The 63,116-nt window shown below is 43.6% G+C and overlaps 1 pseudogene; it reads right to left on the reverse strand.

Moving 5' to 3' along the window:
- Nucleotides 1-14,235: 14,235 nt before the first annotated feature.
- On the reverse strand, nucleotides 14,236-22,066 carry LOC120875341 (annotated as a pseudogene).
- Nucleotides 22,067-63,116: the final 41,050 nt, after the last annotated feature.

A 63,116-nucleotide genomic window follows, 5' to 3' on the forward strand; every position in this document is an offset into this window, starting at 1 on the left:
AACTGAGCTTTGGGAGCTGAATCACACTACAAAACAGTTCTGTGCAGCCAGGCTCAGTGAGATTGATCTCTTTAAGTCCTGCGTCTAGCTCTGATATTTCATCTCAGGAAGTCAATATTGTGGTGTGGCCATCTAAACAGTACCCTTGTCTGCCCATATATAAATTGTTGGATGGCAATCTGGAAAATTTCTCCCATGTAGTCATTTCCTTGTTAATCATAAGCCAGTTTCTTTGTTGTTTTCTTTCTTTCCTTTCCTATATTTTGGCTGTACCTCATGGAACGCGGGATCTTAGTTTCCTGACCTGCGATGGAAACCATGCCCTCTGCAGTGGAAGGGCAGTATCTTATCCACTGGACGGCCAGGGAAGGACCTCTGTTGCCTTAATGCAAGAAAGACTTGGGTTGTTGAGCCAGCCAGCCTGTCAACATGACATACGTAGATCTGAGCATGAGACCAAACTTAGGCCCCAAGAAATGGCTAGATGGGAGGGAAACTGAAATAAAGGAAAAGTCTAGTCTTAGTGCATTACTCGTCTCTTCTGGTGAAGATTGTTTGAGAGACAGAATTCAATAAAGACTTTAAAAAAATGATCCACATGAAAAAAATGTCTACACAAAATAAAAAACCAGGCAATACAGAATAAACGTGTTGATGATGGCTTCTTTGCCTTTAAAGCAGGTTAGCTCAGAGGACTATGGTGAGGATTCACTGAAATAATGCACCAGAGGAGTTACGAGCCCAGTGCATGACTCAGGAGCACCCAGTAAATGCTGAGTACTGTTACTTTTATCCCTTGTCTTCTTTTTGATGAAAAAAAAAAGAGCTATGAGCACATAGCTGAGGAGAGAGAGTGTTTTCCAAGAAGTCAGGGAAAGCTTAACCTCTGGGGGTAGGGGGATCAGAGCCAGTGTGGAATCTAGAAAAATGTTATAGATGATTTTATTCGCAAAGCAGAAATAGAGACACAGACATAGAAAACAAACCAAGACGGGAAGAGAGGATGGGATGGGTTGGGAGATTGGGATTGACACATTTACACTATTGATAAAAAAAAAAGATTACTAATAAGAACCTCCTGTATAGCACAGGGAACGCTACTGAATGCTCTGTGGTGACCTGAATGGGAAGGGTTTCCCAGGTAGTGCTAGTAGTAAAGAACATGCCTGCCAGTGCAGGAGATGTAAGAGATGTGGATTTGAGCTTTAGATCAGGAAGATCCCCTGGAGGAGGAAATGGCAGGCCACTCTAGTATTCTTGTCTGGAGAATCCCATGTACAGAGGAGACTGGCAGGCTACAGCTCATAAGGTCTCATGGAGTTGACATGACTGAAGTGACTGAGCATGCATGCACATAGCTGATTCACTTTGCTGTACAGCAGAAACTAACACAACATTGTAAAGCAACTAAACTCCAATAAAGTTTATTTTTTAAGTTCAAGATATGGGGACCCATATCAAGGAAGTATAAGAGGAGATAGAAAAGAGAGGCTAGATGTATGAGATATTGAGAAAGCAGATCAATTAAAAAATGATTACTGATTAAATCCTGGAGGTGAATGAAAGGAATGGTTGAGTCTGTTTCTTAAGGTACTTGGAGGGTTGGTGGTCTCTTGACCCAAGAAAGGCATTGAAGGAGGAGGTGGACATGGAGGAGGGGGAGGTGATTTGAGCTTGGATGGAGGGGGTTTATAGTTACTCAAAGTAGGGTGAGGATTGGACAGGCTGCTTGGTCACTAGAGAAAGTAGAAGACAGACAAACAATTGGGGTGTTCAGAGAAGATATCCCAGGTGAGGATACTGAGACAGTGATGCAGAGAGGCAAGAAAGGAAGACAGGAAGGCAGGTGTGATCAAGTACCACAAAAGGGCAGTGAGATAAGGACTGGCAGAAGAGAGATGCCATTAATTGTCTGGGGTGATGCTTTTCAGATAGGTCTCACTCCTGGATAGTTGTGGACAAGTACTAGTGACTCATCCAACTTCACTTTTTCGAAATTCCTTATTAATCAACACAAGTTTTTTGGCTGCAATAGAGTTTCTTGTCCACTCTGTTGCCTGGCCCAATGGTGTTTAAAAAAGGGTTGAACAAGGGGATTCTTCCACTTATAGCCTGAGAGCTTGCCTTCCTTCAAGCTGGTTATTAAGATTTCAGAAGGACCTTCATCCATCCAGGAACTCATTGGTATCACTTTAGGTGGATGGTTTCCATGGAAACTCATCTCATTGATTTGTTAATCATCTCTGTGCTCACGTCAGCAAGTGACCTTTACTGGCTCCTTCTCCTCACTGCATCCACGTGTCTGGGGGTCCAGAGGGTGACAGGTGGGGTGAGACCTACCCATTCCTGACTATAAAGTTGGCCATCTTGTCCACACTATTCTCGGCCTTGTGAGGACGAGAGAAAATGGTCTCCATCTGGACATCATGTAAGAGGACTGTGCAGCCTGGTTTTAAGTCCTGGCCACCCCACCTTTGGCATATGAGATGTTTAGAAAGTTATTTAAATGCTCTGAGCCTCCACGTCTTCACCTACTAAGTGGAAATAAACTCTAACTTATAGGGCTATTTGGGGGAATTCAATGAGGTGAGATATTAAAAGTCGAGGAGAGCAAACAACAGTTTGTAATTGTTGAACATTTGGGTGGTTTCTATTGCCATTACAACTGTTCTAGAAACAGTTAACTTTTGAATGAGGCAGTTAGCTCATTCAGAATCTCTTCCTCAGGCTCTGTACTTTGACTCATTAAGATCTTTACTTTAAAACAAGGAAGGGGAAGAAAATTCACAGAAATTTGCATGGGGCTGTGATGATAAATACTGTGAAGGATGATAAGCCTTAGATTGGGAAACTGAGATCCTGTTTCTTGCTCAAGGAAGAAAACCATCCCAGTCTCTGATGTAGTGCTCCCACCTAAGGGCCAGATCAGACATTCCCCTCCGTCCCTCCATCTCTCCTGACTGCCTCCCTTCCTCTTTACCTCCTCCCACTGGGGGTCCATGCTAGAAAATCTAAGCACATCACTGCCCAGCCTGCACTTTCAGTTGAAAAACTGGGTTTGGGAAGGGCTGTTTCTTTGTGAGACTGAACAATTAGTTGTCGACTGACCATTCTTCTCTTGTTAATTGTTCCATCTTGTCTTTTGCCCAATCAACTTCTTCATTAAAGTGTTTGCTTTTTGTTTATAATAGTTTTTTGTAGTTGTTTCAGAGGAAATAGCTTCTGACCTACTTTTTAGGAATTTTCCATTTGCATTTAAAAAAAAGTTCATTTCTTTTCTTTTTAAAAAATCTTCTGGCTGTGCAGCATGGCCTGTGGGATCTTAGCTCCCCACCCAAGGATGGAATCCGTGTCCCCTACATTGTCAGTATGGAATCCTAACCTGGACTGCCAGGGACATCTCTCCCTGTTTGCTTTTAAGTGGGCAGTATACAGTTATCTAAAAAATTAAAAACGTACCAAAGGGATCATAGTTAAAAGAAAGGATCCCTCCTCCCTCTGCCCCCGTCACTCACTGCCCCTCTCTAGAGGCAACTACCAACACTGACATCTTCTATATCTTTCCTGGGATATTGCATGAATATCCAGATTAGATGTACATATACAAATATGTATGTCTGCGCGCATATATGTTAATAGTATATATATTCATTGGAAAAATTGAATATTCATTGGAAGGACTGATGCTGAAGCTACAATACTTCAGCTACCTGATGCAAAGAGCTGACTCATTGGAAAAGACCCTGATGCTGGAAAAGATTGAGGGCAAAAGGAGAAGGGGGCAGCAGAGGATGAGATGGTTAGGTGGCATCACTGTCTTAATAGACTTGAGTTTGAGCAAACTCTATGAGATAGTGAAGGACAGAAAAGCCTGGCATGCTGCAGGGGGTTACAAAGAGTCAGACACAACTTAGGGACTGAACAACAGCAATATCTGTGTTCCAGATACCAAGCTGCTCAATAACTATTGCAGGAGATGGATATATCAATATAAGAATGATAAGGTAGTATGAATAGTAATTTACTGTCAATATAAAGTAATTTTTTAAAAATGCTATAAAGCAGTGTGACAACTAGAACCACATCAACATAAGTCAGGTGGGGAAGAGGGAGAAAGAAGAAGAGAAAAGGGAGAACCAAAAAGGACAGGCTCTGGAGGAAGAGCAGGGTTCCTGATGGATGCTGGACTCAGTATCTGAGCTAAATTTACAGACCAGGACACAGGACATGAAAAGGCATAGAGGCATTTCCAGGCCCATCATGCCTGTGTCTTGCCTTCCACTTCTGAGCATCTCCCCATGCTGTTTACCTCCCTGTAGAATGTCCCCTCATCTTCTTTTAAAGTCCAGCTCAAGGGACTTCCCTGGTGGTCCAGTGGTTAAGACATTGTGCTTCCAATGCAGGGGGCACAGTTTCAATTGCTGGTCAGGGAACTAAGATCCCACATACCTTGTGGCACAGCCAAGAAAATAAAATAAAGTCCAGCTCAAGCCCCTCTTTTCCCAAGAAACGTGTCTCAAATTCTCTAACTCATGTGCTCTTGTACTTTTTTTTATAATTAATTTTTATTGGAGATGCTTTACAGCATTTTGATAGTTTCTTCTGTATAACAAAATAAATCAGCCACACCTATAATACATCCCCTCCCTTTAGGACTTCCTTCCCATTTAGGTCACCAAGGAGCATTGAGTAGAGTTCCCTGTACTGTACTGTAAAGAAAGAAGAAAGTGAAATCTCTCAGTCGTGACTCTTTGTGACTCTGTGGGCTGTAGCCTACCAGGCTCCTCTGTCCATGAGATTTTCCAGACAAGAGTACGGAGTGGGTTGCCATTTCCTTCTCCAGGGGATTTTCCTGACCCAGGGATTGAACCCAGGTCTTCTTCATTGCAGGCAGACACTTTACCATCTGAGCCACCAGGGAGGCCCATACTGTACTGAAGGTTCTCATTAGTTATCTATTTTATACATAGTAGTATATACATATATGTCTATCCCAATCTCCCAATTCCTCCCCTACTTGCCCCTTGGTGTCCATACATTTGTCCTCTACGTCCTTGTACTTTTATTTAGAACCATGTCCCCGAGCTCTAACCACACCAGCAAACCTCAGACTCCTTGAGAGAAGACACCTTGGAATTCTTTGTATAACCCCTCCTGCCTCTCCCAGGGTCTGCGTGGTGCTGGATACACGGTAGGTGTATTTTGATAGATGAAATGATCACTCAACCAATGAAACAATTAATTCTTGGTCCCATAACCATGGCTCTGAGGGTCCATCTCCCACTGAAATCCCTGTTGGCCTTTGAAGATGAGCAAAAATGGGAGCTATTTGCCTCCTCCGAGCTCTCAATACATGCTCCTTTTCCACAATTCTCTTCAGGAATCCGAGGGAGTGGGAGAGACCCGGCTGGTGATGACAAAATGGCTCGGAGACAAGAAGGAACGTGGTGTAGAAACCTGGCAAACACAGCCCTCATTGCTGAAATGTCAGAGCAACTGAAGTCAAGCCCATTAATCTTGTTTTATTGCAAGATTCGAAATCGCCATGCTATGGCAGCCACAAAATTGATGGATGGGTTTTCCTGCGTTCCTCCAGCGCCTCGGCTGCCTGGGAAACCAGATCTCAGATGAACAGCGAGAGGAAATTAAAGCTGCCTTTTGAGGTTTTTGGGTAACTGCAGGAGAGAAAGATGGGGCATTCAGGGTCTCCGGCAGCCAAGGTGCTTACGTCTCGTTTCCACTGCACCTTTTTGTAAGCAAATCTAAGGAACAGCAGTGCTGAAACAATCACAGTAAATCTTCAGCAACTTCTGTTCCATTGAAGGGGTGAGACTGGTCACAACCTAGCTGCCCTGTTGCTTGAGGCCACCAGGCTGTGATCTTGTTTGACTTCTTGCTAATGAAGTAGGTGAAAGATGGCAATGCCTGGCTGTTTTAATTTGCAGTGTTTTTGATCGCTGGGGAGACCAGATCTTTTTCCATATGTCAGTTTTCTAGTTGGATTTCCTCTCTTGTAAATAACCACTTTTTCTCATGCCCCTAGTATAATTTATAATTCAGTTCAGCAGTTCCACATTTACTGTGGGCCTATGTGCTCAGCACATTTAGTGTTAAGATATACAGATATGGCTCAGCAGGTAAAGAATCTGCTTGCAATGCAGGAGACAAAGGAGACGAGGGTTCGATTTCTGGGTCGGGAAGATCCCCTGGAGAAGGAAATAGCAACCCATTCTAGTTTTCTTGCCTGGAGAATCCCATGGACAGAGAAGCCTGGTGGGCTGCAGTCCATGGGATCACAAAAGTCACACATGACTCAGCGCATACAGATATAGGTGTATTCCATCTCCTGATACAGTGCAGAGATGGGGTGGAGAGAGAGAGTCAAAACCAAAATATCACTTCATTGAGATATAACTGATATGGATACTTCTAGAATATTTCCCCTGGTTTTGCTGGGAAAAAAATTTCTCTGTTTTTAGACAGTATAGAGGTATTTCCACTTTTTATGTTGTACATTATATATTTCAGAATTGCCCGGGTGTTATCTTTGCTCATTCTCTTTTCTTTCCTTCTCTTTTTCTTTTCTTTACTAATTTGTAGAGGCTCTTTAGGTATTTTGGAAATTAATTCTTTGTCTTTAGAAGTGTCACAGATATATTTTCTAATCTTTTTATTTAACTTCATTGCATTTTTACCATACCAAAATGGTCATTTTCAGAACATTCTCTACTATCATATAAAATAAACTTTAAATGGATTAAAGACCTAAAGGTAAGACCAAAACCAAAACCTAAATGTAAGACTCCTAGAAGAAAACATAGGCAGAACATTCTTTGACATAAATCATAGGACTGTTTTTGTGGCTCTGTCTCCTAAAGCAAAGGAAATAAAAGCAAAAATAAACAAATGAAACCTAATCAAACTTATAAGCCTTTGCCTAGCAAAGGAAACCATCAGCAAAACAAAAATGCAACCTATGAAATGAGAGAAAATATTTGCAAGTGATGTGACAGATAAAGGGTTAATATTCAAAATATGTGAATAGTTCATAAAACTCAATAGCAAAAAAAACAAACAACTTGGTTAAAAATGGGCAGAAGACCTGCATAGAAAATTTTCCCAAAGAAGACATTAAGATGGCCAACAGGTGCATGAAAAGATGTCCAATATCACTATTAGGGAAATGCAAACCAAAACCACAATGAGCTATCACTCATATTTGTCAGAATAGTTATTATAAAAAAGACCAGAAATAACAAATGTTGGTGAGGATGTGGAGAAAAGGATGATAAATTTCTTATCTTACAACTACATGTAATAGTGTCATAACAAAAGTTTTCTTTTACTGTCAGTTACTAGATTCTCATTCTCATCTTTAATAATCTATTTTGTATTTCTTATATTGTTAAAAGGTTGACCAGGAACTTTGTTTGATTGTCCTGTTTGCCTTTCAAAGTCATAGATTTTAGTATCAATAACAGCTTTTAGTATCAATTACTACTACCATTCTTACATAAACGGTAACTACCACTTCAACCACTTAAGATTCATTCAGCCTATATCAGTATTTCACCAGACACTGTGCTTTAAGCTCTATCAGACATTATTGAAATTAATCTTTACAACAACCCTATAAAAATGGCACTGTTACCCATATTTTACAGATGAGAAACATGGGAAAATGGGTCACAGAGAAATTAACCAAATGTTCCAAGGTTACAGAGCTGTGTATGTTGGAGTGAAAATAAGTAAGCCAGGTTCACTTGACTTCAGCGTTGGAACTCTTTATACCCTACAGTTAACTGCTTTTCTTTCTTTTTTTTTTCTCATTCCATTTCTTCTTTCTTTCAAATTTTTCTGGTATTGTTTTATTTCTTTTATTTTTCCCTTGTTGTGATTTTCTGTTCCAAAAGTGTTAAGTTCATTCTCACTTTTCATTCTCCCATTTTTCACTATCTCTTTCTCTTTCCTGGTTTCAACTTTCTCTCCATCCAAGCAATGTGTAAATCATTTTTCTTAGTTTCTAGATATCTGAGTATTTTTTCTTTTTAATATCTATTTGAATTTTTTAACTTACTGCATTGTTACCTTAAAGTATTCTCTCTAAAACTTCTCTTGTGTTTATAGATATGATTTAGTATGTGATCTTTTTTTTGCTTATAGACCAGGTATATATACTTCAAAAGAAAAAGTAATCCATATTTGTGGATTATGAAATTTAGTTTAAGTCTGTTAGATGGACTGCATTTATTGTGTCTCATTTTTTTTCTACATCCTTATTTAATCTCTGTCTACTTGGATCTGTAATAGACTGATAATGCTAAATTACTTTCTTCCTCTCAACAGAAACAAAAAAGCTTGTCTTTGTTTCATTTCTTGTGTATTTTTATAGCTTTTTGCTTTGTGTGCTTGCAAGTCTTAGGTAAAACTTCTACTTAACACTGTGCTGTTCAGAATTAATATGGCTATTCCTTGGTTTGAATTTGACAGGTGTATTCTGGTCCATGAATCCTTTTTAACTTTTAGAATCTTTCTGCTGAAGAAACATATCTTATGGGCATAACAGAAACTTAAAAAAAAAATACAACCTTTAGAGAATTCCCTGGCAGTCCTGTGGTTAGGACCCTGCACTCTGCCATGGCCTGGGTTCAATTGCTAATCAGGGGACTAAGGTCCCACAAGCCATGTAGCAGGGCCAAGAAGCCAGAAGGGACACTTAAATAGCTTGATAGGCACTTACTTTTTTTTTTTTTTTTTGTCATGTCAAAACACATGTAGAATCTTAGTTCCCCAACTAGGGATTGAACCCGTGCCCTCTACATTGGAAGCATGTCATCCTAATCACTGGACCACCAGGGAAGTCTCTACTTACATTCATTTTTATAAACGCCACACTGTGTTTACTATCTGACATCTCACTTTATGTCTACTTGTCCTCCTCTTGATTTTTGATATGTGTTTTGATAAATAATTGTTTTATACTTCATTTTCTGTCTTATAGAATTTTAAAAAGTAACTCTCTGATTCTTAAAAACTCATTTACAATCAATGAATGAGACATTTCATGAACTTTCTTAAAGCTACAATCATCTTTTTTAATCTTTCTAAACAAGCACAACTTTTAACTCCCCTTCAGAGCTGATGGAAGATTTTTACAGGTTTGGCTTCTTTCCCTTTGTCCTTCTTTCTCAGCCCTTTCTTCATTGGTAAAAATCTGGGTTTTGATGCTATTTTATTTTACTTCACCTTCCCTCCTGCTCCCCCAGTTATCTGTAGCTTATTTGTGGACTATAACTTTATTCAAGTTAGACAAATTAATTTTCAACAGTCAGTTCTATTTTCTCCAGTTCTGTTATTATTATATTGTAGACATCCTTACTGCTACTAATGATTTTTTTTTAAATGAACAGCCGGGCATATAGACTTTCCCAATTATTTTTCCATATCCAAACATCCCTTTTCCTCTCTGTTTTTTAGTGTGTTCATTGCACAGTGGGTCCCTGTGAAGGTCTACTCATAGGTCTTTACTTCTGATGTGAAGGTCCTCACAGCACACAGGACTGCTGAGGTGGTAGCCAGGCTTAAATGTATCAAGATTCCAGGGAAGAGGGAAGCTGGGCTTGATCTGAAGGCAATAGCGGAGATGGTACAGCCCCTCTGGTGTCTCTGGACCCCAGGCTGCCTTCCTTTAATTGTTTCTCCCCCGTTCAGGTTGAGTCAGTTCCTGAGCTTCCAAGGCCATTCTGCCATGACCCGGCATGCCTGCCACCTGGAAGCATTGACGAGGCATGGAGACAGATACATGGCCCGGGCAAAATGATTTTGCTTAGGAAGGGAAAGACTGAATTTTCAAACCTTCGCAAACACGGAATAATTAGGTGGTACAATAGTTAATGAATTTAATGCAGATAATTGCAACTTAATGCCTATAGGCAAAACCGTTTAAATTACTGATACACATCAGTAGCTTCTGATTCCTTGGGAATGCTTGTGACATGAAGAGGTCTGCCTTCGGCTTTAATAACAGAGAGATTTTGTGTCTCAGAGCACAAGGGGGTCTTTGAGGCATCAACTTGCCAATAGTGAACAGACAGATTCATCTTACAACTGGGCCCACCTAACACACAGATCAACCCTCAATATTCATTAAAAGGAGTGGTGCTGAACCAGAAGCCTCAATACTTCGGCCACCTGATGCAAACAGCCATCTCATTGAAAAAGACCCTGATGCTGGGGAAGACTGAGGGCAGGAGGAGACAAGGGTGGCAAAGGATGAGATGGTAGGATGGCATCGCCAACTCAATGGACATGAACTTGGGCAAACTCCTGGAGACAGTGAGGAATAGGAAGGCCTGGCATGTGTGCTGCAGTCCATGTGGTACAAAAAGTCAGACACGACTTAGCAACTGACCAACAACAACAACCACAAACAAGGCTGTTGGTGGATAGAGAGTAAGGGCCCATCCACTGGAATGAGGGCTTCACAAATGGATACAGTAGACATATGTCCTGATGCAAAAGATACACTTTAACTTCAGGAACCAGCTTTGAAATATAGCCTGCTAACTTATAAGGCTGCAGCTGGTCTTATGGGACTAGAAGCCCGGGTGTTAGACCCTGGATTAGAGCAATGATGTGAAACTATTCATAGACTCTGAGAGAGGGGAAGAGAGATGGGAATCCCTTGGAGTCCACGCTTCTGAAGCCAGGGCAAACTCTGTGGAAATGCAGGCAGCTCAGGGCGGGGGTTGGGGGTGGTGGTCCCAGGACCAAGTCACCATTTAAGCTGGGATGATGTAGCACCTGGGATCCTTGCCTCTTAGTCATTGGCCAATCATGGATGGAGAGATAAGAAAGCCTTCCTCAGTGATCAGTGCAGAGAAATGGAGGAAAACAACAGAATGGGAAGACCAGAGATACTAAGGGAACGTTTCATGCAAAGTTGGGCTCAATAAAGGACAGAAATGGTATGGACCTAACAGAAGCAGAAGATATTAAAAAGACGTGGCAGGAATACACAGAAAATTGGTACAAAAAAGATCTTCACGACCAAGATAATCACAATGGTGTGATCACTCACCTAGAGCCAGATATCCTGGAATGTGAAGTCAAGTGGGCCTTAGGAAGCATCACTATGAACAAAGCTAGTGGAGGTGATGGAATTCCAGTTGAGCTATTTCAAATCCTAAAAGATGATGCTGTGAAAGTGCTGCACTCAATATGCCAGCAAATTTGGAAAACTCAGCAGTGGGTACAGACTGGAAAAGGTCAGTTTTCATTCCACTTCCAAAGAAAGGCAATGCCAAAGAATGCTCAAACTACCGCACAATTGCACTCATCTCACATGCTAGTAAAGTAATGCTCAAAATTCTCCAAGCCAGGCTTCAGCAATATGTGATCCGTGAACTTCCAGATGGTCAAGCTGGTTTTAGGAAAGGCAGAGGAACCAGAGATCAAATTGCCAACATCTGCTAGATCATCAAAAAAGCAAGAGAGTTCCAGAAAAACATCTATTTCTGCTTTGTTGACTATGCCAAAGCCTTTGACTGTGTGGATTACCACAAACTGTAGAAAATTATTCAGGAGATGGGAATACCAGACCATCTGACCTGCCTCTTGAGATATCTGTATGCAGGTCAAGAAGCAACAGTTAGAACTGGACATGGAACAACTGACTGGTTCCAAATCGGGAAGGAGTACGTCAAGGCTGTATATTGTCACCCTCCTTATTTAACTTGTATGCAGAGTACATCGTGAGAAATGCTGGGCTGGATGAAGCACAAGCTGGAATCAAGATTGCTGGGAGAAATATCAATAACCTCAGATATGCAGATGACATCACCCTTATGGCAGAAAGTGAGGAAGAACTAAAGAGCCTCTTGATGAAAGTGAAAGAGGAGAGTGAGGAAGTTGGCTTAAAAGTCAACATTCAGAAAACTAAGATCATGGCATCTGGTCCCATCACTTCATGGCAAATAGATGGGCAACAGTGGAAACAGTGGCTGACTATTTTTGGGGGGATCCAAAATCACTGTAGATGGTGACTGCAGCCATGAAATTAAAAGACAGTTACTCCTTGGAAGGAAAGTTGTGACCAACCTGGATAGCATATTAAAAAGCAGAGACATTACTTTGCCAACAAAGGTCTGTCTAGTCAAAGCCATGGTTTTTCCAGTGGTCATGTATGGATGTGAGAGTTGGACTATAAAGAAAGCTGAGTGCTGAAGAATTGATGCTTTTGAACTGTGGTGTGGGAGAAGACTCTTGAGAGTCCCTTGGACTGCAAGGAGATCAAACCAGTCCATCCTAAAGGAGATCAGTCCTGAGTATCCATTGGAAGGACTGATGCTGAAGCTGAAATTCCAATACTTTGGCCACCTGCTGTGCAGAACTGACTCATTTGAAAAGACCCTGGGAAAGATTGAAGGGAGGAGAAGAACGGAATGGCAGAGGTTAAGATGGTTGGATGGCATCACCAACTCTTGGGTAAACTTTGGGAGTTGGTGATGGACAGGGAGGCCTGGCGTGCTGTGGTCCATGGGGTCATGAAGAGTTGGACACGACTGAGCAACTGAACTGACCTGAATTGTGGATCATCTGCTGGAGGCACAGAGCAGACCAGTGGATAGGATGTGTACAGGGAAATTTCTCTATTTTCTTGAAAAAGAAAAAGATGATTTGGCCACAGTGGGCCTGTGTTTTTAGGGGCCAACAATCAGCAGGAGTTGAGGGCCATTTTCCTATTTATTTTTTTAAAAAGTATTTATTTATTTGACTGTGCAGAGTCCTAGATGCAGCTTGCAGGATCTTTTAGTTGTGGCTTTCGAACTCTTAGTTGAGTCATGCAGGATCAAGTTCTCTGACCAAGCATCAAACCTGGGCCTCCTGGAGCAAGGAGTCTGAGCCAGTAGACCACCAGAGAAGGCCTCCTTTCTCTTTTCTAGAAGGGCAGGTGGCCTCCTGAACATCCCACTACTCTCAGTGGTCTTCATTCATTTTGACCATCTTCCTGGGCAAGAAGGCATTCACGTTTGTATCCCAGCCAGGTGCTATGCTAGTCAGTAAGATGCAGAGATGGATAACATGGTACATCTTCATGGGACAGCCTCTTGAACACAAATGCCTTTCCTCATTCACTCAACAAACTCCAAGTGTCTATTCTGTGTTGGTCTCTGTGTTGGTGCTAGGAATGAAAAAATGGAACACCTCACTGGTGTTCTTAAGAGTATACAACCTCTAGGGGAGAGAGATATTGACAGATGACTGACATACAAAATGGTTGCTATGGTAACACAAAAGCCACAGGCATGAATGATTAAACCTTCCTGTTCTGACCATACTGGCCAAAAGACTGGTTAACAGTGTTCCCAGGCAGGCCTGGGATTGAGCAACTAGGGGATCAAGTTTTTAGAAATGACCAGAAGTAAGAAGACATTTTTTTCCTTCCAATGGCTATAAATTCTCCCTCATGGGTCCAGATGGGTATTAATACAGAGGAAGTATTAGGTATTAGTTGCTCAGTAGTGTCTGACTTTTTGCAACCCCAGGGACTGTAGCCCTCCAGGCTCCTCTGTCCATGGGATTCTCTAGGCAAAAATACTGGAGTGGGTTGCCATTTCCTCCTTTAGGGGACCTTCCAAACTATACATAAAGGAGACTTCATTAATGTGCATTAGAGGATACCCCAGGTTAACTGTCATAGAAAACTCTCTCTTGAGCCTTTAAATTCTATACCAATTCTACACCTTTGGTTGGCCAATTGTTTGTTTCTTTATTTACGTTTTAAGGTAAATGACCTGGGGCTATTTGTTTCTATCAACCTGATTGCGAATCTAAAGGCACAGTTGAAATGTCTATTTTTCTTGCCATCCTCAGAAGAGATTGCTGCAGATCTACTCTATGATTCTCATTCTTTTCAGCTTACAATACAAATAGCTTATTATTTTTTGCAACCTATGTCTTATAATAAAGCAGTGCTGAAAAATTAAATAGAAGAATGTTCAGTTGCCATATAGGCTACAAAAATGATTTGCTGGTGGTGATTTTTAAGCTTGATTCTAAATAGATTATGAAGAATGGCACTTGGAAGACGTGGTTCAAATTTTGCTATTTAAGGTATCCCGAAATCATAGGCTCACTGTCCCTAAAATTTCAAAAAGTGTAGAGCTTAGGCTCTTAAGGGTATAGCAGTGATAAAAGCTTTCAGAGTCATTTCTAAAAAGCAACACTTCATAGTTTTCTGTCTCCAATAGTTCTCTAATATACTTGTAGAAGGAAGGCAACAGAAAACCAAGAATAAAAATAGCTGAGCTCTCCACAATTGGGCTTCCTGCTTACTTTCCCTGTTCAAAGAAAAGAGGAGATACCATCTTGCAATAGAGGCTTCATAGACTACTGGGTTTCTCCAGTGACAGTCGGCATTTGATGCCCCATATCTCTTGGTTCTTCTTGTTGCCAATGGTCGGCCTGGCGATGGTGGTGAAATGGGAGCAATTAATCTGTAGATGAGGGAGGGCTTCCTTTAACAGTTGAAGGGTACCGTCTGGCACGATTCCAAAGACTTGTAGTGTTTTTAATGTGGGAATTTCTCCAAGTTCAAGTAAAGTTTCAGGTATTATGTCATAGCACCGACTGAGTGATAGGTGTTGGAGGTAGTTGAGTTGGTAAAACTCTGGAAAGCAGTCGTTTTTCAGCATGACACGATCGCTTAAGTCTAGGTGGACAAGATTGAAATGTCTTCCAACTAAGGTAGAAACATCTGATCTCTGCAGATTCTTTCAGTACCCACTGAGATTCAGCTGGGTGATGGTCTCTGACACATGTGCAACAGCTACCTATAAATGCCTTTCAGTGAAATCATAGAGGTTCAGTTCATCCAATCTGGAACAGCTGCTCAGCAAAGTCTTCAGGGCAGATTCAGAGAATCCAGAACACCCAGAAAGGTTTAGTCAGAGTAAATTTGTGTTCTGAGCAAGATTATCAACAATGGGATCTGAAAGTCGGAGGCCTTCCAGGCTGAGATCCTGCAACTTGGAGCAGTGAGACAGAAGGCTGTGCAGGGTAGACACATCGATCACAGAGTTCGACAGGTCCAGGTGCTGTAGACGGAAAGGGCTGAAATGTTCAACTAATAGTTGGTCCATAAATGATCGTGGACAGTGGAAGGCAACCACCTCTCAGGACAAAATACAGAGGAACACAGCTGCAAAAAATTGTCCAGTTATAGAGAATACATACTACTCCAGGGATTTCAAGAGAAAGGCCTAGAATTCAGTTTGTATTCAGAGCAAAGCATGAATACAGATTGAGACTACAATGGAAAATTTTAGGGCAAGAATCTGGTGCAGATGAGATGGCATAGGAGTGGAACACTGCAGGGCACATAAGAAAACCCCAGCCCAACATACCTGTAGAAAAACATGATCTGAAAGGATACATGTACCCCAATATTCACCGAAGCACTGTTTACAGTAGCTAAGACATGGAAGCACCCTAAGTGCCCATTGACAGAGGCTGCACGGCATCACCACTTGAAATGGCTCAACACTGATAACATCTTCTGCACCTTGGTTTCAACATATGTATATAAACACCCCACAAAGAGATGATCCAAGTAAACAAGTCTACAGATCCAGCCTAGATCAGTGTGTCATCGCCACAGTTGACTTGTGCACTTAAAAACCTGACTTTCAGTTCTTTTTCATCTCATATTATTAAAGGAGATATCAAGTGTAATTAGCATCCCCTCAAAAGCATGTCGGCTTTCTCATCCTTGAAGAAAGGTTGTTTAATTAGTTTGAGCACACTGAGAATCAAGTTGTAGAAACACAAGCAAGCAAAACCACAAAAAAAGATCTTAACCATGGAAAACTTCTTCAGTCTGACAACAAACTTATCCTTTGAAATTCATAATTAAGAAATCAAACTTGTAGAGATCATTTTGTTTTTTTTGGTTTCTCTCTCTCTCTTTTTATTGGAGTATAGTTGCTTTACAATGTTGTGTTAGTTTCTGCTGTGCAGCAAAGTGAATCAGCCATATGTATACATATGTCCCCTCTGTTTTCCTCCAAGAGAGAACTGTGACTCAGAATTTTGCTTTAGTTCATGGAGTTAATAAGTCAGAATCTCAAATCTTGCAAGGTCTTTCTAGTTCCAAAGTCCCAGGAGATCCACACTGCCCTCAGCAGCCTCCCTCAAGGTCAAAACTTGGAGACCTTCTGTGCAGCAAAGTGAAGCAGCTATATGTATACATCAGTTCAGTTCAGTTCAGTTCAGTCGCTCAGTCGTGTCCGACTCTTTGAGACCCCATGAATCGCAGCACGCCAGGCCTCCCTGTCCATCACCAGCTCCCGGAGTTCACTCAGACACACATCCATCGAGTCCGTGATGCCATCCAGCCATCTCATCCTCTGTCGTCCCCTTCTCCTCCTGCTCCCAATCCCTCCCAGCATCAGAGTCTTTTCCAATGAGTCAACTCTTCACATGAGGTGGCCAAAGTACATATATCCCCTCTATTTTGGATTTCCTTCCCATTCAGTTCACCACAGAGCATGGAGTAGAGTTCGCTGAGCTATACAGTAAGTTCTCATTAGTTATATATTTTTTACATAGTAGTGTACATGTCAATCCCAACCTCCTAATTCATCCCAGCCCTCTCTTCCCACTTACTGTCCATATGTTTGTTCTCTACATTTGAGTTTCTATTTCTGCTTTGCAGGAAAGATTGTCTATACCATTTTTTTTCTAGATTTCACATTGTAGTTTATTTGCCTTATTTGTTTTACAAAAGAAATGCATGCTTATGGTAAAATTAAAATCATTTATAAGATTATCAAATGAAAACTAAAAACAAACAAACAAACCCTGGAGACTTTAACTAGACATGTGAGCTGCTGCTGCTGCAAGCATTGCTTAAATCTGTGGGGCCAGCTCCCCCAAATGTGAACTGGAATAATAATCTCTGTTTCATTACCCTAAAGCAGAGGTTATGAAAAAGAAAAATGGGGCAGTAGCTGAAAATCCATCTAAAAAGCTTGTAAGCCCACATTCTAAATATACAGATGTACTTTCATTTCATGGTCAAAGAGAATCACACTTCTCTCCACTGTTTTAAGCATCGCCAAGGCTTCTCAATGTTTTTATCATCTTGTTTCGTCAGCAGGAAAATATTTCCTTAAACCTCCCTTTCTACCTAGCAAATTTCGCTGTCCAAGATTCTCAGGCACCAACTCGTTCAGGAAACCTTCCCTGACTGCCTCTTCCATCTCCTTCGCAGCCCAGGCCTCTGTCAAAACTCTTGCTGCATGGCACCATCTCTATTTTCACACATCACCAGACCCAGAGGTCCTCTGGTGAGGAGCTGTGGTCTAGTGTCTTCTGTACCCCTGGCCAGGAGTGGGATGTATGTTGCAATGCTCTGAGGAGGTCTGTTGAACCTAATAACGTGACATGAAACTATCAAGTTTGAGTTTCCTAGATGGACTTCTAGACCCAAACCCAAGAAGCAACTCTCCCTCTCATCAGGAAAAACAGGCTGTCCTGAGTGAACCCGAGTGAAGAGCAGAGACAGCAACTCTGCTCTGCCCTCCTCTCTCCAGCTGCTTCCACCTCGCTCACCCAGGTAGGTGGGACACCCTCCTGGGGGTGTTCCTAGGGTGCAGGACTTTCATCTTTAAAACTAGGACAACCTACAGAGGTGGGGTGGGGCTGGGAGGGAGGCTCGAGAGGGAGGGGATCTAAGTATACATGTAGCTGATTGTCAGGTGGCACTAGTGGTAAAGAACCTGTCTGCCAAAGCAAGAGATGAAAGAGATGCAATTTCAATCCCTGGGTCAGGAAGATCCCTTGGAGAAGGAAATGGCAACCCACTTCTGTATTCTTGCCTGAAAAATTCCATGGACAGAGAAGCCTGATGGGCTACAGTCCATGGTGCTGCAAAGAGCTGGACGTGACTGAGTGACTGAGCACACGCACACACACTCACACATACGCACAACTGATTTACACATTGCTATACAGAAGAAACCAGCACAACGTTGTAAAGCAATTATCCTCCAAAAAAAAAAAAAAGATAAGAAAACCAGGACAGTCCTAAGTCAACCACCCCCAGATTTCAGTGCCCAAACTTTCAGATTGTTCATTCTAACCCCAAGCATGGAGATGACCCTGCTGTGGGGAAGCGGTACTCTGACATGGAACTGGTCTGCCATGTCAGCCAGCAAACAGAGAGGCCTCCATCTCACCATCGCCAGGTGGCTGGGACACCAGCAATGGGGCTCCAGCTGTCAGTGTCAGGGAACAGAGAACCCAAGTCCCAGAATCTTCTTAGCCAGACCCTCAGATGTCTGCTGTGTGGGGAGAAGGTCTTTGGGGAATACTCAGCAGCTTTCATGGCTTCTGCCTGCTAGATGCCTCTGTCATCTCTTTCTCCAGACATCTCCTGCAACACCCTGGACTGTAGCCCGCCAGGCTCCTCTGTCCATGGGATTCCCAGGCAAGAATACTGGAGTGCATTGCCATTTCCTCCTCCAGGGGATCTTCCTGACCCACTGAACGCAAATCTCCTGCATTGGCAGGTGGATTCTTTACCACTGTGACACCTGGGAAGCCCCAGGGAGGAGCAAAAACACCCCTGGTTGAGAATCACTGTCTTAGATGGATCGTGGCCACCTTCCACTTTTCAAACCCTTTGCAAGTTCTGGGTGCATCACTTGCCATCTCTGAAGAGTGAGGTAGGGCATAGTCAGCTGCTTGGAAAACATCCACCATAAAAGTTCATGACTGGGGCTTTCTGGCTTCTGTGCTGCCCTGAGATAACTAAGGGCTGGTGTGGTGGGCACTGTAGCAGCAGTTTACTTGCTGAGAAGACAGAGCCACATAGATCTGCTTCTTCGATACTTGCTATTCTGAGTGGGGCTTGCTGCAGCCAAGGCTTTATTTACGTCTGAAGGTCTCTGATGAGGCTTTTCTAGAGAGCAGATGGGGCTCTTCTCCTGCAGGGAGTGAGCATCTCAGAGTAAGGGTGGAGACGACGTTGGCAGAATGAGGCAGCTGGCTGGCTGACAGTTGTTCCACCGTGGGGCTAATTACAGCGGCATCTTCCTCCTCACGGATCAGGAGGGAAAACACTGATCACTTACAGCTTCTGTCTTGGTTTTCCTGTGGCACCTGCTTCAGATCCTATTGGTTGGTAGGCACCTGATGTCAGTTCTTGAAACAAGACAGTGCAGAGCAGAGGACGAAAGACATAAGCTGGGGGAACAAGACTCCACCACTGTGGTTTCCTAGCCCTTGTCAAAATCTGCATAAAAGTCAGCAAGACATACTAGAACATAAAGGACCAGACAAACAGACTGTTTGGAAGACAAGAGATGCAGTGGAAGCAGAGGTGGTTGTCAGCACCCCAACTGTGTCTCTTTGGTTCAGGACATTATGGTCCACCATGGCTGATTTATGCCAGTCTCTGCCTGAGGGCTTTGGAGGTGGCAGAGCCTGTGGCAAGCAGGAAGTACTGGAAAATTAGTCCTCTGCCTCCAGGAGCATGCAATGAATGGTTGAAGGCAGTTGGGGTAGCAATACCCCAGCTCCCTTGTCCCTTCTGCTTATACTCTTGACACAAGTATTCTATATCGGCTCTGTGTTTCTGGGTTAGGCTTATGCTCCAACTATCTCCTTATCTCAGTAGAGTTTTTTGTTTGCTAACACACTGCATATTGGCTACTTTTTCTCTCCCATCTAACTTCCTCCATCATATGAATGCATATTGGAATCACCTCCTAAGTAAACCATCTATTCTCAAATCCTCAATGTGTCAATAAAGTTTATCTTTGAGTAAACCCAAACCATGGTATGCAGATCAGGAAGCAACAGTTAGAACTGGCCATGGAACAACAGACTGGTTCCAAATAGGAAAAGGAGTACGTCAAGGCTGTATATCGTCACCCTCCTTATTTAACTTGTATGCAGAGTACATCGTGAGAAACGCTGGGCTGGAAGAAGCACAAGCTGGAATCAAGATTGCTGGGAGAAATATCAATAACCTCAGATATGCAGATGACACCACTCTTATGGCAGAAAGTGAAGAAGAACTAAAGAGCCTCTTGATGAAAGTGAAAGAGGAGAGTGAAAAAGTTGGCTTAAAACTCAACATTCAGAAAACTAAGATCATGGCATCTGGTCCCATCACTTCATGGCAAATAGATGGACAAACAGTGGAAACAGTGGCTGACTTTATTTTTTGGGGCTCCAAAATCACTGCAGATGGTGACTGCAGCCATGAAATTAAAAGACGCTTACTCCTTGGAAGGAAAGTTATGACCAACCTAGACAGCATATTAAAAAGTAGAGACATTACTTTGTCAACAAAGGTCCATCTAGTCAAGGCTATGGTTTTTCCAGTAGTCATGTATGGATGTGAGAGTTGAACTATAAAGAAAGCTGAGCGCTGAAGAATTGATGCTTTTGAACTGTGGTGTTGGAGAAGACTCTTGAGAGTCCCTTGGACTGCAAGGAGATCCAAGCAGTCCATCCTAAAGGAAATCAGTCCGGAGTGTTCATTGGAAGGACTGATGTTGAAGCTGAAACTCCAATATTTTGGCCACCTGATGCGAAGAGCTGACTCATTTGAAAAGACCCTGATGCTGGGAAAGATTGAAGGCAGGAGGAGAAGGGGATGACCAAGGATGAGATGGTTAGATGGCATCACCAAACTCAATGGACATGAGTTTGAGTAAACTCCGGGAGTTGGTGACGGACAGGGAGGCCTGGTGTGCTGCAGTTCATGGGGTCACAAAGAGTCGAACACATGTGAGAGACAGAACTGAACTGAAACCACTGACTGAATACTAACAGATGAGGACGTGGTATTTACGTGCTCTAAGGCTGTGTCTGTATGTTGACAGAAGGGTGCACTCAGATACGCAATGTCAAATACATCGTTGGCACATGGCACATGTTGAACTTCCAGATTCAGAGGAGGGCTCTCTTGGTGGCCCCATGCAAAATTTAATTTCTTCACATTTCATTTTGAGATTGTTTGGCTTGATTTCTCACTTACGGTCCAGTCACTAAGTCAGGTTTGACTCTTTGAGACCCCCATGTACTGCAGCACACCAGGCTTCCCTGTCCTCCACTACCTCCCTCATGTCCATTGAGTCGATGATGCCATCCAAGCACTTCATCCTCTGTCACCCCCTTCACCTCCTGCGTTCAGTCTTTCTCAGGATCAGGGGCTTTTCCAGTGAGTCAGTTCTTCCCATCAGGTGGCCAAAGTATTGGAGCTTCAGCATCAGTCTTTCCAATTAATGTTTTGGGTTGATTTCCTTTAGGATTGACTGGTTTGATCTCCTTGTGTCCAAGGGTCTCTTAAGAATTTCCCCCAGCACCACAATTCAAAAGCATCAATTCTGTGGCACTCAGCCTTCTTTGTGATCCAATTCTCACATCCATACACGACCACTGGGAAAACCATAGCTTTGACTATACAGACCTTTGTCAGCAAAATGATGTCTCTGGTTTTTACTACACTGTCTAGGTTTACCATAACTTTCTTTCCAAGGAGTGAACATCTTTTAATTTTGTGGCAGCAGTCACCATCCATATCAGCTCTAGATGGCAAAGACTTTGTGTAGACTTGTGCGTTCTCATTTGCATTGGTTTATGTGTCAACACATTTTAAACGCTCTCATTTCAGTGTATGCACTGGTATATAGTTCTTGCTGATGTCGTGGAAATGATTGAAGCCCCTGTGTGGGGGTGATACCCGACAGTGACGTTGACTCTGGGTTAAATCTTTATCTTGAGCATTTTTTTTCCCCCTTAGAGAATTGTTTAGATTTAACATCAAAAATTATGTCTCTGAGATTTGAAATAAAATTTTGGGTGATATTTATTAATTCCATTGCCTTTATTAGCTAAAAAGAAAACCCAGTTACACTCTTTGCAATACACAGGGGTTAAAAATATTTAATGATCTCCTGAGTAACTTTGTGGCAACACTAAGAACTCAGTAGAACACCATTCCTCCACTTACCTGCCCAGTTTTAGCTGTCTCACGGCTGATGGCCATACCTGGAGTTCTTAAAACAACCATAATATTTGCTAATTAGTTTACAGTTTAAGAAATGCACGCCTGTCATAGATGTAGCCTGGATCTTAGCCAAGAAGGCTGAGATGTAGAGAAATTAGTTCAAGCCTCTAATTCCATATCCCTGGGAATTCCAATGCCCCTCTCTAGATTTCTGAGAACTCCCAGGGGCATAAATTCGCAGTCATGTCCCTCTCTAGTTTTCTGCTTTTGCTCAGCTTGTGTTCTCATGGGTTTCTTCCTCCCATGGCTGGTCTCTTCCCTGCGTTGTGCACCCAAGTATGTAATTCATCTCCTTTCCCTGATTTCCTGCAAAAACACACAAAGCATTTAAGTATGTGTTGGACTTAGATGTTCCAGAATTAGGCATAGGTTATAGCAAAGCAAACAAGTACTATAAAGATGAAGATGAGACCTACCTGCTCTTTTGGGAACTCTGCACTGGAAGTTTTCACTTGCTTCTTTTCTTCTGCAGTCCTGGTTTCTTGTAACCTGTCACCACACCTGTACCTCTCCCAGCTTCTTTCTCTGTCCTCCACTCATTTGCCTTTCACTCTTAGGACAGGCAACATCATCATGTCTCCCTCCACTGTGCCCTTCCCTTCAGGAGGATGACATAGCCTATCCTGTTGAACCCAGGAGTGGCTGTGTCACAAGCTTTGTCCAAAGACATGTGACTGCAGGTGATGCAGGTTACATCATGCAAAAGATTTCCAAGTCACAGCATGGTTCATCACCTCTTTTTCCTCACTGTGACGGCATTCCAGAAAGCTACTGCAGAAGCCTCGGCCCAGGGGCCAGACAAGGGAGATTGGATGGGGCCAAGCGTACTTACCGATTCAAGGAAAAGAGCTGTTTTCTCTGGATTCGTCTTACATGATCAGGCCATCTATGACTAAGCATAAATTTTTTCTTTCCTTTCTAATTCCTTTATCTTCTTATTGAGAATCTCCTGTGAAGTGTTGAGTCAACAGAAGGTAGCAAGAAACTCTGATGCTATCAATATTAGGGGAGAGCTCTGTAATTGTAATGACTATGACAGACTTTCCATAGATAACTTTTATCAGATTAAGGAAGTCCTCTTTCATTCCTATCCTTATAAAGGTTTCTAACATAAACAGATATTGCATTTCATCAAATACTTTTCCTGCACATACTTGAAATAATCATATGACCTCTCTCCTATAACTTTTCATTTTTTATTTGAGATTTTTAATATTTTCCACATGTTCAGAATTAAATCACTGGTTTTGCAACTATATTCTGAATTAAAATTTTACATTCTTCTTTTTGAAAAATAATAATAATGACAATTGATTTTTGAGTGTTAAAGCAACCATGCATTACTAAAGTTAAAAAATTTTTTTTCACATGTCACTGGATTTGAACTACTTTATTTTATTTAGGAATTTTACATCTACATTCATAAAGAGTCTGGCTTATATTTGATTTTTCTTGTAACGTCGTTCTGTGATTTCTATCACAGGTTTATTGGCCTCGTAAACTGAGGTGGAATTCTTTGGAACTGGGTTTGGAATTTTCTTTATGTAGGTCTTCCATTTCTTTTGGTTCAATTTGGGTGAATTTTGTTCTTCTAAGAATTTTTCTTTGTTTAATTTTAAAATTATTACCAGCACCAGTTCAAACCCTGATTGGGGAATTAAGATAAAAAAAAATTTGTGGACACATATACAGAAACATGGATTTCCCTGGTGGCTCAGACAGTTAAGAATCTGCCTGCAATGAAGGAGACCCAGGGTACTCCAGTATTCTTGCCTGGAGAATCCCAAGGACAGAGGAGCCTGGCAGGCTACAGTCCGTGGGGTTGCAGAGTCGGACATGACTGAGTGACTAACATTTTCACTTTCATACAGAAAGATGGGGTTTCCCAGGTGGCACTAGTGGTACAGAACTCACTTGCCAACGCAGGAGACATAAAAGATGCAGGTCCCTGCATCAGGAAGATCCCCTGGAGAAGGAAATGACATTCTGGAGTGGACGGACAAAATCCCACAGACAGAGGAGCCTGGCAGGCTATACAATCCATGGGATCACAAAGAGCTGGACACGACTGAAGCAACTTAACATGCATGCATACAAGAGAGCAATTTCATTAGAGCTTGCGAAGGCCGCTATTTTGCTTTGTTGATTCTATTACAGATCTTGGCGTCTATTTCATTAATTCCTATTATTAGCTAATTCCTCCTGTTCATGTTCACTAGTGTCGCCATATTCCTACGCTAAGTTTATTCCATCATATGCTGATACAAGCCAAATATTTCTTTGAGTGTTTGGAAAACAAAACAAAAAACCAATGACATCCCTCCATCCCTCACTCTCTCTCTCACACACACACACATTTTGTTGATGTGTTGGCAGATTCAGGAGGTTTATGAACCATGGTTCTTACACTGGTAAAATGTGAGCTTTAAGATACATTTTTGTTTTTCCCAAAGAGATAAGTTGCAGTGCTGAGTCAGCCACACTCACTCATATTGTTTCCCGTTGACACCAAAAGCTCAGACTTCTGCTCCAACTCGATCACCCCTGGGAGCCAGGCTGTGGTCTTAGAACCAGATTGCTCTCATTCCTTATGGAAACCAGAGGCACGACCTTGGCAGATGAGCCTGCTGTGTCAAACACTTAGGCTAGACACCTCAGATATTGCCAGATATTGAGCATTTTGCCCCAAATACTGCCAGTGAAATGTTCCTGGAAAAGGAACATTTTTCAAGGTCAGTCCGTGTCTTTAAGGGCTCGAGGTTCAGATTTCAGCCACAAGGCTCCCTTGACCAAACTTGAAAGTTTGCTTTTTGCTCTGCATTGGAACAAATGTTCACTTTGCTATAAAACATCAATTCTCTTTCAGGTCTAAGAGATTTCCATTCCCTTCTGCTCACCTATCTCTGTGATGTTAAGAGCACCTGTGGCCGGAAGAGAGGTCTTCTGCCGGGTCTGGAAGCTTGGCCCAAGGAGCTGGTGTTCTTGTGCAGTGAGGTCATCTTCCAGAAGTACCAGACTGATGTGTTTTTCATCTCTCTCACCCAGACACCACGTGTACTGGCAGCCATTCCTCCATCAAAGCATACAGGAGAGTGGAGGGCAAGTGCCTCCTGTAGAAATACAGAATAAGGGGTGTCTCCATCAAAGGAGGAGGAAGGGAGAAGTCACCCCTTCTGGCCACAAAGAACCATGGGAGGAAGGAGGGAGTCGGAAGCAGGAAGTCACTAGAGAAAGAGGTGTGTTCTGACTTTCCCAGCTGAAGTGGGAACCCTCCCAGCTAAGACTCCAAAGGCTTCCTCAGCTGCTGGGGAGGGGGCAGGAACACTGTCCATTGTTTCCTGGTGCCCCTAAAAGATCAGAGATGGATGGAGTTGGCTGGGAGGTTTACCTGGGGAGAAAGATATTGCTGTGTTATGGTGAGGGAGTGCTAGAGCTGCGGGCTGGAGGGCAGGCCATCCTGACCAAGAGCTGGCTAGGCACAACTTCCTGGTGCTCCAGGGGTTAGGACTCATGCTCCCAATGCAGGGGGCCTAGGGTTTAATCCCTGGTCAGGGAATCAGATCCCGCGTGCTGCAATTAGGATCTGGCACAGCCAAATAAATAAAGCGCTCACTAGGCATCACAGCTAGACCTCCTGGACATGCAATCCTGGAGAGGGTTGAGATGGAACCAAGGCAGCAGGACTACTGAGCCCGGATGGAACCCAGGAGGACACAATTCAGCCTCAGGTGCCAGCTGGGCTCCTGACAATCCGGTGGACAGGGGCATCCTCATAGAGATCAGCAGAGCTGGAATGGACCGTGGCAGCATCACGGTCACATAAACGAGCTCTCTCATATAGCTAGATGCCATCCTGGAGATTAAGCAAGGTGAAGGAAGTGAAAGTCACTCAGTTGTGTCCGACTCTGTGATCCCATGGATTGTAGCCTGCCCAGCTCCTCTGTCCATGGGATTTTCCAGGCAAGAATACTGGAGTGGGTTGCCATTTCCTTCTCCAGGGGATCTTCCTGACCCAGGGATTGAGCCAGGGACTCTTACAATGGAGGCAGATTCTTTACCTTTGGAGCCACCCGAGAAGCCAAGCAAGGTGAAGAGGGATTAAAAAGAATTTCAAAATACAAAACATTTATGGGACTTTCCTGGCAGTCCAGTGGTTAAGACTCTGCACTGCCACTGCAGGGGAAATGGGTTTGATCCCTTCTCCGGGAACAAAGATCCCTCATGCCAAACAGCGCAGCCAAAAACTGAGGGAAAAAATACACAGCATTTATCCAAAAGAGACTGAATTCTCTAAAGAGGCTGTTCTACATTATTAGATCAGATTGAATTTCCTTACATCAATTGTGGAAAATAAATATGTTTTCTTTGCAATTCTGAGTGTCACTGCTAAATATTGCAACCCTGATACAAGCTGATGCACAAAGATGACACTTTCAGCTGCAGGAAGGCACGACACAGAGCGAGGATGGTCTGAGCCGAGTTGTTCGTGTCTCCTTCTGCTTGGGAATTGAGAGGGACGAGACTAGGGGGACGAGGCTGTATCTGTGGAGAGCTGTTTCTCTTCGGTCGGAAAAATAATTGACCTGGAGGTAGCTTCCATCTAGTTCTGCCCTAAGCTGATTTGTTATGATGACAGGCAGAAGGCATATCTTCAAGAACACCCCAGCTCCTTTCTTGGGACCTGCCCCCCTCCACAGGGTTTGGGATCCAGAAGGAGGTGGTCCAAGCTTCAGCTCTGATTCTGATTGGGTGCACAAGTCCACAGACTTCCCTGAGCTCCTGTCTAGTAAATTGCGTTTGAGACATGCGTGCCCCTGATTCTCTGGCGGCAGGAAGAGCTGGGGTGGGGGCAGAAAAGTACTGTTTATAAACTGAGAAGCCCCAGTCCTGTGCCCATTCCAACCTCCCAGATGCCTGCCTGCTCCTGCAGTTTCTTCTCTGCATCCTGAAGGTCCTGCAGCTGGAATTTTCCTCCAGGCCCTGTTCTGGCTTTTGGCTGAGCAGAGGTTTGTTCATTTGTATCAAGGCCTGTGGTGGTCCTGGAGCTCTTGAGGCCAATTAGATACAATGTCTCAGGACTTCCCTGGCTGTCCAGTGGTTAAGACCGCTTCCACTGCAGGGGGCATGAGTTAGATCCCTGGTTGGGGAAATAAGATCCCATTTGATGTGGGGGCACAGATAAAACAAAACAACAACAACAAAACAACACTAAATGCAACGTCGCCCCTCCAGGAACTTCCCAGAGACTCTCAGGCATGGTTCTGCCTTCTCCTGCCAGGCTGTTTTCCCTTAGTTTATTTATTTATTTAAGGCTGTGCTGGGTCTTTGTTGCTGCACTTGGGCTTTCTCTAGTTGCAGTGAGTGAGAGCTGCTCTTCTTTGCAGTGCTTGAGCTTCTCTTGTTGCAGAGCACGGGCTCTAGGGCGTGCAGGCTTCAGTACTTGCAGCACGTGGGCTCAGTAGTTGTGATACGAAGGCTTAGCTGCTCCATGGGATCTTCCTGACCCAGGGATAGAACCCATGTCCCCTACATTAGCAGGTGTATTCTTTACCTCTGACCCACCAGGGAAGGAGATGGAGTGCATGCTGATTTCCAAGAGTGCTGCTTCCTCAGTTGTGCCCAGTGTGACCTTCATCAGTGAACATGGTGGCCCTGGTTGGTACAGAGACAAGCCAATGGTGAAAGGACACCTAGATATGGTCTGGTCCACCCACTGCCATCTTGGAGAAGGGAGCACTGAGTCCCAGAGAGGGACGAGGGGGTGACTCTATTCATGCAATGTCTCTTCAGCAGAGCACACTACCCCTCCCAGAAGGAGAGCCCTCCCTCCCACCAGCCTGGCCCATCTATCTCAGGGCGAGAAGCCAGCTGGAAGGAGATCCCCTCAGGACTCCAGGCCTGAATTGAATCATGGCTGTTGACAAGACACAGGCTGGAATAGAGGATTTGGGGGAATGGAATCTTTGCAGATGGTTATTTTCCTTCCCATGTGTACATAGTAGTGGACACATCTCATCTGCCCATGGGAGCTCATTGACTTGTTCTACAAAACTTTTGATCACCTACTGTTTGCCTGGGACTCCAAAGTGAATAAGGCAGGGTCTCTGCCACCCGGGAGGTCCCCGGTCCGTGGAGGAGGCAGACACATGTAGAGACAGGAATGGCATGGACTTGCAAGGAGACATAGGGAGCGTCATGGAGGTGATGAGCCTTTAGCTGACCCATCTCAGGTGCCAGAGGGAATCAGAGTCACTCATGATCAATCTTGTTTTATTTGTTTGTTTCTGGAGTGCTTCCAGGAACCGAGTCTCTTACAGCCTTAAGGCTTCTCCTCCTGGTTTCCAAGGCCAGGGCCACTGACTCCAGGGCTCTCCAATACGGGTCACCATGTTGCTGCTGATGGCTGCCTGACCAGATGCAGGTGGGCTTAGGGGACCTCATGTTTCCTACAGGGGCTGATCCTTCCAGAACCAATCATAGGTGATAGGGAAATTTTCCAAGAATCATAGTTCCCCATCTCTAATGGCTTCTTTGCTTGAAGGCAACAGGCTTGTCCCCTGGAGAGTGGTGGCGAGAACTAACAAAGATGTCTACGGACCACTGGTGGGGAGTGTATAGAAAGGAATGAGCCCTCCCACCCAAACCCTTCATCTCCATAAGATATAGCAGGTAATTACCTTAATAGGACAACAATCAGCCTTTTGAGGTAGTTCATCAGACACAATGAATGTGTCTTCTGGGCAGAGAAGCATGGATTTTCCCATCTGCTCTTCTCCCCTTCTCTGTGCCTCTCCCTCCTCCTCCTTTCCCCTCTCCTCCCATCCACTTCCCCCATCTCTTCCTCTCTTCTTTCCCCCCCTTCCTCCCTCTTTCTCTCCTTTCTTCTCTAAGCCTCGGAGGAAAGCACACTTGCATCTCAGAATCAAGTTCACTAAAGTGGTAGTCTAATTGGGCCCCGGGAGATTGGTCAAAGGGTGCTTTGTGTTTCAGGTAGATCCTCACGAATGGAATTCTTTATTAGCCTTCCAATTTCCTTCGTTAATATGCATTTCCGTTCCCTCTCTGCACACCTGCTCCTGACTCCCAGGCTGCCAAGCCCTGCATTTGTCTCTGGAACTTAAATGCCAACAGGGATGTACAGTGAGGATCTTGGAGGGTGTGGAAAGCTAGGCAAGCATGTTAGTCAGAGGAAATGGTCAGCCTGGTAAAGCTCGTCCTCAGTCCTCAGAGTGGCGTCTGCTGGATGGCCTCTCAGAGGGTAAGAGCTGCTCTCCCCCAGGTCAGGCTCTGACTAAGCTCAGAGTTGGAAGCTAAGTTTATTTAATTTTTTAAATTTATGATCGGCTGTGCTGGGTTTTCGTTGCTGCACAGGCTTTCTCTAGTTGTGGCGAGCAGCGGCTACTCTCTAGCTGTGGTGCGCAGGCTTCTCATTGCAGCGGCTTCTCTTGTTGTGGAGCACAGGCTCTAGGACTTAAAGACATCAGTAGTTGTGGCTCCTGGGCTCTAGAGCACAGGCTCAGTAGTTGTGGCACACAGGCTTAGTTGCCCTGCAGCATGTGGGATTGAGCAGGATCAGGGATGAAACATGAGTCTCCTGCATTGGCAGGTGGATTCTTTACCACTGAGTCGCCAAGGAAGCTCCGAAGCTACTGTTTATTATCCACCAACTCTGCACCAGATTCTTGCTTCTTGCCTCACCAGAACCGCCTCCTCTACTCCCACCCCACAACAGGTGGAAGGAAGCGAGCATCCCGGTCCCCACTGACAGATGAGAAGGATAAGGCTGAATGAGGTCAAAGAACATGCCAAGGTCACTCGGCCAGTAAATGGCAGAGCATAGACCTGACTGTGGAGCCGGATGATGCCCTGACTGTTCCAGGCACAGGTAAGGAATAAGGCCAGAGACAGCATACACCCTGCCCCACCCACCCCACCCCTGGGTGCCCGAAGCAAGACAGAGTAAGACAGTCGTGGCTCTAGAACTTCTTCTCCCAAGGGCTCCAGGGGCTCAAGAGAGAGCAGGGTACGGTCTGCTCCCAGCACCCAAAGCGGGGGCCCCGGGAAGAACTGAATCTGTGACAAGGAATAGTCAGTGGAACTGGTGACTCTGCCCCCAGGCTGGACAGTTGTTTAGGGACAGACCTGTCCTTCTAGGGGACACCAGCTACTCTGGGTGCTCTGGACTGAACTATGTCTCCTCAAGAGATGCTGAAGTACTCACTGTTTACAATAGCCAGGACATGGAAGCAACTTAGATGTTCATCAGCAGAGGAATGGATAAGAAAGCTGTGGTACATATATACAATGGAATATTACTCAGCTATGAAAAAGAATGCATTTGAATCAGTTCTAATGAGATGGATGAAACTGGAGCCTATTATACAGAGTGAAGTAAGTGAGAAAGAAAAACACCAATACAGTATATTAATGCATATATATGGAATTTAGCAATGACCCTATATGTGAGAGAGCAAAAGAGACACAGATGTAAAGAACAGACTTTTGGTCTCTGTGGGAGATGAGGGTGGGATGATTTGAGAGAATAGCACTGAAACATGTATATTATCATATGTGAAACAGATCACCAGTCCAGTTTCAATGCATGAGACAGGGTGCTCAGGGCTGGTGCACTGGGATGACCCTGAGGGATGGGATGGGGAGGGAGGTGGGAGGGGGGTTCAGAATGGGGAACCCATGGCTGATTCATGTCAATGTATGGAAAAAAACACTACAATATTGTAAAGTAATTAGTCTCCAATTAAAATAAATAAATTAAGTTTTAAAAAATATTCTAAAAAAAAAAAGATGCTGAAGTATGAACCCCAGGACCGGTGAATGTGACTTTATTTGGAAATAAGGTCTTTGCAGACCTTCCAGTAAAGATGAGGTTGTCAGGGTCGACCCTGATCCAGTATGGCTGTATTCGTAAGAAAAGAAGAAATTTGGACACAGAGACCAGCTCTCACAAGAGGGTATACGTTGTGTGAACTTGAGAGCAGAGATGGGGTGATGCTTGTACAAGCCAAGGAGCCCCAACAATTGTCAACAAACCAGAAGAAGCTGGAAGAGAGGTGTGGGACAGATTCTCCATCACAGTCCTCAAAAGAAACCCATCCTGGACTTCCCTGGTGGGACAGTGGTTGAGAGTCTGACTGCCAATGCAGGGAACAGGGTTTTGATCCCTGGTCAAAGAAGATTCCACATGCCTCGGGGCAACTAAGCACGTGTGCCACAACCACTGAAGCCCATGCACCCAAGAGCCGCTGTTCTGCAACAAGTGAAGCTACCACAATGAGAAGCCCACGCACTGCAGCTAAAGAGTGGCTCCCACTCGATGAAACTGGAGAAAAGCCTGCGCAGAGACTAAGACCCAGCACAGTAAAAGTAAAATAAAATTTTTAAAAAGGTATCAATCCTGACAAGACCTTGATTTTGGATTTTTAAACTCCAGAACTATGACAACACAGTACATCTCTGTTGTTTAAGCCACACAGTCTGCGGTGCTTTGTTGTGACAGCCCTAAGACACGGATACACCAGAGCTCCTGGGGTGTGCATCCTGCTTTCATGCCTGGGCTGAGAAACTCCAGGGAGCCCTGGTGTCACTGCCTGACTCAAAGGAACCTGGCATTGCTGTCTGGTGCCAAGAGAGGCTAACGAGTGCATGGCCTCATCCAGGACTGGCCCCCTGCTGTGTTAAGTAAGGCTGGCAGCTCATCTTCCAAGGAATGGGATCCTTGGAAGACCCAGGTGGAAATCCAGTTGAGCTCTCAAGGCAGCTGCTGGGAAGGATGGTGTTTGTGTCCTGCGATGTTCCAGGGACAATTAGCATCAGAAGATTAAATTCATAATGGCCCATTCATTTTCTCCACTCGTCATTGGTGTCTGGTGGAGAATTGGAATTCTTAATCCCCCATGCTCTAAGTGAATGCATATTGAACTGTTTTGACAGCTTGGAAATTTCATTGCAGATTCTTGATGACTTCCCATGTCAAGATCAATTTGCAGCCTTGTCTTTTTCAGCTGATTAGGTCCCGTCCAATTTTCTTAAGCAAGGGTTGCAAAGCACTGGGCTTCTTCAAGCTCTATCTGAAAGGGTGTGGGGTGGGGATGGTCCTAGGGAGGCTGGGTTTTAGCTCTAATATCCAGAACCACTGAACTCACCAAGACTCCTTTTACGTTTGCTCAAGGAACACAGAGTGAACTCTATTATACTAAAAAAAAAAAAAAAATGACACAAGGCAGGTTTGGTCGAGAGATTCTGGGAGAAGTCAGTGAGAATGTACACAGAGCTTCTAGCTTGTGCTACCCAGTGGCTAGGGGATGGAGAATAAAGAATGAGAGGGTGGATGTGGCTTCTGTGCACACACCAGCGGAACCATTTAACTGTCTATAGGACCCTGGGCCACTTACTCACACTTTCCCAAGTTTCCTCATCACTAACATGAGAATCCTAGTCACAGAAACTTTATAGGATTGTTTTGAAGATTAAAATTAAAGATTAAAATTTTGAAATATTACATGTGAATTGTTACATATTACATGTCCAAAGAATGCTAATTCTGCAGCCAAATTCCTTAGGAAAAAGACAGTTTCTCTTCCTTCATCTGCCTCTTTCTCCATCTCCTTCTTCCCTGTTCTTCGTCCTCAGCCAGAGAGAGTCTGCAGCACTATCCAGGAGAAAGACAGGGAGAGACACATGCGTCATTTTGTTTTCTGGTAGCTATGTTTAAAAAGCACAAAAACAAATATATATTAATGCATATATGTGGGATCTAGGAAAATGGTACAGGTAAGACTACCTGCAGTGCAGAAATAGAGACGCAGATGTAGAGAATGGGCATGTGGACACGGAAGATAGTGGAGGGTGGGATGCACTGGGAGATTAGGACTGACATATACACACTACCACGTGTAAAATAGATGGCTAGTGAGAAGCTGCTGCGTAGCACAGGGAGCTCAGCTCGGTGCTCTGTGATGACCTAGATGGGTGGGATGGGGGTGGGAGGGAGGTTTAAGAGGGAGGGGATACATGTACTCATATGGCTGGTTCACTACATCAGCACAACATTGTAAAGCAACTATACTTGTTTTTTTTTTTAAAAAAGAAATGATGTGGTGATGATAGTTAATGATACTGTATTGCATATTTGAAAGTTGTTTCAGAGACTAGATGTCAACAATTCTTATCACAAGAAAAAGAATTATAACTATGTATGGCTATGGATGCTAACTTGACTTACTGTGGTGATCATTTTGTAATACTTGGAAATAGTGAATCATCAAGTAATATACCTAAAATGAACATAATGCCATATGTCTATTATGCCTTAATTAGGAAAAAGAATTTGGGAAAATATGGTATAAAGAAATAGGTCAAATTAATTTTAATAACATATTTTATATAAAGCAATATAGTGTAGATTATGTAATCAATGTCAACACTTTAAAATTATTTATTTATTTATTTTTAACTATGCTGAGTCTTCATTCCTTGTTTTAAATGTTTATTTTTATTTATTTGGTTGCAACACACTTCTAGTTGCAGCCTGTAGGATCTAGTTCCCTGACTAGGGATCGAACCTGGGTGCCCTGCTTTGGTACCGAAAACTCAGCCACTGGACCATCAGGGAAGTCCCCTGCATCTTCATTCCTGCTGGGGCTTTTCTCTAGTTGTGGTGAGCAGGGGCTACTCTCTAGTTTTCGATGCTCAGGTTTCTCCTTGTGGTGTCTCTCTTGTTGTGGAGCACAGGCTCTAGTATACTTGGGCTTCAGTAGTTGAGGCTCCTGGGCTCCAGAGCACAGACTCAATAGTTGCGGCACATGGGTTTAGTTGCTATGAGTAATGTGGGATATTCTCAGACCAGGGATAGAACCTGTGTCTCCTGCATTAGCAGGCAGATTCTTCATCACTGAGCCACCAGAAAAGCCCCCAAAGTAAATATTATTAACAAGACACTTTACATTGTATTTCTCCTTCTGTGTCTTCACAAGCCAGTGTGCATGTTACATCAACAGTGTATCTCACGTTGGAACTGGCCACATATCAAGTGTTCCATGAGCCACTTGAGGCTAGTGCTGGGATGCTGGATTGCACAGCCCTAGAAGTGCTGGAGCTTGTGATTCTCCTAGAGCCTGCCCACTTGTCAGCATTAACACAATCTTCTAGGCTTCTTGTGCTGGGATGACAAGGATGCATCGTGAGTCTCAGGTGTAAAGGCAGCTGATAAGTCAGGAGCTACTTTCTGAAACAGCAGCCAAGGCAGGAGGTACCATTTCCCACTGCAGACCCAGTGCCCATGGCTGCTATTACCTGACCAATGAGACAGCTTAGCCCTTGATTGATGGGTCTGGGGATCAAGAGATGAATAAGAAAGTCACCACCCTGACTCTTAATGAATTCATAGTGTAGTGGTGGCCTGTGTGCAAAATAATTACTGTTCACTGTCATAAGAGCTGTGATGAAAGTTTCTTAAAGTTGTTGATAATGCTCTATGGTGACCTAATGTGGTGGTTTAGCCGCTAAGTCATGTCCGACTCTCTGTGACCCCAAGGTCTGTAGCCTGCGGCTCCTCTGTCCATGGGATTTCCAGGCAAGAGTACTGGTGTGGGTTACCATTTCCTTCTCCAGAGGATCTTCCCAACCCAGGGATCAAACTCACATCTCCTGCATTGGAAGTGGATTCTTCACTGCTGAGCCACAAGGAAAGCCCTAAATGGGAAGGAAATCCAAAATAGAGGGGATATATGTGTATGCATGGCTGATTCATTCACTGTACAGAAGAAACTAACACAACATTATAAAACAACTATACTCCAATAAAAACTAATTTAAAAATTAAAAATTTTAAAAATTCAAAAAAAAGTTGATGAAACTTGAAAAAAGAGTGATATATGTAAGATAACGTTAAAAAATATAAATTCTATAGATAGTAATGGATATTAGGATTCTCTTGGTTGCTAGAAATAGAAACCTTAAGCCAGCTTAAGCCAAAGGGTGAGGACTAAGGGTGTTATACTAAGAATTTAGGGGAATCATGTAAATGGAGGAAGTCCTATATCCAGGTGAGGATGCAGACAGACTGGGGCGACATTAGAGACTCTGGCAGACCTGTCTTGTGCTTCTGCTTTGCACACGTTTTGATAGTGTTCCACCACTGCCATTCATCTTGCTTTTTCCAGTTCACAAGAAAGAATTCGGTCATTGGTGATGGCTCCAGAATGTGCCATCCAGACTCAGAGAGTGAACAGGCCAATGTTTCAATATCTTAATTCAATATTGTTAGAAAATTTGTTTTATTTTTGGCTGTGCTGGGTCTTCGTCGCTGCACAGGCTTTTTCTCCAGTTGCCGAGAGGGGGAGCTGCTCTCTAGCTGTCGTGTACAGGTTCGGAGCACGGGTTCTATGGCTCTTGGGCTGCAGTAGCCGCAGCACGTGGGCTCAGCAGTTGCTCGCAGGCTCTAGAGCATAGGCTCAGTAGCTGTGGCACATGGGCTTAGTTGTTCCCAGCATGTGGGATCTTCCTGGACCAGGGACTGAAGCTGTGTCTCCTGTACTGGCAGGCAGATTCTTCACCAATGAGCCATCAGAGAAGGCCTTAATCCAATATCTTAATTTTAAATTTGTGAGAAAGGACTTTAATTCAGCTTGAATGCGATAGAGTTAGAAAGCCAGGACAACATTATATAAACATGGCTTCTTCTTCTCCATATAACTGGAAAAGCACAAAATTCTTTTCCAGGAAAATAAGAGGTGAGTGAATCAAGCAATAGTGTTTACTACCTTCTTCCCCTTGACTGCCCAACATACACACATACATGCATGTTCACACATTCTTTTCCCCCCACACACCCAAAAAGGCCTCTGCCTCCTGTGGTCCTCCAAATTGTTTTTCCCCTATGGGAGATAAGAAAGTCTGTCTGGCAATGAGTTCTAACATGCTGTTGGACTTTTCTTCTCCAAGTTCAGTCTTTGGGTATTACCCCTTCATCCATACATTTTCTTTAGAAGGAATGAAGGGGGCAGTGGGAAATGCCAGGATACCTAGACTCCCCTGGCCTCTCCCAGATGCTACTTATTTTAAGGGTCACTCTGTGCTCAGTTGATAAGTCATGTTTGACTCTTTTTGACCCCATGGACTATAGCCTACCAGACTCCTCTGTCCATGGGATTCTCCAGGCAAGAATACTGGAGTGGGTTGCTATTTCCTTCTCCAAAATCAACTCAACTTCAATAAAAAATTTTTACAGAAAAAAAAGAGTGTGGAATTCTTTTTAAATTAATCTTTACAGGAGTGTTTTTGCTGTACATGCTGTTAATTTCCTCTGTATATTTAAAGTGAATCAGCTACATGTATACATATATCCCTTCTTGGTTTGGATTTCCTCCCCATTCAGATCACCACAGAGCACCGAGTAGAGTTCCCTGTGCTATACAGTAGGTTCTCATTAGTTATCTATTTTATATATAGTACTAAGAAGCTTGCTCCTTGGAAGAAAAGCTATGACCAACCTAGACAGCATATTAAAAAGCAGAGACATTACTTTGCTGACAAAGGTCCATCTAGTCAAAGCAATGGTTTTTCCAGTAGTCATGAATGGATGTGCAAGTTGGACTATAAAGAAAGCTGAACGCTGAAGAATTGATGCTTTTGAACTGTGGTGTTGGAGAAGACTCTTGAGAGTCCCTTGGACTGCAAGGAGATCCAACCAGTCCATTATAAATTAGATCAATCCTGGGTGTTCATTGGAAGGACTGATGTTGAAGCTGAATCTCCAATACTTTGGCCACCTGATGTGAAGAGCTGACTCACTGGAAAAGACCCTGATGTTGGGAAAGATTGAGGGCAGGAGGAGAAGGGGACGACCCAGGATGAGATGGCTGGATGGCATCACCGATGCAGTGGACATGGGATTGGGTGGACTCTGGGAGTTGGTGATGGACAGGGAGGCTTGGCGTGCTGCAGTTCATGGGGTTGCAAACAATTGGACACGACTGAGCGACGGAAGTGAACTGAACTGAACTGGACAGCAAGGAGATCCAACCAGTCAATCCTAAAGGAAATCAGTCCTGAATATTCATTGGAACGACTGACACTGAAGCTGAAACTCCAATACATTGGTCACCTGATGCGAAGAGCCGAGTCATTGGAAAAGATCCTGAGGCTGGAGAAGATTGAAAGCAAAAGGAAAAGGGGATGACAAAGATTGAGATGGTTGGATGGCATCCCTGAGTCAATGGACATGAGTTTGAGCAAGCTCTGGGAGTTGGTGACAGACAGGGAAGCCTGGTGTGCTGCAGTCCATGGGGTTGCAAAGAGTCGGACATGACTGAGTGACTGAACTGGACTGAACAGAGTTTATATATGTCAATCCCAGTCTCCCAATGTATCCCACCCTTCTTCCCTCCTTGGTGTTTGTTCTCTACATCTGTGTCTCTATATTTCTTTGCAATTAAGGGAATTGAATTCTAAAGGGCACAGGAAAACATTGGCAAACTGAGTCAGGGAGAGGGAGTCCAGAGCAGCCTGAAGATAAGAGCACAGGAGGGGACAGAGTGAGGGTGACGATATTAAGACAGTGATTACGGATATGAAGGATATGGAATAGGATAGAAAAACCAGGGCTTAGCGGTGAAGAATCTGTCAGCCAATGCAGGAGACACAGGTTCGATCCCTGGGAGGGGAGGATCCCCTGGAGAAGACAATGGCAGCCTACTCCAGTTTTATTGCCTGGGAAATCACATGGACAGAGGAGCCTGATGGGCCAAAGTCCATGGGGTGGCAAAGAGTCAGATATGACTAAGCACACACACACACACACAGAAGAATAAACTGAACTACAAAATTTCCAAAAGGATCAGTCCTTCTCACTCTCCATTGTCAAGGGGGCAGACGTGGAGGACCTGGGAAGGAGGTAAAAGAAATGAATTTGTGGCTTTTGAGGGGAGGCAGAGCCCAAGCTGACAGTACACACGTTCCTGGTGGACTCTGCAGTCTGAATGCCTGAAGCTCTGGGTGGATGTATAGCCCTGGGCCTCACTGGAGGGGTTTAGCAGCAGCCAGGGCTGCTGTTCTCCCTGTGGCCCCGTAGACGTGGCACCCTCTTTGCTCCTCTGGATGCTGCCATATGGTCAGTGGTTATCCATCATGTCCCTGCTGTTGTGAATTTTCTCCTTTTCATTTTTTATGAGTGTTTTCCTGAGAAGTTAGGGTGAAGGTGCTTCAGGCTGAATCTGAGGGTGGCTAATCCTAAGAAATGTTTCCCCAAGGTGGGCCGTCTTGTTCGAAAGAGCAGAGCGTTTCACGGTCTCACGAAACCCACTGAAACAGCAGGTGCTGCGGCTTGTAGGAGGGGTGCTGAGTCAGAGAAGGAGGAGAAGACTGACCATAGGATCAAATCCCGCCCAGGGCAGCAGAGATGGCGGGGGTGCACAGAGAGAGTGAATGGCGCATTTGCTCAAGGTTGCAGCTCTGACAGGGACTCCCAGGTTGCCCTACCTGTAAGGAACCTGTCTGCCAATGCAGAAGACATAAGAGACATGAGTTTGACCCCTGGGTCGGCAAGATCCCCTGGAGAAGGGAATGACTCCTCACTCCAGTATTTTTGCCTGGAAAATTCCATGGGCCAGGGAGCCTAAGGGGCTACAGCCCATGGAGTCCCAAAAAGTCAGACATGACTGAGCACACACATAGCACCGCTAGTGAGAGAGAAAATTGACACTAGAGCCCAAATTCACAAATACATGAAACCAGGGCTGATTTCACGGCTATTGACTTATTCATGGCAGAGTCCTGCACTAAAAAGGGGTTTTGCAAAACACTTTTAAAAGCCAGTGGTGGTGAGTGGCGAGCGGCAGGGTGGGCACAGGGTCTTTGATCAGCTTGTGCACAGCTCTCTGATTGGCTGATGATGAGTTAACAGGTGGTGTCACAGAAGTTAACATTATCCGTCCTTAGGCTGCAAAAGGCCTGAGGCTATGAGCTCTTGGTTATCAAGTAGTTAACATGTTCTATTTGTTGGAGAAAGAAAGAAAGCAACTCAGGAAATATGAATCAAATACTGTTATCTAAGTACTTCAGAGAGAGACTAAAGCAGAAGATATGGGATAAGGCCCCATGGGGTCCTGCTTGGTTACAATTACATATTTCTTAACATAAACCATGATATCACAAGAAGAAAATGTCTACCTTTGATTGATATTCTATGGAATAGTTCTACATGCCTGTCAAGCATCAAGTCTATATATTTGTGAATATATTTGTGAATGCTTTTGTTGTTGTTATTCAGTCACTAAGTTGTATCCAATTCTTTTTGACCCCAGACCGGGCTCTTCTGTCCTTCACCGGCTCCCAAACTTTGCTCAAACTTCTGTCCATTGAATCAGTAATGCTATCCAACCTCTCATCCTCTGTCACCCCCTTCTCCTACCCTCAATCTTCCCAGCATCCAGGTTTTTCCAATGAGTCAGCTCTTTGCATCAGGTGGCCAAAGTATTGGAGCTTCAGCATCAGTCCTTCCAATGAATATTCAGGATTGATTTCCTATGGGATTGACTTTTTTGATATCCTTGCTCTCCAAGGGTCTTTCTGAGCCAACAGGGATTACCATGATTGCTTTGGGAGATTCCATTTCTAAGGTCCACCAAGACACAGGGTGAGGACCAGAGCAGAGAATTCCTTCTTGGCAGGCTTCTGAGGGCTTTGTTGCATCCGGATAGGTCTTGCTGGCCATTCTGCCACCAGAGTTACACTTCACAAACATTATCAGTTAATCTAAATTGAGAGGTCATATAATAAAGAATTCACCCTAACTAGTTATTGTTTGCTTTCTTCTGCTTCCTGTCGACTCCATGTCCAGATTCATAGATAAAATTTACACACTGGTAATCAGAACGGGCAGTCCATGGGGTTGCAAAGAGTCGGACATGACTGGGCACACACAGGAATGCTATATACTTTCTAGTTTCTCCACCACACCTCCCAGACCTGTAAGATAAGCTCTCTCCCCAAGTACCATGTTGTTTTCATACTTAATTTTAATGTCAGCATCCTCTCACATTGAAATGATCTTATAGCATTCACTTTGGAAATATCCTTCTGTGAACATTGTATTTCTTTATTTTAACAAACTTGAAAGTGCCAACTCAGTGTCATACCTGTTAGAGATTGTATTGGAGACACAAGGAATAAATAAAACATGACCTTGGTCTTCACTGCCGCTGCTGCTACTAAGTCGCATCAGTCGTGTCCGACTCTGTGCGACCCCATAGACGGCAGCCCACCAGGCTCCTCCATCCCTGGGATTCTCCAGGCAAGAACACTGGAGTGGGTTGCCATTTCCTTCTCCAATGCATAAAAAAGAAAAGTGAAAGTGAAGTCGCTTAGTCATGTCCAACTCTTAGCGATCCCAAGGACTGCAGCCTACCAGGCTTCTCTGTCCATAGGATTTTCCAGGCAAGAGTACTGGAGTGGGTCACCAGTGCCTTCTCCATTGCTCTTCACTATGCTTCAGTAAAAGTTAAAATTCAGGGAGCTTCTTTATTTTACCTTCATTTAGTTTAATTCCTAAGGAGAAATTCCTTGAAGAGAGATTACTGGATCAAAACATCAGGCACTTTAATGGCTATAAGTGTATATTTTCAAGTCACTTTCCAATTCATAGTCCTCTAGCAATGAGCAACTAATTATACCTGTTTCACTGGAACCTTACCAAAAGTGGGTATAATTAAAAAAAATTCCCATAATTTAATAGGTGTTAAAGGATAAAGAATTGTCTTAATTTGCCTGTGGTTCTTTTAAAGCCCTATCCTCAAGTCTTGGTAACTGCTTATTTTAGTCCTGACACTTCACCTTATCTACACAGAGCTCCTTTTTTTCCCTTTGTATGAAGTTAAAAGACAAGTCTCATTACACCTTTTTTTAGTAAATATTGTGGGATTTAGTGAATTTTTACAACAGGTAAAATCATTTTATTAAAGAGAAATCCTTTTTGCTCCCTTAAAAATTACATCTCCCCCCAAATATCAGTTCCTTCTTGTCCCTGCCAAGAAGTGGGCAGGATTGTTCTGAAGAGATTCCACTTTTCAAAACATCTTCAGACACTTGGATTATTACAGCTCTCAGATCCACTTTGTGACATGTTCCTACTCTGACTCTAAACAGAGGCCACATAAGAGCCATGTGTGTTTCAATTCCTCCCTGTTCAGTTACAAATCCTCTCAATGGCCATGTGAGTGGTACTCCACTTCTCCACTTGCTATAGTAACAGAATCTCAGTCCATTCCCCTCAGGGGCAGGCACGTGACCCAAGCTCAGCCAATCATATCCCTCACTCCTTGAACAAATAGTTGGATCAATTCGAAGGCCTGTGGTCCAAAGCAAGCCAATCACAGTCCTTCCCTGAGATTTTTCAAATTGGAGCTCACAGAAGAGTAGCTTCTTTTCAAGACCTGGGTCTATAAAGATGTGAATATGGAACTTCCAGCTGCCAAGTTCTTCCCCCTGTTCTCTGCTCTGAATCCCACCAGTCACCTTGAGAGAAACAACCTGGTGGGAGAGTGGGGGAAAGCGCTTTGTACATTTTAATCATATGAATTTTTTTAAACCCTTGTTTTCTCTTATTTGCTCACTCTGGTTAGGTTTCTCTACTTGCAGGTAAGTGTTGATGTTTATTCAGTATATTTTCAAGTCACTTTCCAATTCATAGTCCTCTAGCAATGAGCAATTAATTGTACCTGTTTCATTGGAACCTTACCAAAAGTGGGTATAATTTTTAAAAATGAGGATTTCCCCCTGCATCTGGTTGGGTTTGTTGAACTGAGACTATGTGGGTAAAATTTCATAATTTCAGAAATTCAAGTTAATTGGCTGGTTGCATAAAGCCATTCATTTGACATGGATTACATGTCTTCTTACAAGAAATTCCAAGCAATTCCTGAAAGTGAAAATGCCACATTCCCATCAAGACTTCAACTACCCAAATGATTTCTTAGATTCATAAAGTATGGAACTGGAAGCTAGTCTTAAACTCTATCTTATCCCGTTGTGTGTAGTCACTCAGTTGTGTCTGATTCTACAACCTATGGGCTGTAGCCCACCAGGTTCCTCTGTCCATGGGATTCTCCAGGCAAGAATACTGGAGTGGGCACCGCACACAAAGATAAACTCAAAATGGATTAAAGATCTAAATGTAAGACCAGAAACTATAAAACTCTTAGAGGAGAACATAGGCAAAACACTCTCCGACATAAACCACAGCAGGATCCTCTATGATCCACCTCCCAGAATTCTGGAAATAAAAGCAAAAATAAACAAATGGGATCTAATTAAAATTAAAAGCTTCTGCACAACAAAGGAAAACATAAGCAAAGTGAAAAGACAGCCTTCCGAATGGGAGAAAATAATAGCAAATGAAGCAACTGACAAACAACTAATCTCAAAAATATACAAGCAACTCCTGCAGCTCAATCCCAGAAAAATAAACGACCCAATCAAAAAATGGGCCAAAGAACTAAATAGACATTTCTCCAAAGAAGACATACGGATGGCCAACAAACACATGAAAAGATGCTCAACATCACTCATTATTAGAGAAATGCAAATCAAAACCACAATGAGGTACCACTTCACACCAGTCAGAATGTCTGTGATCCAAAAATCTGCAAGCAATAAATGCTGGAGAGGATGTGGAGAGAAGGGAACCCTCCTACACTGTTGGTGGGAATGCAAACTAGTACAGCCACTTTGGAGAACAGTGTGGAGATTCCTTAAAAAATTGCAAATAGAAATGCCTTATGACCCAGCAATCCCACTGTTGGGCATACACACAGAGGAAACCAGAATTGAAAGAGACACATGTACCCCAATGTTCATTGCAGCACTGTTTATAATAGCCAGGACATGGAAACAACCTAGATGTCCATCAGTAGATGAATGGATAAGAAAGCTGTGGTACATATACACAATGGAGTATTACTCAGCCATTGAAAAGAATACATTTGAATCAGTTCTGCTGAGATGGATGAAACTGGAGCCGATTATACAGAGTGAAGTGAGCCAGAAAGAAAAACACCAATACAGTATACTAACACATATATATGGAATTTAGGAAGATGGCAATGATGACCCTGTATGCAGGACAGCAAAAAAGACACAGATGTGTATAGCGGACTTTTGGACTCAGAGGGAGAGGGAGAGGGTGTGATGATTTGGGAGAATGGCATTGAAACATGTATAATATCATGTAAGAATCGAAATGCCAGTCTATGTCTGATGCAGGATATGACACGCTTGGGGCTGACGCGCGGGGATGACCCAGAGAGATGATGTGGGGAGGGGGGTGGGAGGGGGGCTCATGTTTGGGAACGCATGTACACCTGTGGTGGATTCATGTCAATCTATGCCAAAACCAATACAGAATTGTAAAGTAAAAATTAAAAATAAATAAATAAATTTAAAAAAAAATAAAAATAAAAATAAATAAAATAAAAACACACGGTGAAACAAAAAAAAAAAGAATACTGGAGTGGGTTGCTATGCCCTTCTCCAGGGGATCTTTCCAACCGCAAAATCAAACCCATATCTCCTGCATTGAGGGCAGATTCTTTACCCACTGAGCCATGGGGGAAGACCTCCACTTTCATTTTACCAATAATGTCAATCTGGAGCAATTAGCCAGCAGAGGAGCTGGAGCTTGGACTGAGTGCTGCTTCTGTGATATTACACTGAAATTGGCCCCAGGAAACAATGCAGATGCTGTTAGATGACAAAAACGTAGGCCAGCAGCCTGGACAAAAGTTAGATGTACAATAACTCTATTATCTTTGTAGTGTTAGTCTTGGGCTTCCCTGGTGGCTCAGTGGTAAAGAATCCACCTGCCAATGCAGGAGATGCAAGTTTGTTTCCTGCGTTGGGAAGAACCCTTGGAGTAGGAAATGGCAACCCACTCCAGAATTTCTGCCTGGAGAATCCCATAGACAGAGAAGTCTGGCAGGCCACAGTCCGTGGGTTCGCAAAGAGTCAGCTATGACTGAGTGACTGAGCACACCCTGTGCTGTATCAGGATGGAGCATTTGGTGGAGAGCTCTATTTTTAGCAGAGGCATCAGGTTTCATATAAATAGTACACATGTTTGTCACAGGCCTCGGTTGCCTATTCTTGGGAGTCATCTACTACTGTTTCTACACTCCTACCTCACACGTTATAGGAAGTGCAAATAACACCTGCCAGACTGGAAGAGCTTCTTGCTTCCTCCCAGGCAACAGGAGGTAAGGGCTGTGCCCACTTTGGTAGCTTCTTTTCATAGTTATGGCCAGAACACTAGCCTGCACACCACTCTTCACCTCCTCTGGTCATCCTCCTCCTGGAGAGGTGATGTGGGTGAGTCAGCACCCTGGGGTGAGGTTTCCTCCTAGAGCATGTGAGCGAGGAGACCAGAATACTCTTGGAAAGCAGAAACACTTATGCCCAGTGATCACTCCTGGCTCCATGCCTGGATGCGGAGGGTCAGATTGCTGGAGAGGCCTTGGGGCAGGGGCAGGGGTTGGGGGGGGGGTGTAGGTGAAGTTGACCAGATCTCAAACAGAAGACTGCCTGGCTTGTATGTCTCTATCTTGACTTTACATCAAGTCAGACTCACTGGGGGAGGAGGTTCACATGAGAATCACAGGGAGTATGTGGGCCTGAGGACCCAGGGATCTCAGGAGCAGAGATCTTGAGGACTTCATGTAAAGCTGGGATCTTAGTCTTCCCCATGAGGCCTCTTGGACACTGTCTTATTTCTAAATGGAATTCTGCAAAGAGAGGGGCTGAAGACTTGTTTTGGAGGATGCAGAGAAGAAGGGCTTGGGGAGATCCCACTACATCTTATGGTGTGGATGTGTCCAACAGTAAGAGAATGTTTAAGTGATGATAGTGTATCTGTGTGTATGTGTGTACTCACTTGGGTCTGACTGTGACCCTATGGACTGTATCCCTCCAGCCTCCTCTGGCCATGGGATTTCCCAGGCGAGAATACTTGTCATTTTCTCCTCCAGGGGATCTTCCCGACCCAGGGATCAAACCTGTGTCTCCTGCAGTGGCCCACTGGGGAAGACCGATGGTGCATCTACCTGTGGCCAATGGTAAATGCTGGCCAGGGCTAAGAAAAAGCCTAGCCAGAGTTTTGATTGGAAAAGCTATGTAGAAAGGAAAGATAATTGGTTATGTTTGAGGAGGGAGACTGTTCATTGGTTTCTATTTCTTTTATTCAGTTTTCCAAACTGTCTTCCTTTCCCTGTGTCAGCCATGACAGGGTCCTTGGAATTTGTCCTTCTCCCTTCCCAAAATGCTCTTCCCAGGGGACTTGTGGCTACCTTCTCCCATCTCTCCTCAGAGAGCCATCCCTGGCTACTAATCAATAACTGCCCCCGGTACTCTGCTTCCCTGTGTCAAGTAGAGACATTTTTCAGCTTAAAAGAAGAAAAGAAGAAATTCTGACTCAAATCAATTAAAAATTAGAAATACAGGCGTTTAGGAAAGGAAGACTTCACTTTTAGCTGGGGACATCCAGCATATGAATGTGGATTAACCATCCAAGACAACTAATCCTATGGGTTTGTTTGCTTGCTTTGTTTTGCAAGCAGTGGTAATTATTAAACCAGGCTGATTCTGGGAGGCCTTAGGGCTGATTGAAATAAAGCTTTGCGATTCTATACCTTAATGTGATTTATTGTTGCCCAGATGACTTATTCATTCTCATAATTTCACAATCTGCCACTTGTCTGGACTAATTTATCTGTGTCATAGTGGGAAACAGGAAATGGCCTTGTTTTCCAGATGGCCAAAGTCAAGGTAGGTACAAATGATAATAGAACTGATAATAGACTGAGGCTTATTCATTCAGCAAGTAATTATTGAATGTTTGCTCTTGAGTAACTGTATTGATCAGAGGGTGAATCTATTGTACTGAAGGCAAGGAAAGTATCAAGGTTATGTTATGTTATGTTACGTTGCTCAGTCTTGTCCAACTCTTTGCGACCCCATGGACTGTAGCCCACCAGGATACTCCATCCATGGGATTCTCCAGGCAAGAATACTGGAGTGGGTTGCCATTTCCTTCTCCAGGGGATCTTCCTGGTCCAGGGATCGAACCCAGGTCTCCCAAATTGCAGGCAGACACTTTAACCTCTGAGCCACCAGGGAAGCCCAGTATCAAGGTTATTTAATACTAATGAAATGAATTAACATATTAATTTTGTTTGTTTTCACTCATATTTATTTATTTGGCTGCACTGGGTCTTCATTGCTGCACTCAGGCTTTTTCTGGTTGTGGTGAGTAGCATCTACTCTCTAGTTGCATTCATGAGCTTCTCATGGAAGTGGCTTCTCTTGTTTGGAAGCACGGGCTCTAGGCACACAGGCTTCAGTAGTTGCATCTCCAAGCCGTAGAGTTTGGGCTCAGTAGTTGTGGCACATGGTCTTAGTTGTTCTGTGGCATGTGGAAACTTCCTGGACAAGGATCAAACCCATGTATCTTGCATTGGCAAGTGGATTCCTATCTACTGCACCATCAGGGAAGCCTCTGCTTTTATTGCTTACTGAAGTATAGTTGATGTACAATATTACATGTTACATTGTACAAAACAGTGATTCACAACTTAAAGATTATGTAAATTTATAGTTATTAATATTTTAAAATATTTGGTATATTCCTTATGTTGTACAATATATCCTTGCATTAAGATATTAACTTTAGAAAATCATATAGAAATTGATGGGATCCCTGGAAAGAACACAGGCAAGACTAAAGAAAGTTTTTGCTCTCTGGACCTCAGGAGGAAGGGACAATGGACGTTTGACCAAGTAGAGTTAAGATTTTGGTAAAGACTGAGATTGGCTTATATTACTTCAAGTCACCCTGGCAATGGCGCTCCCTCCCCCTACTAGGAAGGAAAACACATTGTAAATTAAGTAGAGTAATGAATGGTGGTGTGGTAGGTGACCTATTGAACATCATCTCACGGAGTATTTGCCAACTAGGGATTTGGGGCACTGCCATAAGACAGATCCTTCACCTCCACATTGCCTTGCTTGTTCTAGGTGTTGCCATAGTGATGTGGAGAGACAGTTGCTCTAATGTCTCCTAGGTCCTCCCTTCAGCTTCTCTGATTCCTGGGTCAGGTATGTGTGTTGAGCTCTGTGACTAAGGGCCCCAACTTCTGCAGGACACCTACATCCTGAAAATTAGAGATGGTTCTAGTCTGTCCTCATGACTTTCATCTCATGCTCTTGGGTTCCAGCCTCCTCAAGACTTTCCCTTCCCTAAAGGAAAACTTCCTCTCTCTCCTCTCAGCACTCCTAACACCAAGTGTGTGGGTTTTCTGCACCAAACGATTCTGACGCTGACTTCCTAGAGTTAGCATAGAGTCCACAGATTCAGAGCTCAGTCCCAGAAGACTGCCTTTCACTTAAAATGCCAGTCCTAAGCTTGGGCCTCCAATACTTTTGACCAACTGGCTACAAACCAGGGGTTCCCAGGACCCCTTCCTCAGGTTCGATAATTTTCTAAAATGACTTACTAAAATAACTTGGGAAGCCTTTACTTGCTTTCAGCAGTTTATTATAAAGGATACAAAGGCTTCCCAGGTGGCACAGTGGTAAATAATCTGCTTGCTAATGCAGGAGATGTGAGTTCGGTCCCTGGTTTGGGAAGATCCCCTGGAGGAGGAAATGGCAGCCCACTGAAGTATTCTTGCCTGGGAAAATCCCACGGACAGAGGAGTCTGATGGTCTACCATCCACAGAGTCACAAAGAGTCCGACACGACTTAGCGACTGAACAACAATGACAATAAAGGAAACAACTCAGAAACAGATAATGGAAGAGATGCACAGATAAGATATGTGGGGAGGGTGGAGCTTCCATGCTCCCTCTGAGCACCAGCTCTCCAGGACTTTCAAGCAATCACAGATTGAAAGCTCTCTGAACCCCATTATTCAGTGTTTTCATGGCAGTCCCATCACATAGGCATATTGATGATATCAGTGATACTTGGGAATTAACCCCAACCTCACTCCCTCCCTGGAGGTTGGGAAGATGGAGGTGGAGAGACTAAAAATTCCAGCCCTCCAATGGCTCCAACTCCCGTGTTTTCACTCCTCTGGCAGGCAGCCTGCACCCTCTGAGATTCCCTTCATTAGCATAGAAAACAAAGCTCCAGCAATTCCAAGGGTCTTAGAAAAGCTCTGTGCCAACCACTAGGATGAAGACCAAATGTTTCTTTCTCATTGTATCACAACATCACACTTCCGGATTGCGTACCCTGTGGGTGTGCTGCTTGAGCATGGGGTATGCAGAAAATACTCTTTGAGAGGCTACTTAACTAACTCCCTGATTTCTGAAAGCAAATTCTCTGCAGGAAATCTCAGGCTCTCCTTCTCTCTGTTTCTCTCTCTTTTGGTGTCCTTGCTCAGTCGCCAAGTTGTGTCTGATTCTTCGAGACCCCATGGACTGCAGCATGCCAGGCTTCCTTGTCCCTCACCATCTACCATGGTTTGCCCAAGTTCATGTCCATTGAGTCAGTGATGGACTCTCTGTTACTCTGCTTCCCTGCTGCCTCAGACGGTAAAGAATCTGCTTGTAATGTAGGAGACCCAGTTTCCATCCCTGGGTCAGGAAGATTCCCCTGGAGGAGGAAATGGCAGCCGACTCCATATTCTTGCCTAGAGAATCCCATAAACAGAGGAGCCTGGAGGGCTACAGTCCATGAGGTTGCAGAGAGTTGGACATGACTGAGTGACTAACAACATGATTCTGCTTCTCTGGTTGAAACACCCTCCAGGGTAGATGAATGTGATGGCTATACAGTCAAGGAAAATGGTATTTTCTTTTCCTGCATTTCTAGAAATGTCTACTTCATGGTGACATAATATTTTAGAAACAGAAATATGAAAGATACTAGAAAATGTGGAAGACTACAACAATCTGGTAAACTCAAATAAGAATGTTTGTCAAGGATCTTGGGCAGTAGGTAAGAAGACATAGAATCTAGAAGCTGATTTTTTTAAAGGGATAGGCGCTGGGAGCTCCAATTTAATATTGTTATGAATTCTGATAAGAAATTAGGTGTAAATAGAAAACTAATGAGAACCAACTGAGTCACTGACTCATATACCGAATGAGACTAGCACAGGGAGCTCTACTCAGTGCTGTGTGGTGACCTAAATGAGGAGGAAATCTAAAAAAAAGAGGGGAAATATGTATACATATAAGTGATTTACTTTGCTGTACAGCAGAAACTAACACAACATTGTAAAGTAGCTATACTCCAATGAAAATTTTTTTTAAAAAAGGGAAATTAGGTATAAGGACAGAGTGGAAATACAAGGCTACATCAGTGTAGGTAGAATCTGTGTTCTATATACCACCTCTCACATCATCTTGCACCCAAACCAGACATTTCTAATCAATCGCAGCACTGTTTCTTGTCAAGGCTGCTACTCAATTTCCTCCCCTGATCAGGAGGCCTGGACACAGCAGAATCTATCAGAGCCTGAAAGAGGGGATTAGGGTGTGAAGCAGGACTTGACATCCAAAACATTTACCACCTCATCTCTCAAGTGTCACTTTTCCTTTAATGTCCCAGTTTCCTTATGAAAGTAATGGTACATTAGATTAACTAATAGCTAATAATGAATTAGGTCGATAGGTTTAGGGGCTAAGTCGTGTCCAACTCTTGTGACCCCATGACTGTAGCCTGCCAGGCTTCTCTGTCTATGGGATTTCTAAGGCAAGAAAACTGGAGTGGATTGCCATTTCCTTCTCCAGGGGATCTTCCTAATCCAGGGATTGAGCCCAGGTCTCCTGCACTGCAGTCAGATTCTTTACCATCTGAACCATTCCAATGGAGCTCTCCATCACCCCTGAAAAGCTGAGAATGTGGCCAGCAGGTTTGGGGAGAGTTAAGAGTACATCATGAGAAACGCTGGGCTGGAAGAAGCACAAGCTGGAATCAAGATTGCTGGGAGAAATATCAGTAACCTCAGATATGCAGATGACACCACCCTGATGGCAGAAAGTGAAAAGAACTAAAGAGCCTCTTGATGAAAGTGAAAGAGGAGAGTGAAAAAGTTGGCTTAAAGCTCAACATTCAGAAAACTAAGATCATGGCATCTGGTCTCATTACTTTATGGGAAATAGATGTGGAAACAGTGGCAACAGGGTCAGACTTTAATTTTGGGGGCTCCAAAATCACTGCAGATGGTGACTGCAGCCATGAAATTAAAAGATGCTTGGAAGGAAAGCTATGACCAGCCTAGACAGCATATTAAAAAGCAGAGACATTACTTTGCCAACAAAGGTCCATCTAGTCAAGGCTATGGTTTTTCCAGTGGTCATGTATGGATGTGAGAGTTGGACTGCAAAGAAAGTTGAGTGCCGAAGAATTGATGCTTTTGAACTGTGATTTTGGAGAAGACTCTTGAGAGTCCCTTGGACTGCAAGGAGATCCAACCAGTCCATTTTAAAGGAGATCAGTCCTGGGTGTTCATTGGAAGGACTGATGTTGAGGCTAAAACTCCAATACTTTGGCCACCTCATGCAAAGAGTTGACTCATTGGAAAAGACCCTGATGATGGGAGGGATTGGGGGCAGGAGGAGAAGGGGACGACAGAGGATGAGATGGCTGGATGGCATCACTGACTCAATGGACATGAGTTTGAGTAAACTCTGGGAGTTGGTGATGGACAGGGAGGCCTGGCATGCTGCGATTCATGGGGTCACAAAGAGTGACCCCATGTCCGACTGAGTGACTGAACTGAACTCAACTGAAGAGACTGTGAAAGAAGGAGAAGTGAATGAAGGACAGAGATAAAGTATAAAGATCACCCACTTGAGAAAGAGAAAGCCCAGCCCTAAATGCTGAAGCAGTGAGCACAGTAATGGGACTTACTGGCTCATACAGAGGCTACAGGGACAGAGCTTAAAGTGAGCAGGACCATAAGCGGCAGGCATGCAGAAACATTGATTCTGGATGGGTATAAACTACACAGAGAAGGGATGATGCCCAGGGAGGAGATGTGGCAGGACAAGGGAAGAAGGAACTAATGAAGAAGAGGCAAAGATTCTAAACGGGGAATTTCCCTGGTGGTCCAGTGGGTAAGACTGCACCTTCTGATGCAGAGGGTGTAGGTTTGATCCCTGGTCCAGGAACTAAGATCTCAGATGCCTTGCAGCCCCAAAACCAAAACACAAGATGGAAGCAATATTGCAACAAATTCAATAAAAACTTTTAAAATGGTCCACATAAAAGATTCTAAAGGAATGAAGAAGGAATAATTCCAATCAGCCCCATCTATCCCTTTCCCCACATTAATATAGTTGGTTAAAGTCACATTTTCCTATATCGACAGAAGAAATCTCTTTTGAACTATGCCACTTCTCCTTGAAATATCTAGTTATTTTTTAAAAAATCAAACCAACCCTATACAAAGCTACAACAAGAAGACAAAAAAAATAAGTCATAACATTCTAGCTGATGATCATTCTCCTCAAAAAAACCATAAAGCCAAGTAAAACTACAATGCAACAGAGTTCAGTTTAGACTAAATCAAATATCCTCATACTAGCATTTGGAGGTAATGAAAAACACATAGAAACTCAAAGACTAACAGCAGAAATGTAAGAGTAAGAGAAAGAAAGGCAGTGAGAACTCGGGGGAAAATAGAATAAAAAGACAAGATCATCTCAAAAATAAAAAATAAATCATAAAATGCCTAGGGGAGAACAAAGTCAAAAAGTAATAAAGTCCAATGAAATTTTAATAGGGGACATTGAAGACAGGCAGAAAAATAGCCAAGAGAATAAAATTGAGTTATAGAAATATGTACAAAAGGGTCAAAGAGAAAGTGATTAAAATAGAAGTTAATACCTATGATTTCTGTCCTGGAAGAAACAAAGCAAAACAATGAAACAGAATTAAAATTCAAAACTATAATCTAAGAAAATTTTGTGGATCTGAGAGAGAACTCAAATCTACATATTGAGAAGGACGACTGTATACTTTGGAAAATTCACCTGAAATGATGAACTCCAAGACATATATTAGTGAAACTATTAGCCTTTATTTTACGTTTATTTTTATTTTAAAATTGAAGTGTAATTGCTTTACAATGTTGCCTTAGTTTCTGCTGGACAGCAAAGTGAATGAGCTATATGTATACATACATGCCCTCCCTCTTGAATTTCCTACTCACTTCCCTCAATACTATTCTTCACTTTCTTGGAGAAATGACTGCTTCTGAGCTGGAGAAGAGAAGATCCAATATAAGCCTGAAATATCTTGTGCCAGAATGTCATGAAAGGCTCAAAAAATAATTTAATGATGGGGGTGTGTCAAAAGGACAAAGGAAGAAGCTTGAAGCGGATTCCACTAGACAAGGCTGTTATGATTTTAGCGTCAAATTTTTGACCACAAGAAACTTTGCTGAATGTGTGTGTGTGCGCGTGCATGTGTGTTTGAGCTCAGTCGAACCTGACTCTTTCCTGCCCTATGGACTATAGCCCACCAGGCTTCTCTGTCCATAGAATTCTCCAGGCAAAAATACTGGAGTGGGTTTCCATCTCCTTCTCCAAGGGATCTTCCTGGACCAGGGATCAAACTCGAACCTCCTGCATTGGCAAACAGATTTCTTTATCACTGAGCCACTGGGGAAGCCCAATGATTGTACTACTAAATGATATAATATGATTTTATGGGTCTATCAATATATATCAAAATTATGTAAAATCAAGGAAAATGATCTGAAAGGATCTGCATCAAACAGAAACTCAGGATGGAGAGAGAATGAGGTTTGCTCAGAGGGGACATCAGTTTTATCTGGAATGTTTTAATTTTTGCAAAGAAAAAATGTATTCCTATACTGCTTGTGTAATTAAGGATTACAAATGTAATTAAGAATTTCATATATAATCACACATTAATTTAAAAATGTAGGCAGCAGTCTACCTTGTCAAGATCATTTATACATCAATTTTCTTTTCTGTTAATAAATCAGCTACCACTTCCTGGAGGACTGTCCCCTCTGTCATTCTGGCTTCTATTTTTACTCTGCCCTGGCACCTCTGGACCTTCTCTTTCAATCTGTAATATTGTGATTTGGAAATTAAATTCAAGTGAGGACAAAAGAAAAGTGCTTCTGAATTTAAGCAGCTCGGGTGTTTGCCTTTTCCTTATTCAAATGTGTGCACAGGAACCTTTTGTCTTAACCCTGTGAGGAAATGGGTGAGAAATTGCATGAGGGTGTCACTGGGGGCAGTCTGCACAGTTGCACATTTCAGCAGCTCTGTTCTTTGGGGATACTGTGCAATAATATTATTTTTCTTCCCAAGTCTGTTGACTAGAAAGTGTGAGTCTCCCATGGGACCACCATCTCCCCAAGAATGGATGTGACGCCCTGTATAATTCATGATGGACTTCAAATATCCTGGAAAATTCAAACATAGACATATTCCATATTCTCATGGAATATAAAAATTTAGAAAGAACTTGATGATTCTCAAGTTAAATCATCTTTTTTTTTAAAGTGTAGTGTAAGTGCTTAACAATGCTGTGTTCCTTTCTGCTTACAGCCATATGTGTACATACACACCCTGGCTCTTGCACCTCCCTCCTGCATCCCCTCCCATCCCATCCCTCTAGGTGATCACACAGCACCCAGCTGAGCTTCCTATGCTATATAGCAGGTTCTCAGACATAGAGAACATACAGACATGTGGACACAGAGAGGGAAGGGGAGGGGGGCACAAATTGGGAGATCAAGTTAAGTCATCTTGAGGATCTTGGTGCTTCTTTGTAGGTTTGTTTGTTTTCTTTAAATGGAGAAGCTGAGGCCCAGAGGAAGGAGGTGATATCTCAAGGTCCCAAAACATCTGGGCATAGTTGAGAGCAGGTCCTATCCCTGATCCTCTCTTATAGCATGACCATGGTAAGTGTGTGGCGTTACATACATGCTCCATTTTGTAAATTAGATGAGTGAGTGATGGAGGAGAGGAAGCTTCCGGTTTTCTTTGTTGTATCTGCCTCATGAGCCATATGCTGTGACATAGTCCAGTTACAGTAGGCATTTCTCCCATGGACATTGCCTGCTTAGGAGAATGGGGGCTGGGGGAGAGTCTAGGTTGCCAATATTGGTGACCTGCATCAGGAAGGGCTGAGGACAGGAGAACCCAGGAAAACTGCCAAGATAAGGCGTTATCTACATTGTCAATGATAAAAATACAAGTTGTATTTTTCTGGTCATCAATCATTTCTACAATTTTCCCCAGTCATTCAGAAACTTGCTCCTCCACCTCACCAAGGAGCCAGGGAGACTCGGAGTGAGGAACTGATGTTCTTCAGTTCTCATGTGCTTGAGCTTGGCTGCTGTACTCCTCATACTGCAGGACAAAGTATGCTGATGACCAAACTGTAGGAGCTGGTTCAAGTCTGATATGTTCCACCTCACCATAAAAAACAATGAAGCCCTATAGCCAGGTCCAAAAAGGTAAGTATACATTCTCACGTGCTGTGCTTAGCTGCACAGCCGTATCTGACTCTTTGCGACTCTGTGGACTCTAGCCCACCAGGCTCCTCTCTCCATGGGGATTCTCAAGGCAAGAATACTGGAGTGGGTTGCCATGCCACACCATGCCCTCCTCCAGGGGATCTTCTCAACCTAGGGATGGAACTCAGGTCTCCACATCGCTGGCAGATTCTTTACCATATGAGCCACCAGGAAAGCCCATACACTATCATATGATCCTGCAATCTCACTCCTCGTAGAACAAAAACATGATCTGAAAAGATACATACACCCCAGTGTTCATTGCAGCACTGTTTACAACAGCCAAGATATGGAAGCAACCTAGGTGTCCATCAATAGAAGAGTGGATAAAGAAGATGTGATACATATAGACAATGGAATGTTCCTCAGCCATTAAAAAGAAAGAAATAATGCCATTTGTAGCACCACAAATGGACCTAGAATGTCCTACTGACTGAAGTAAGTCAGATAGAGAAAGAAATACCTTATGATATGGCTTATATGTGGAATCTGAAAAAAAATACAAATGAACTTATTTACAAAACAGAAACAGACTCACAGATTTAGAGAAAGAACTTATGGTGATCCAGGGGAAAGGATAATTAGGGACTTTGGGATTTACATGTACACACTCCTGTATTTAAAGTGGATAACACACAAGATCCTATTGTGTACTACAGGGAACTCTGCTCAATATTTTATAAGAACCTAACTGGAAAAAGAATTTGAAAAAAGAAGATAACTCAACCACTTTTTTGTACACTTGAAAACAACACAACATTGTTAAATAACTATATTCCAATATAAAATAAAAAGTTAAAAAAATAAATAAAGCAGTTTGACAGAAGTTAAAATTTAAAAAAACAAAAAACAAAAAGGGAGCTGTTCAGGTACAGGAGTGGGGCAACACAACTAAGGTAGGCGCTATCAGGACATTTAACAGGTAAACAAGTGATTGGATTCTGAAGGCACCCTCATGGTGTGGAAGTGCAGTGGAGTGTGTGCAAAAAGAGAAAGACCAGTGTTCTGACATTTACTGATATAATCTGACATTTACTTATTGATCACCTTTGGTTTTCTCATCTATAGAATGTCAGTAATTACAAGGTCACTGTCAATCCTTGGTAAGTTGAAGAAAAGTGATGAGGACAAGAAGAGGATCAAAAGCCACCATGCAGGTTCCTTTAGGAATCAAGTATGGTGACTTATTTAAAGGACCTAGTGTTTCAGATTTTCATTGAGTGGTTAAAGCAAGTTATGGTGAAGGGTCCTGTAGAAGCAAATAAGCTTGAAATCAAGTTCATTTAAGTATTGAATATTTAGCTTTTCATCTGGATCATTTACTTAGCTGTGTGACCTTCAGCAAATTTCTGCCCCTTTATGAGTTTCTTCATGGGAAAATGAGGACTAAAGAGCAATTTTACATGACTGTGTGAGGTCCCATTGCAGCTGTGTTTAAAAGAGACACAGTTCAAAAGAAGAAAGGAAGTCATCTCCAACCCAAGTCCTAACCAAACAAGTTATGGTATGTATCTACAATGAAATATTACTCAGCTATGAAAAGGGAATGGAATTGGGTCATTTGTAGCTACATGGATAAACCTAGAGAGTGTCATACTAAGTGAAGTCAGAAAGAGAAAAACAAACATCAGGTATTAATGCATATATGTAGAATTTAGATAAATGGTACAGATGAACCTGTTTGCAGGGTGGGACTAGAAATGCAGGCTTAGAGAGTGGACATGTGAACACAGCAGGGGAAAGGGAGGTTGGGAAGAATTGGGGGATTGGGATTGCATATACACTACCATGTGGACTGTATACACTACCATACACTACCATGGGTAAAACAGCTAGCTGGTGGGAAGCTGCTGCATAGCACAGGGAGCTCAGCCTGGTGCTCCGTGATGACCCAGAGGAGTGGGATGTGGGGGTGGGGATGAGGCTCAAGAGGGAGGGGATATATGTATACATAAGGCTGATTCACTTTGCTGTACAACATAAACCAACACAACATTGTAAAGCAACTATATTCCAATAAAAAAGAAAATCTACTCTCTCTAATGTACTTGAATCATATTTCCTTAGCGCTATTCATCCATTTATTTATCTGATTGTTTTTGTTTGAATGTCTTCTAAGTGGTGAGCCCTATTCTGGGTTTGGAGGACAGATCTGTTAATAGGAGGTAATCTTGCCTTTAAGGAGGTTTATATTCTAGCAGATAATACAGAAAAGTCAAGGTGATGATAAGCTAGCCTACTGGAGTCACCATGATCATCTCTTTCACTAGACAGAGGGATGGAGGGCAGGCACCATCTAAGTTTCTTCTCTGTATCTTCAGTCTCTAACCCAGAGTGAGAAAATAGTATCTAATGGTTGAATAGATAAGTTTAGGTAGTTCTGGACTTATGCTGATAATTGGGCCGTGTCTTCCTATCTAACTGAGTCACTGAGATCTTAAATGAACCCAGATATTTTGGAACCTAAAGAACCTCAAAGATTAAAGCGTCCAGTCCCTTAGCTATAATCTATGATGTTCTTACAATTGATTTCATGAAGCCAAGTAAGAGTCCCTAGGCATGGGGGTATCATGAGAAAATAAGATGATGTTACTTCTGCTAAATATTAGATGTGGTATAGAGATGGAGATTTAAAAACCACAGGCTCCAAGGAAACCTGCAACCCGTAAAGACTCTAGCTGACATCGATGGGTGCTGCTCTGTTCTTCATTAGTGTAGAATATGTGACATGCAATTCAGACTCTGCTATAAGCACTATGACAACCAGAATTTTCGCCTAATGAAACAATTGCTGAACGTCGGCCCACAGCCCTCTAATTTTACACACCCATCATCAGTGCAAACTCACATAAAAGAATTTGGACAGTTCATTGAAGTTCACTGTGATCCTATTTGTTTCAGAATTAAAACCACATTAAGTGAGGTGTGACAATTCATTTGGGTTCCTTTGTTCTGGCTTCCTGTACAAATCAGGAGTGGACACGAGGGCAATATTTAACCTTCTGAACATGAATAAATACGCGAGAACAACAGCCAAGTCCTCTTCAAACCACTTTGGCAACTGTGTGATTGAGAGTAAATAATGAACAGGCTCAACACAAATACTTCCATCAGTTCTTTCAAACACTAGCTGGTTTCATAGTGCAGCTCCTCAATATCTCCCCCACAGCAGCAGCATCACAATCAATGCATGTATGTCACATGGTAGAATTTGTTCAAGCCTTTACATTTTCTCACCATCTCCTACTTGGGGGAACACATGAAGCTTTGCAGTATGAGGACTCAGGGGAGCTTGGGGCAGGCTCTGAGCCTATGGAATCTATGATTCTAATGTCTTGCATGATAAGATGAGTTGTTGGATTCCCATGCATATGGGCAAAGCCAGATGAGAAATTAGGATTGGGGGGATTCAGAGAACAGCAAAACATGCTTATACCTTTGAGAATGAACTTGTGAACATCTGGTAAGGACATGGAATGCATCTTTAGTAAGCAAGGTTAACCTGTTAATTAGACATAAACCTAGGTTCATACTGCAGCTCTGCTTCCCACAATCTGTGACCCTGAATTTACAGAACACACTTGATTGCTTCCCTATAAGACCACCTGTAAAAGGGAAGAAAATTCAACCTCCCAGGATGTGGGAGTTTTCCTGGGAGAAGATGGGGTGATGTGTCCACAGCAGTCAGCTTGGTGCCTGACATGAATGCTTAGTTCTCTCAAGGAACACTTGGGTTTACATGTGTGCATGTAAAGTCTTTGGGAACAGTCCATTCAAGCATGCAGTCTGGGGGCCCTTTAAAAGAGAAGCATAGGTGCAGTTATGAGAATGACTGATTAACTAGAACTGCTACAATTCATTATGAAGGCCAGGAGGGAAGATATCACTGTGACAAATGGCTTGGCTTTTTTCCCCTGTCTTTCATGAACACATCTGTCAGCACAAGAGGAGGAGAGAAAAATAAAGAATAAGTTCTAATGTCAAAGAGATTTCTTATGGATTCGGTTCTTCATGACTTTCTCGTTTAGAACAAGACAAGATAGACTCTGAGGAGACCCCTTCCCTAGGACACAATAGCCAGGTGACCTCTGGAGGCGACTTCTGAGTTTGTCCCTCCAGTCCTCAGATTTTGTCCCCTCCCCCTTTTTTTCAGCAGAGACGATGGAAAGAGAGAGGCAAAGATAAGCAAAAGTAGTATTATGTTTTATCCTTTGACAATGCTTTGAGTGTATGATGGCTGAGAACTTTATCTTCAAAGTTGAAGAAATCTGGATTTGAATCCAAAATCAAGTTCAAGTTCAAAATTGATAACTATGTGACTTTAGATCCACTGACGAATAGCTCTGAGCCTTAGATTTATTTCCACATCAATAAAATGGGCACAAAAGTATCTGCTTCTTTTAGAAAAAAAATATGTATTTATCTATTTGACTGTGCTGGATATTAGTTGTGGCATATGGGATCTAGTTCCCCAGCCAGGGATGGAACCCCAGGCCCCCTGCATTGGGAGCATGGAGTCTTAGCCACTGGACCACCAGGGAACTCCCAATATCTGCTTCTAAAGATGAGGTAAATATTAAGTGAGACAAATGTCATTAATTGCCATCCAATATTATATACTCTTTGGTCTCTTTTGTGTATCCCCGCTCGATTATAATTAGCGTAAGGATATGGTATGTTTTGTTCACCCCTGTATTCTCAGTACCAAGGACTCTGTCCAGCAGAGAGATCACACTTTATTAAAACTGATTGGATGAACAAAGCATTTAGCACAGTGTCATTATATAGTGAGATCTCAAGGTACAGTGGCCTTCAAAAATTCGGTGAATGGGTGAAGAAATCTGTCTTGAGATCTGAGAGGCCAATTTAGATTTGACTTTGAAAGTCAGCATAGCAGAGTCAATAAGAAAGTGAACCCTGATTCCGGAACACCTAAGTTGAAATTCCACGTCCCTCATCCAACCTTGGGCAAGTTACTTGACCGCTCTGTGCCTCTGTCTCAAGTGTAAATTGGTCTGGCAATTACAATAGTACCCACTTCAAAGAGTGGTGGTAAACCTGGGTGTGATGCTTGGCTCAGTGTAGGAGTCCACTGTTCTTAGCTACCTAGGGATGGAGTCAACTGGCACAAGGAAGGGCTAATACACAACTGAAATCATCAAGTCCTAGGGGTCTTGCCAGCTAGAGGTCTAAAGGTCACTGCCAACCAGAGTGACGAGATCTGAGACCTGGCCTGGGGGGTGTCAGGCCTGCATGTCACACCCTGGGATGGAGGCCCACTGCAGGTCCACTGCCGTGGTGGGCCTGGGGGAGGAAACTTCCCTGTGGACAAGGCCCCTTTGAAGGCACAAGGTATCAGGCCAAAGTGAGCACCACCGTGGGCACCAAAGGGATTCTCACTCCCAGGGAGTGCTTCTTTAAAAGCTTTTGTCACCTAGATCACCACCCCATCCCCAGGGCTAAGTCAGAGCCTTTTATTACCAGATTCTAGGACATGCTCTCCCACATGCTCATGCAATGGGGGTGGTGACTTGCTCCATGTGTGTCTCCTGACAGGTCAAGAGGCTCAGGCTGAACTCTGACTCTTCCCTGCTCTAGGCCCAGCCATTGGCATCATCCTAGGTGCATCAAATAGCTTCAAGAAACAATCTGTAGAAGGAAGGGAGGGAGGAGGGAAGAGAGAAAGGAAAATGGAGAAGGAGGAAAGAAAGAAGGAATGAAGTGCATCAGTTTCATAGGCAAACAAGGAAAATCTACGAACACGCAATGTTTGGTTGAACACACAATATGGCTGTGCCACAAATGTGCTTCTTTGTCTTTCTCAGCCTCTGTCTCTAATTCAGTCCTTGCCACTTGCATCTCAGCAATAAAAGCTGAAGGTGTAACCCATGCCCCTGGGGTTTCCCATGTAGACCCAGATCCACAGGAGGTGGGTGCACTTAGGCCAGGATGCCCGCTGAAGAGTCCAGCTGGGAACAGAGGCATCTAGAGACTCTACCCACAGTTGGGGCCCATCTGAAGGTGCCCCCCAGACCTGCACAGAACGTTCTGGTGCCCAGAGGTCATCCTGGGGGGAGATGGAGAGTTAGCTGTGAGCAGCCAGAGCCCGAGCTCAGGAAGCCTGGCACGTAGCACGCAGCCAGCCCGAGTCACACAGCCAGGGCTACAGACAGTGATTAATTTCAGAGGCTGTGTTTGCATTCCAGCCGCACAACCAGGAAGATGGCTCCTCTCCACTGGCAAGCACATGCATGCACACACGCTTACACCCACCCAGACACACATATACCACACTCGGAAACCTACCCACACCTTGTGTACACTTCACACAACCACACATATACTCACAGTTGCATGTGATTGTCCTGACCAAAGAGAGAGAAGAGAAAACACACAGCGGTGTCCTGATTTTCACCCCACCCTTGTGCGTGTGGCCCTCAGGTCCTGCCTGGTCTCTGGGCCTTTCCGATTAGGCCGTCTCCAGTGTTGACCAGGTCAGTCCGGCCTTGAGCATCATGGCCAGGCCTTCCCAGTCCCTGCCGGCAGAAGCCCCCATGGCAGCCCCTTCCGACCTTCCTCCTTACCCCTTCTCTCTTTCCCAGCAGAGGAGAGACTCCCAGTACCACCCAACCCTGGCTCTTCCACCTCCTGGTCTTGGCAGAATATGGATAAGCAGAGCAGTATCCAAAGAAAGGAGGTGCACACACAGGCTTCACAGTCGTCCACGGCCACAAGTCTGGCTCCCGCCTGCTCACTTCCTGTTTGTACAGATTGGGGCGGGTCCCTCAGCCTGTCCTGATGCTGAATGCAGCACAAGATCCCTGGGATCTGGAATCAGTAAGTGACTGAGTTCAGGAGCAGGAGAGCGGAGGGCAGGGGATGGTACTGCAGACCTGTCCACACTCTGCTCTCTCTTCCCCAGGTGAGCCTCCACCTGGCCCGGGTTTCTCTCCTGCAAGATACACCACATACACAAATTTGAAGACATGTCATGCCACCAATCAGAGAAGGCAATGGCACCCCACTCCCGTACTCTTGCCTGGAAAATCCCATGAACGGAGGAGCCTGGTGGGCCGCAGTCCATGGGATCACTAAAAGTTGGACACGACTGAGCGACTTCACTTTTACTTTTCACTCTCATGCATTGGAGAAGGAAATGGCAACTCACTCCAGTGTTTTTGCCTGGAGAATCCCAGGGACAGGGGAGCCTAGTGGGCTGCCGTCTATGGGGTCACATAGAGTCGGACACGACTGAAGTGACTTAGCAGCAGCAGCATGCCACCAATGGGCTTCCCCAATGGCTCAGCAGTAAAGAATCTGCCTGCAATGCAGGAGACCCGGCTCGATACTTGGGTTGGGAAGAGCCCCTGGAGAAGGGCATGGCAACCCACCTCAGTATTCTTGCCTGGAGAATTCCATGGACAGAGGAGCCTGGCAGGCTACCGTCCATAGGGTGGCAAAGAGTCGGACAAGACTGAGCAAAGCAGCACACACACAGGCGCCACCAACAACTATGATAATTAAAAAGATTTTGGAATACTATCAGTAAATCACTTTGAAAAGTTGAAATTTTATGAACTCTGGCTAAGACTATATATAAAGTATATGTGGATATGGGCAGGAATTTTAAAATTTGGAAAAAATAAACTTCTGAGATGAAAAAAGCAGGAAAGGAAAAAACCATGAACGCTTCTCTCTCCTTGGGATTCTGCTCCCTGGATCTGTAACCACGCAAGAATCTCCTGTTTTCTAAAGAAATCCCTCTTGACCACGCCCCTCCATCGCCCATCCCTTCTCTTCATTTACATTATTAATACGATACTTACAATACTGCCCTTCATCTGCTTCCTCCTCTCCCATACATCACAGTGAACTTGCACCTACTCCACCTCCAGTCTCTGTTTTTTAATATTTATTTAGTCACACCAGTCTTAGTTACTGTATGTAGGATTTAGTGCCCTCCACCAGGGATGGAACCTGGGCCCCTGCATTGGGAGCACAGTCTTAGCCAATGGACCACCAGGAAAATCCTCCAGCCTCTTTAAATGACACTTGCTCATGGCTCCTGTGGGGTCTTTCATACCTAAGTCATTTGCACCCCCTTCCAGCCTCCTGGTTCTGGTTCCAGCATGCTCCCTTCAGTTGAGGGTGAGGTGGAGTTGGGGGTGGCCAGAGCAGAGGCCTGACTTCGAAGCCTGGCTCAGCCCCTCTCCAGCCATTCTGCCTTGGGTCATGCACACTTACTCTCCAAGCCTCAGTTTCACTATCTGTGAAATAGGGCCTCAAGGAACACCTGCTGTACTGGGCAGTGGCTGTGAGAGCTATACAAGGTGATGTGTGCTAGGTGTTTCCCAGGTAACAAGTTCTCAATCATCATTATCTCCTTTTATTTATTTGTGCAGTTTGATCCCTAGATTGTGAAGATCCCCTGGAGAAGGAAATGGCAACCC

Source organism: Oryx dammah, unplaced genomic scaffold, assembly GCF_014754425.2.
Source record: "Oryx dammah isolate SB20612 unplaced genomic scaffold, SCBI_Odam_1.1 HiC_scaffold_16, whole genome shotgun sequence".
Taxonomy (NCBI): domain Eukaryota; kingdom Metazoa; phylum Chordata; class Mammalia; order Artiodactyla; family Bovidae; genus Oryx; species Oryx dammah.